The following is a 72089-nucleotide window of genomic DNA, read 5'->3' as shown; positions in this document are numbered from 1 at the left end:
GCAGCAACTGCGTGATGCTATCATGTCAATATGGACCAAAATCTCTGAGGAATGTTTCCAGCACCTTGTTGAATCTATGCCACAAAGAATTAAGGCAGTTCTGAAGGCAAAAGGGGGTCCAACCCGGTACTAGCAAGATGTACCTAATAAAGTGGCCGGTGAGTGTATATATATCTTTAAAAATGGATGAGGGTGGAGGATTAGACTGAGGATTTAACCCGTTAGACGGAGGGCTGGACCGGGACTCCTGTATAGGGTCTAATACCGGGAGACATAAGGCATATATGTTGGTGATGTTAACCATTGAATGTTATTGCTGAATTGAAAACACTGACTCACCAAGGGAAATATTTCCAAGGTTACAGCAGCTTGGAATAGGAACTGTGGAAGGGTGATTCGGAGATTGTGGGTTCGTGGAAGGCTCGTATGTCTTTGAAAACTGAACAACGCCATAGATAACTTTGTTCTGCTAGCAGAACTATGCTACTCCACACTCAAGTTCACTCGAGGCTTGTCAAAGTAACCCTTGTCTTTTATATTCGCAATAATGGAAATAAGCAATTCTAAGCAGATCTTTCAAAGGAAAATTACTTTTAAAGCATTTCTTCACACGTGGCAGGAATCTTCAGCGCATAGTACATACAGGTCTGATCAGTACGAGCTAACACGGAAAAGACAGAGCGCTATGATTTTTCCTTGATCCAAAGAAGCGTAGGGCGGATCTACACTTCTGATTGGTTAACTCACAACGAGACTAGGGTTCTCATTGGTTGATTGAATAGTTTCTCAATTATGCAAAAAGTAATGAAATATTGTGAAATAATAATGATGTCATCCACAAATCACCTTTCCAAGTTCATGAAATACCATTTCCAGTTTTTAACCATGAATATATCCCATATCAACTTATCTTTTATACATTTCCTGTGCACAGGTTAAGCGGTTTAGAATGTGTACGCGGTATAGGATTTCATTTATTCTATTTTTTATGCTCAATGAGTAAAAATGGTATGAAAAAGAGAGAAGGTTATGTTTGTATGGGTTAGAAGGTTAGTTAGAATGTTGTATGGTTGGGTAGTTCAGTGGAGTGTGTAGAGGTTGGTTAACCGGATGAGATCTTACAAAAAGCTTAATAGTTTTAAAAGTTTAATAGATATCAGAAAGCTTTGGTTGGTTGGATGCATGGATAAATGAAAGCGGATGGATAAATGAGAGAGGGGACATATAGATAGATCAATACAATTAAGAAGTTAATCAGTATGGATTATACTGAGTGAAGCAGTAGTGACTGGTGAAAGGAAAAAAAGGATGATGTTAGGTTAGAGAGACTTACGGTTGGAAAGATAGAAGGTTAGATATATAGTATGTTAGAAGATCATAGATAGATAAATAGATTGAGCTTGGGGTAGTTCAGTGGAGTCGGTAGAGGATGGTTGAGTGGTTGAGAGTGGTAGAGTTGGTTGGTTAAGTGGTTGCGAGTGGTTTCAGCGGGGTAGAATTTCTAGCCAAGAGCTAGTGCATTGTTGTGTAATAATTCTAAGAATATTTACATTTACATTGATGGCATTTAGCAGACGCCAAAGCGACTTAAAACAAATACATTTGTCTAAGTAAGTGAATCATCTCTCCATCAGCCATCAAAAGAAAAAGTAATCTATGGTAGGACCAGGGGCTATTGGCAGTTACGATGCTAGAAGAAGGAAGAATTACTTATTTTCTTTTTTCTTTTTTTACAGGAGAGAAACTTGTAAAGGGGGTAGTGGGGATGAAGAGGTCTTTAGGAGGGACAGTTCAGATGCAGCCTGAAGAGATGGGTCTTGTGGTGGAAGTCTAGGATTTACCACTCTGTACTTCAGCTCTTCGGAGGTAAGTATCAAGAAACAAGTCCTGAGTAGCCACAATATCTGAGTCCAGTATTTATTGCTTGCAAACAAGAGACAAGAGCGTAACAGCAGCCCAGCGTAGATCCGGGGGCCTGTTCAGCACGAGTCTGAAGATGCGATTATCAAGGTTGTCTTTTATACAGTTTAAACATAATGGTAGGCGCCGCCAAGGCTATCGGCTGATGGGCCTGTGCTTACGCAGGGAGGGGTCGAGAGAGCAAAAACAATGGGGAGACTGTCTCACTGATCAATCGGCGTTCAACATTTCACAACTATCGGCAAGATATATCTGTTCTCCCATTACTGCGCTCCCTCACCACTCACTCCGAAATCACCGCTGTTCATATGGTAAATTATACAGTGCTTCTCAGAACAATGGCTATAGAACTTTAGAGGCGTGGCAAGAGAAAATGTAATCACAGTATTTACACAAGTTGTATCAGTCATATGAAAGTGTATAACCTGAAAACAGTTCTATCAATGTATTTTCCATAACAGTCTTCAATCTACGGCGGAAGATTGGTAGTGACTCTGCAGTCATGACAGCAGTGGGAAGCTCATTCCACCAGCGGGGTGCCAGGACAGTGAAAAGCCGTGACTGAGTAGCACGGCTGCTGCATCCACGTAGAGGCGGCGGTGTCAGGCGGCCAGCCGAGGTGGAAGAGCGGAGTGATTGGGCAGGGGTTTGGGGGCTAACCATTGCTTGCAAATAGAGAGGGGCTGTTCTGCTTGCCACCCGGTAGGTGAGCATCAGGGTCTTGAATCTGATGCAAGCTGCTACTGAGAGCCAATGAAGGATGCGAAGGAGGGGAGTGACATGGGAGAATTTGGGGAGATTGAACACCAGACGGGTGGCAGCATTCTGGATGAGCTGCAAAGGCCTAATGGTGGAGGCGGGGAGACCGGCCAAGAATGTGTTGCAGTAGTCGAGCCGAGAAATCACAAGTGTTTGGGCCAAAAGTTATGCTGCTTCTCTGGTGAGGAATGGATGTATCCTTCTGATGTTGTAGAGGAAGAATCTACAGGAGCGTGCTGTTGCTGTGATGTTCGCCACACAGGATAAGTGGTTGTCAAGGATCACCCCAAGGTTCTTGGCTGTATGGGAGGAGGTCACATTAGAGTCTTGTTAAGGTTGAGCTTGAGGTGGTGGGCTGACATCCAAGCAGAAATGTCTGCGAGACACGCAGAGACATGTGTTGCCACCTGTGGGTCAGAAGGGGGGAAAGAGAGAAAGAGTTGAGTGTCATCTGCTTAGCAGTGGCAGGAGAAACCATGTGAGGAAATTACCGAGCCAAGAGATTTGGAATAGAGGGAGGACAGTAAGGGCCCAAGGACAAAGCCCTGGAGGACCCCAGTGGTGAGGGCTCGTAGAGAGGACAGTGATTCTCTCCACGTCACCTGGTAAGAGCGATTGGCTAGGTAGGCTGCAAACCAGGAGAGGGCAGAGCTGATGCCTAATTCTGAGAGGGTGGAGAGAAGGATCGGGTGGTTTACTGTGTCGGATGAAGCAGACAGGTCCAGAAGAATGAGAACAGAAGAGAGGAAGGAAGCTCAAGAAGGGTGGAGGGCCTCCGTGACAGCAAGGAGAGCAGTCTCAGTAGTAGCCTTAAAATACCCAGTGGTGAGCGTCAAGGAGGTTGTTCTGAAGGAGGTAGTGATACAGTCGGTTAGAGGCAGCACGTTCAAGGGTTTTAGATAAGAAGGAGAGAAGGGATACCGGTCTGTAGTTATGGACAGCAGACGGGTCAAGAGTTGGTTTCTTGAGAAGAGGTTTGACTCTGGCTGTCTTGAAGGCCCCTGGGACAGATCCTGTGGATAGAGAAGAATTGATTAAGGTGGTAAGGAACAGAAGGAAGTCTTTGGAGATGGATTGGAGAAAGGGGGAGGGGATAGGATCAAGGGGGCAGGTGGTTGCCCGCTTGGATGTGACCAGTTTTAGAATATATTCAGGGGAAAGGGGGGGAAAAGCTGAAAAACCAGAGACTGCGTGTAGCGCAGTGGGTTTGGGAGGAGAGGTAGCAGTGTTGGTGAGAGGTAGAGAGAAAGGGCTGCTAATGTCATCAACCTTCTTTTCAAAGTAGGTGACAAAGTCATCCGCAGACAGGGAGGAGGGGGAGGAGGTGGTTTGAGGAGTGAGGAAAATGTGGAGAACAGTTTCCTTGGGTCAGAGGCAGAAGATTGAATTTTGGAATGGTAGTAAGAAGCTTTAGCAGCTGATGCAGATGAGGTGTCGTTGAGGAGGAGAGAGATAAAGTTCTAGGTCATCAGGGAGGCCAGTTTTTCTCCATTTCCTCTCAGCTGCCCGGAGCCTTATTCTACAAGCTTGCAGGGTTTCAGACAGCCAAGGAGCGCGTGGAGAGGATCGTGCCGGCCTTGAGGTCTGTGGACAGAGAGATTCGAAGGATGAGGAAAGAGTGGACATGAGGGTGGAGGAGGCTGCATCAGTGGATAGAAGGGAGAAGGATTCAACAGAGGGTAGGGAAGATAACACGGAGGAAGAGAGAGCGGTGAGTGAGAGGGTACGCAGGTTGCGACGAGAGGATACAGTGTGGGTAGAAACTGACTGAGAGGAGGAGGATTTGAGAGGAACGGAGAAGGATACAAAATGATGATCAGAAACCAAAAGGGGGGTAACAGTAAGGTTGGAGGTATGGGAGGATCTGGTGAAGACAAGGTCAAGCTGACTGCCTGCCTTATGAGTCGGAGGACAGTGGGACAGGGCGAAGAAGAGTAAGGTCAAGTACTCCAGACGAGTGAAGCTTCTCTGACTGGATGTTGAAGTCACCCAGTAGTGTGAGCGGTGTGCCGTCCTCAGGGAAGAAGCCGAGAAGGACATCCATCTCATCTAAGAAGTGGCCGAGCTGACCTGGTGGACGATAAATAACGACAATGTGAAGTTTGACAGGGGAGGTGACAGAAACAGCATGGAATACAAAGGTGGATATGTACAGGTGTGACAGGGGAAGGACATTATGTGACCACTTTGGTGAGATGAGGAGTCCTGTTCCTCCCCCTCAACCAGAGAGTCGAGGGGAATGAGAAAACAAGGAGGCATCAGACAGGGCTGCAGGTTTCCTGTTGTTTTTATTCAAGAGTTCTGACAGTTCCATAGCAGTTGTAGAAACAATGGTGGCTCTCAGAATGTTGGCCAAAATCAACATTTCATCATGTTAACTGGATGAGAGTTTTTGGAGTTACAAAAAGCTTAATAGTTCAAAAAGTTTAATAGGTATCAGAAAGCTTTTATCAGGGTTGATGAATATGTTTTCGGTAGTTGAAAGAAAGTGAGATAGGTTGGTTGGTTGATTGGAAGGATGAATAGATGGATGAAAGAGAATGAATAGATGAGAGAGAGTATAGGTAAATCTAACAATTAAGAGGGTAATCAGTATGGGGTATACTCAGTGAAGCAGTAGTGACCAGTGAAAGGAAGAAAGGATGATGCCAGGTAGTTGAAAGCTTAGATAGATATAAGGTTGGAAAGACAGATAGCAGTTTAAAAGGTCATAGAGTCACAGATAGACAGGATGAGCCTGGGGTAGTTCAGCGGAGTGGGTAGAGGGTTAGTTGGTTGGTTAAATAGTGGTTTTAGTGGGGTAGAACTGGTAGCCAAGGGAGTGCATTGTTGCGTAATCATTCTAAGAATGTGTTTTGCATAACAGTTGCAGTAACAATGGGGATCTCAGAATGTTCGCCTACATCAACACCATGATGTACGTTAAAAAACCACCATGTTAAAAAAATAGGACTTTTTGAGTTACAAAGAGCTGAATAAATATAATGAGTTTAAAATATATTAATCAAGTTAGACCTCTCTGCACGTTTTAAAGTTTGATTAGTGTAAACAGCCTAAAAGCTGGAAGAGGAGTAGCATACCAAAAAATCGGAAGAATTGGAATAATAATGATAAGAAAAAGAAGTATGAGCAATAACAATTAGACTCTCTCTGAACGACAGTTAGAGAACCACTCAATATTTGTTGTGAAACAACACACCACAAACCCAAAATGTAGGTGACTAGCAAGCTAGCTAGTTCAAGCTAAAGCTAACAATGCTACCATTGCTACCAACTGACAAAGTGTCATGCCATTACCCAGATACATTTGTTGACTGTGTCTACTACTGTAAAATGTAATTAAACGTCACATACCCGCTTCGCTGTCCTCACAACTGGAGCCCTGCAAAAAAAGAAAACAAGAACAACAACCTGTCATAGAAACGGCTGCCCCCAGTCCACGCACAGCCAATCCTGAAAAACACGAAGGCATTTTTCAGTCCTTCTTTGCTAATGCTAATGGCTGAGTAATGCTCGCTGTCAGAAAACCAGCTGGGTCTCAATGTAAACATCAATATCAAGTGTATTGCTGTGTAGCGCTGGATGAAACATTCCATAGAATGCTGTTCAAGTCTTTATGATGCATGTCATCTATGATTATTATGAATTGTTTTCAAAATTGTGTGTTGCTATGCAACCTTTCAATATAGAACATTAGCAACATTCTATGGAATGTTCAATCCGCTCCAGATAACAACAAACTTGAGTTGATGTTTACATCGACACAAACCAGCTGATTTTCGGAGCAAAACGGGCTGAAAAATGCCTCAGTGTTTTTCAGGTTTTGACTGCGGCCTGCCGTTTTTACTTCCGTGTTTTCTTTTTTGCTGGGTCCGCGATCGTGAAGAGGGAAGCGACGGCAGCGACTTCGGAGAGGGTATGTGACGATAGTTGGACCATATCTGAACGATAGTTAGACAACCACTCGATACGTGTTGCTAAAACAACACGGCACAAGTCGAACATGCATGTTGGTGACGAGCAAGCGAGCTAGTTCAAGCTAAAGCTAACAATGCTACCACCGTTGCTACTGACGGACTAACAGTCATGCCATTACACAGATGCATTTGTTTACCACGTGTCTACTGTAAAATGTAATTAAACGTGACATACCTGCTTCGAAGTCGCTGTACTCTCAAAAAGAAAACAGGAACAACAACCTGTCGTAGAAATGGCAGTCCGCTATCCATGCACTCCCGCAGCCAAACCTGCGTTTCTCAGTACCTTTCGTTGCTAATGCTAGTGGCGTAGTAATGCTAGCGCTCAGAAGACTAGCTGGGTCTCGTCAATGTCAACATCATCAGAGGTGTGTTGCTGCGTAGCGCTGGATCAAACATAGAAGGCTGCTCATGTTCTATTTCTAGAGGTCACATGGTAACGCATTTTTGAAAAGTGTTGATGATACATGTCATGCATCATTATTACTCATTATTTTCAAAACGGTGTGTTGCTATGCAACCTTTCAATATAGAACATTAGCAACATTCTATGGAATGTTCAGTCCGCTCCAGATAACAACAGACTTCAGTTGATGTTCACATCGACACAAACCTGCTGATTTTCTGAGCAAAACGGACTGAAAAATGCCTCGGTGATATTCAGGATTGGCTGCGCGAGTGCGTGGACTGCGGTCTGCCGTCTCTACGACGGGTTGTTCGTGTTTTCTTTTTTGCAAGGTTCGCGATCGTGAAGAGGAAAGCGACAGCGACTTTGAAGAGGGTATGTGACATTTAATTACATTTTACAGGAGACACATATCTCACAAATTGTGTGTGCAATGATTATTTTGCCAGTTAGAAGCAATGATAGCATTGTTAGCTGCTAGGTGGCTAAGTAACCCGTTGACAGTGTCTAAGGGCGTTGCTAAGAGTTACCTTTAGCTTGAACTAGCTAGCTTGCTAGCCACCTCCATGCATTTTAGCTAAAGAGATGTGTGTATGTGTGTGTGTTGTGAGTAGCAGACAGACATCTCTGTGGTGAATACCGTCCTGCGTATGGGACCGGATGGGCAGCTGTCCTCCACTGCGTGGTCGGGGGCTGACTCTTTCTCCACACCCGCTCAGCAGCAGTACACTGATCCTGAGCCACAGGGCCAGAACTGCTATGAGGTCAAACTTAACACTTAAGCCTTTACCATATTATCAAGCCTTTACCATATTATCACTTAGTAACTCCACCGGTTTACATGCGTCATTCTCTCCCATAGCCTCTATTTGACCACCAAGAGGACTGAGGACATTGCCCTGAGGGTCACCACCCTACGCCAGGCCTTCACAGTGAGTCAACCACCCTTTCTCTGTGCTTTCTCTCTTCTGTCTTCTGTCAGATGGTGTCTCACTATTTTTTTCCCCCTTTACCAGACCCTGCGCAGTTCCACCCAGAGCAAGAACCAGCTGTACGTGGCTGGGAAGGTCCTGCTGGGAGCACTGGTTCAGGCCAATCACAAGGTAAGACATTGGCTTCCTCCAACAGAGTGAATTATCAAGAGAAAATGTAACAACCGTTTACTGACATTGTCTCTCTTGTTCTGTATAGGACGAGGCACAGTTCATCCGTGCCTATGATGACCTTGTTGGGTACCTGAGTGATCCCTCCAAACAGGGTGACATTGAGATGGAGCTGGCAGAACATCAGGTTAGTTCATTCACTTCAGTAGTCTCACATTGATTACCTGTGCCTGTATTGGGTCCTTCTTTTTAATATCATTGCTATTTTGTTGTAAATGTTTTTGTCTTTTGTTAGATTAGCCATGTCAACCTCATAGACATCCTCTATGAGCTGGTTCTGTTTGGGGTGATGGTGGGGAGGCCCCTGGTGGTGGTGAGTACTGTTCTTATACTGAAGACTGTTACAGGGTGACTTTGTTGACAAGTTCATATGACTCTCTGCTCTCTCCTCCTATGTTTGCTGTTAGCAACCTGGTGGTTTTGTGGAGCGTCTGTACTCTCTCCTACACTCCTGCCTGCCTGCCAGCAACATGAAACCAGAGGCTGAGAGATGCCTGCTGCACCTGAAGGTACAGACAAGTTCTGATGTTGTTACTGTTCCTTCTCTCTAGTATTTAGCATCCAATCTATTGTTCAGTTTAAATGAGTACTGTGAACTAGCAGTAACTCAGAGCCTTACCTCAGGGCGGGCTGATGATGCTTCTGGACGACATGTTTGGTCAGGAGGTTCCCTGGTACTTCAACACGGAGTCTCTGGTCGTTGGAGTCTCGAGCCTCCTGGAGCACCACCTTCAGCTTCTCATGGCGTCCTTCTGAGGGGGCACGCACACACACACACACACACACACACACACACACGCTATTAAGTAATCGGAATAAGTCATTTTAAATGATTGGAAGTAATTTTATTCTTACCACTAAAGTTGCACTCCCCCTCCCCCTCTCTTTCTCTTTTTTTCTGTCTTTCTTTTTTTAGGAATTCCACAGGGTCAAACTCCATCAGTAACCGCAAAGGATACTTCAGTGAAATCCAATAAGTATTCTAGTTAAAGTTTAAATAATAACCTCACATGCCTTCTTGTTATGTCCCCCCCTCTCTCCCTTTCCCCTCTCTCTCTCTGATATGCAGGGCCACCGGAGTCTCATTGTCTTTACTTACAGACACTTATTACATATATTTGCAAATAAATGAGTGATAGAGTATCTCAAATTGATTTAATGTCTCTGTGTTTTCTTTTCTTTTGGTGACACTTAACACTAAGGTTTCCTTTTATAATGGGTTTATAATTCAGTTTGCACATTATAAGCATGTGTTGCATTTATAGCATTAGTAACAGTGCAGCCACATATTTTCAAATTATTTGAATTGTCACTATCTATGAATGAATCATTAAAGAGAAGCTACGGGATATGGCAATAACTATTTCTGTATTATTTAACCTCTTATTTTGTGTCTGAATTATCAATGCATAGTTTGTACAAATATAATCAATTGAATCACTGTTTTATCTCATTCAGCCACAGACTCCCTAGTTTATCATCGCCAACTTTAGAAGCAGCATTACTGTTAAGTGTGTCGATGTCATTGGTCTACGTGGAATCCACACACATACGCACCACACTGAGGGCATGTAACAGGGACCCGTTTCCAACTCATTAGCGCTACGTTGAGAACTGTAGGCTGAGATTATAGAAATTATCTCGTAGAATCACTTTAATAGTCAAGAAACTACTCAGAAATCATACCACAATTAAACTTGAAAAAGTTCCAGAAGAAACATTGTTTCTCTTTAACAGAGCAATATCCAAGACTGCGTAAAGAGGGAGAAAAATATCTTTCTTAAAGATCAGATTTTAGTAAATAGATATTATTGCACAAAATTGGGCTATAAGAATCTCAAAGACAGAATCAAACATTTCACTCTCTATAGTAGTGATTTTGGTGTCTAGTGTCAGAGGAACATATTTCATCCCCACATTAAGTAAACACAAATAAACTAATTCATATGTAATGTCCTCCAACTTTCCATCAAGAATAAAGACACACTGTGTACTGTGTACCAGTATAGTAACACTACTACTAGAATATATAGACTTGCAATGGAATTTGGCCTTGGAGAGCTACAGGTCCTAGGCCCCCCATTCCCCAGCATCTGATTTCATGTCTCTGCATTGTGTACTGGTTATGGCATGGTACCACTAGGTGAAAGGTCGAGAGGCACATAGAATATTGTACAATTCCAACAGTCCCCTCTTTGATTATTTTAAACAAAGTATAATAATCAAGAATTACCAAAATGAATAATAAAAACATGAAAAAATATAAAAGTAACAACAGGAAATATAAAAGAACCACTTTCCTCATCTTACTAGTGAGTGAGATCTGCTTGTCCTATTTCACACATACAATACGTTGAGTTGACACCATGAGCATGCATGATGTACAGGACTGAGTGAGCGCTGCAAAACATGTTTGTCTACTGATGCTGTATCTTGAACCGTCATCTGCGTTTAACTCACTCACCGCCAAAGAATTCCGGTACACTCACCACCTGGAGTGCCAAGTGTTTTATGTGGTATAGGGAAGCCAATAGGGAAAGCCCTTATTAATACATTGGAAACACAAAGTTGTAATAATGCCAATACATTAGTGACATATTTTTGAAAAGTGTTGAAAATACATGTCATGCATCATTATTACAAAATTAGTGCTACTGACAATTGTCGTTGCTAGGATTGCGTCTTTCTTGTGCCATTTCCCCAGCAACGTGTGTGTAAGACTAGAGTGGTAGGTTAGAACAGAGCCAAATGAGGTGTAATTAAGCCATTACAACAACAACAATCAAATGACCACACACACCTGACATCACTGTCCTGCCCTCCCATCAGGCAGAATATCTAGCATGTGTGTGTGAGTGTTGTACATAGTCAGAAGGTAGTCCTAGATGATGTACCAGGAAGAACGAAACCCAGATAACAATTCCCAAACCTATCACTAGGTAACATAGAGTAGGCCATTAGAACACAAATCCAATAAGTGTTGTTCAATATGCTTAAGCTGGGTAGTTGAGACCTAGTGACTTTGGAGTCTGCTATTGATGTCTGTCAACATGAAATCTGTCAAGAAATCTGCCTTATTTCACTCTATGGGAAATCCCATAGGAATGACTTTCGTCCAGTGGAGAGATAGAAATAGAAATTTAGTAAAGTGTCTTATTGGTCAATAATGGTCTGTAATGAGAGTTGGTGTCATTACAGATTCACACAAAACAAACTCAAGCAGTAGTCAGTCACCATTTCAAGTTATATTTAATAGTCTAAGACAGTTCAGATTAAAATACATGTTCATCTGGGTTTAAAGGTGAGAGCATAAAACCTCTTCTGATAGAGAGGGACTTCAGAAATGTAATTGGATATAGGGCCATCGCAGATTTTGTCCACAGCCACTCCCATGGCAGTCATAAAAAAACAATTCAAAAAAACATTGCTAATGCTTATATGTGAAACACCAAATTTCCTGATTCATGGCTCATTCTGAGAATTGGAATCATATACCAGCTATATACTAACTATGTATAACTTTGGTTTGTGGTCTCACTGAGGTCCAGCTCTCCACCCAGGGCACTGCAGAGGGACACAGCACGCCTCACCGCCCCCCTCTCACCTCTCACAGGGACCAGGTACAGGAGCTGCAGGAGGAGGGCTTTGCTGGAGCTGAGGGGAGACAGAGGAGGGAGCATACATTGAGAAATCCTCCTCATCAGAGATCAGTGTGTCTGTCCTTACGCCAGACGGACTGTGTCTAAGTGGAATAGCTGGTCTCGTCTGGCCTCCTCCACCTCACAGTCTTAGTTAAAGCTAACAATGCTACCACCGTTGCTACTGACGGACTAACAGTCATGCCATTACACAGATGCATTTGTTTACTATGTGTCTACTGTAAAATGTAATTAAACGTGACATACCTACCACCGAGGCATTTCTCAGTACCTTTCGTTGCTAATGCTCATGGCTTAGTTATGCTAGCTCTCAGAAAACCAGCGGGTTCTCCTCAATGTAAACATCAACAGAAGTGTGTTGCTGTGTAGCGCTGGATCAACCATTCCATAGAATGCTGCTCATGTTCTATTTCTAGAGGTCACATGGTAACGCATTTTTGAAAAGTCTTTATGATGCATGTCATCTATGATTATTATGAATTGTTTTCAAAATTGTGTGTTGCTATGCAACCTTTCAATATAGAACATTAGCAACATTCTATGGAATGTTCAATCCGCTCCAGATAACAACAAACTTGAGTTGATGTTTACATCGACACAAACCAGCTGATTTTCGGAGCAAAACGGGCTGAAAAATGCCTCAGTGTTTTTCAGGTTTTGACTGCGGCCTGCCGTTTTTACTTCCGTGTTTTCTTTTTTGCTGGGTCCGCGATCGTGAAGAGGGAAGCGACGGCAGCGACTTCGGAGAGGGTATGTGACGATAGTTGGACCATATCTGAACGATAGTTAGACAACCACTCGATACGTGTTGCTAAAACAACACGGCACAAGTCGAACATGCATGTTGGTGACGAGCAAGCGAGCTAGTTCAAGCTAAAGCTAACAATGCTACCACCGTTGCTACTGACGGACTAACAGTCATGCCATTACACAGATGCATTTGTTTACCACGTGTCTACTGTAAAATGTAATTAAACGTGACATACCTGCTTCGAAGTCGCTGTACTCTCAAAAAGAAAACAGGAACAACAACCTGTCGTAGAAATGGCAGTCCGCTATCCATGCACTCCCGCAGCCAAACCTGCGTTTCTCAGTACCTTTCGTTGCTAATGCTAGTGGCGTAGTAATGCTAGCGCTCAGAAGACTAGCTGGGTCTCGTCAATGTCAACATCATCAGAGGTGTGTTGCTGCGTAGCGCTGGATCAAACATAGAAGGCTGCTCATGTTCTATTTCTAGAGGTCACATGGTAACGCATTTTTGAAAAGTGTTGATGATACATGTCATGCATCATTATTACTCATTATTTTCAAAACGGTGTGTTGCTATGCAACCTTTCAATATAGAACATTAGCAACATTCTATGGAATGTTCAGTCCGCTCCAGATAACAACAGACTTCAGTTGATGTTCACATCGACACAAACCTGCTGATTTTCTGAGCAAAACGGACTGAAAAATGCCTCGGTGATATTCAGGATTGGCTGCGCGAGTGCGTGGACTGCGGTCTGCCGTCTCTACGACGGGTTGTTCGTGTTTTCTTTTTTGCAAGGTTCGCGATCGTGAAGAGGAAAGCGACAGCGACTTTGAAGAGGGTATGTGACATTTAATTACATTTTACAGGAGACACATATCTCACAAATTGTGTGTGCAATGATTATTTTGCCAGTTAGAAGCAATGATAGCATTGTTAGCTGCTAGGTGGCTAAGTAACCCGTTGACAGTGTCTAAGGGCGTTGCTAAGAGTTACCTTTAGCTTGAACTAGCTAGCTTGCTAGCCACCTCCATGCATTTTAGCTAAAGAGATGTGTGTGTGTTGTGAGTAGCAGACAGACATCTCTGTGGTGAATACCGTCCTGCGTATGGGACCGGATGGGCAGCTGTCCTCCACTGCGTGGTCGGGGGCTGACTCTTTCTCCACACCCGCTCAGCAGCAGTACACTGATCCTGAGCCACAGGGCCAGAACTGCTATGAGGTCAAACTTAACACTTAAGCCTTTACCATATTATCAAGCCTTTACCATATTATCACTTAGTAACTCCACCGGTTTACATGCGTCATTCTCTCCCATAGCCTCTATTTGACCACCAAGAGGACTGAGGACATTGCCCTGAGGGTCACCACCCTACGCCAGGCCTTCACAGTGAGTCAACCACCCTTTCTCTGTGCTTTCTCTCTTCTGTCTTCTGTCAGATGGTGTCTCACTATTTTTTTCCCCCTTTACCAGACCCTGCGCAGTTCCACCCAGAGCAAGAACCAGCTGTACGTGGCTGGGAAGGTCCTGCTGGGAGCACTGGTTCAGGCCAATCACAAGGTAAGACATTGGCTTCCTCCAACAGAGTGAATTATCAAGAGAAAATGTAACAACCGTTTACTGACATTGTCTCTCTTGTTCTGTATAGGACGAGGCACAGTTCATCCGTGCCTATGATGACCTTGTTGGGTACCTGAGTGATCCCTCCAAACAGGGTGACATTGAGATGGAGCTGGCAGAACATCAGGTTAGTTCATTCACTTCAGTAGTCTCACATTGATTACCTGTGCCTGTATTGGGTCCTTCTTTTTAATATCATTGCTATTTTGTTGTAAATGTTTTTGTCTTTTGTTAGATTAGCCATGTCAACCTCATAGACATCCTCTATGAGCTGGTTCTGTTTGGGGTGATGGTGGGGAGGCCCCTGGTGGTGGTGAGTACTGTTCTTATACTGAAGACTGTTACAGGGTGACTTTGTTGACAAGTTCATATGACTCTCTGCTCTCTCCTCCTATGTTTGCTGTTAGCAACCTGGTGGTTTTGTGGAGCGTCTGTACTCTCTCCTACACTCCTGCCTGCCTGCCAGCAACATGAAACCAGAGGCTGAGAGATGCCTGCTGCACCTGAAGGTACAGACAAGTTCTGATGTTGTTACTGTTCCTTCTCTCTAGTATTTAGCATCCAATCTATTGTTCAGTTTAAATGAGTACTGTGAACTAGCAGTAACTCAGAGCCTTACCTCAGGGCGGGCTGATGATGCTTCTGGACGACATGTTTGGTCAGGAGGTTCCCTGGTACTTCAACACGGAGTCTCTGGTCGTTGGAGTCTCGAGCCTCCTGGAGCACCACCTTCAGCTTCTCATGGCGTCCTTCTGAGGGGGCACGCACACACACACACACACACACACACACACACACGCTATTAAGTAATCGGAATAAGTCATTTTAAATGATTGGAAGTAATTTTATTCTTACCACTAAAGTTGCACTCCCCCTCCCCCTCTCTTTCTCTTTTTTTCTGTCTTTCTTTTTTTAGGAATTCCACAGGGTCAAACTCCATCAGTAACCGCAAAGGATACTTCAGTGAAATCCAATAAGTATTCTAGTTAAAGTTTAAATAATAACCTCACATGCCTTCTTGTTATGTCCCCCCCTCTCTCCCTTTCCCCTCTCTCTCTCTGATATGCAGGGCCACCGGAGTCTCATTGTCTTTACTTACAGACACTTATTACATATATTTGCAAATAAATGAGTGATAGAGTATCTCAAATTGATTTAATGTCTCTGTGTTTTCTTTTCTTTTGGTGACACTTAACACTAAGGTTTCCTTTTATAATGGGTTTATAATTCAGTTTGCACATTATAAGCATGTGTTGCATTTATAGCATTAGTAACAGTGCAGCCACATATTTTCAAATTATTTGAATTGTCACTATCTATGAATAAATCATTAAAGAGAAGCTACGGGATATGGCAATAACTATTTCTGTATTATTTAACCTCTTATTTTGTGTCTGAATTATCAATGCATAGTTTGTACAAATATAATCAATTGAATCACTGTTTTATCTCATTCAGCCACAGACTCCCTAGTTTATCATCGCCAACTTTAGAAGCAGCATTACTGTTAAGTGTGTCGATGTCATTGGTCTACGTGGAATCCACACACATACGCACCACACTGAGGGCATGTAACAGGGACCCGTTTCCAACTCATTAGCGCTACGTTGAGAACTGTAGGCTGAGATTATAGAAATTATCTCGTAGAATCACTTTAATAGTCAAGAAACTACTCAGAAATCATACCACAATTAAACTTGAAAAAGTTCCAGAAGAAACATTGTTTCTCTTTAACAGAGCAATATCCAAGACTGCGTAAAGAGGGAGAAAAATATCTTTCTTAAAGATCAGATTTTAGTAAATAGATATTATTGCACAAAATTGGGCTATAAGAATCTCAAAGACAGAATCAAACATTTCACTCTCTATAGTAGTGATTTTGGTGTCTAGTGTCAGAGGAACATATTTCATCCCCACATTAAGTAAACACAAATAAACTAATTCATATGTAATGTCCTCCAACTTTCCATCAAGAATAAAGACACACTGTGTACTGTGTACCAGTATAGTAACACTACTACTAGAATATATAGACTTGCAATGGAATTTGGCCTTGGAGGGCTACAGGTCCTAGGCCCCCCATTCCCCAGCATCTGATTTCATGTCTCTGCATTGTGTACTGGTTATGGCATGGTACCACTAGGTGAAAGGTCGAGAGGCACATAGAATATTGTACAATTCCAACAGTCCCCTCTTTGATTATTTTAAACAAAGTATAATAATCAAGAATTACCAAAATGAATAATAAAAACATGAAAAGATATAAAAGTAACAACAGGAAATATAAAAGAACCACTTTCCTCATCTTACTAGTGAGTGAGATCTGCTTGTCCTATTTCACACATACAATACGTTGAGTTGACACCATGAGCATGCATGATGTACAGGACTGAGTGAGCGCTGCAAAACATGTTTGTCTACTGATGCTGTATCTTGAACCGTCATCTGCGTTTAACTCACTCACCGCCAAAGAATTCCGGTACACTCACCACCTGGAGTGCCAAGTGTTTTATGTGGTATAGGGAAGCCAATAGGGAAAGCCCTTATTAATACATTGGAAACACAAAGTTGTAATAATGCCAATACATTAGTGACATATTTTTGAAAAGTGTTGAAAATACATGTCATGCATCATTATTACAAAATTAGTGCTACTGACAATTGTCGTTGCTAGGATTGCGTCTTTCTTGTGCCATTTCCCCAGCAACGTGTGTGTAAGACTAGAGTGGTAGGTTAGAACAGAGCCAAATGAGGTGTAATTAAGCCATTACAACAACAACAATCAAATGACCACACACACCTGACATCACTGTCCTGCCCTCCCATCAGGCAGAATATCTAGCATGTGTGTGTGAGTGTTGTACATAGTCAGAAGGTAGTCCTAGATGATGTACCAGGAAGAACGAAACCCAGATAACAATTCCCAAACCTATCACTAGGTAACATAGAGTAGGCCATTAGAACACAAATCCAATAAGTGTTGTTCAATATGCTTAAGCTGGGTAGTTGAGACCTAGTGACTTTGGAGTCTGCTATTGATGTCTGTCAACATGAAATCTGTCAAGAAATCTGCCTTATTTCACTCTATGGGAAATCCCATAGGAATGACTTTCGTCCAGTGGAGAGATAGAAATAGAAATTTAGTAAAGTGTCTTATTGGTCAATAATGGTCTGTAATGAGAGTTGGTGTCATTACAGATTCACACAAAACAAACTCAAGCAGTAGTCAGTCACCATTTCAAGTTATATTTAATAGTCTAAGACAGTTCAGATTAAAATACATGTTCATCTGGGTTTAAAGGTGAGAGCATAAAACCTCTTCTGATAGAGAGGGACTTCAGAAATGTAATTGGATATAGGGCCATCGCAGATTTTGTCCACAGCCACTCCCATGGCAGTCATAAAAAAACAATTCAAAAAAACATTGCTAATGCTTATATGTGAAACACCAAATTTCCTGATTCATGGCTCATTCTGAGAATTGGAATCATATACCAGCTATATACTAACTATGTATAACTTTGGTTTGTGGTCTCACTGAGGTCCAGCTCTCCACCCAGGGCACTGCAGAGGGACACAGCACGCCTCACCGCCCCCCTCTCACCTCTCACAGGGACCAGGTACAGGAGCTGCAGGAGGAGGGCTTTGCTGGAGCTGAGGGGAGACAGAGGAGGGAGCATACATTGTACAATGAGAAATCCTCCTCATCAGAGATCAGTGTGTCTGTCCTTACGCCAGACGGACTGTGTCTAAGTGGAATAGCTGGTCTCGTCTGGCCTCCTCCACCTCACAGTCTTAGTTAAAGCTAAAGCTAACAATGCTACCACCGTTGCTACTGACGGACTAACAGTCATGCCATTACACAGATGCATTTGTTTACTATGTGTCTACTGTAAAATGTAATTAAACGTGACATACCTACCACCGAGGCATTTCTCAGTACCTTTCGTTGCTAATGCTCATGGCTTAGTTATGCTAGCTCTCAGAAAACCAGCGGGTTCTCCTCAATGTAAACATCAACAGAAGTGTGTTGCTGTGTAGCGCTGGATCAACCATTCCATAGAATGCTGCTCATGTTCTATTTCTAGAGGTCACATGGTAACGCATTTTTGAAAAGTCTTTATGATGCATGTCATCTATGATTATTATGAATTATTTTCAAAACTGTGTGTTGCTATGCAACCTTTCAATATAGAACATTAGCAACATTCTATGGAATGTTCAATCCGCTCCAGATAACAACAAACTTGAGTTGATGTTTACATCGACACAAACCAGCTGATTTTCGGAGCAAAACGGGCTGAAAAATGCCTCAGTGTTTTTCAGGTTTTGACTGCGGCCTGCCGTTTTTACTTCCGTGTTTTCTTTTTTGCTGGGTCCGCGATCGTGAAGAGGGAAGCGACGGCAGCGACTTCGGAGAGGGTATGTGACGATAGTTGGACCATATCTGAACGATAGTTAGACAACCACTCGATACGTGTTGCTAAAACAACACGGCACAAGTCGAACATGCATGTTGGTGACGAGCAAGCGAGCTAGTTCAAGCTAAAGCTAACAATGCTACCACCGTTGCTACTGACGGACTAACAGTCATGCCATTACACAGATGCATTTGTTTACCACGTGTCTACTGTAAAATGTAATTAAACGTGACATACCTGCTTCGAAGTCGCTGTACTCTCAAAAAGAAAACAGGAACAACAACCTGTCGTAGAAATGGCAGTCCGCTATCCATGCACTCCCGCAGCCAAACCTGCGTTTCTCAGTACCTTTCGTTGCTAATGCTAGTGGCGTAGTAATGCTAGCGCTCAGAAGACTAGCTGGGTCTCGTCAATGTCAACATCATCAGAGGTGTGTTGCTGCGTAGCGCTGGATCAAACATAGAAGGCTGCTCATGTTCTATTTCTAGAGGTCACATGGTAACGCATTTTTGAAAAGTGTTGATGATACATGTCATGCATCATTATTACTCATTATTTTCAAAACGGTGTGTTGCTATGCAACCTTTCAATATAGAACATTAGCAACATTCTATGGAATGTTCAGTCCGCTCCAGATAACAACAGACTTCAGTTGATGTTCACATCGACACAAACCTGCTGATTTTCTGAGCAAAACGGACTGAAAAATGCCTCGGTGATATTCAGGATTGGCTGCGCGAGTGCGTGGACTGCGGTCTGCCGTCTCTACGACGGGTTGTTCGTGTTTTCTTTTTTGCAAGGTTCGCGATCGTGAAGAGGAAAGCGACAGCGACTTTGAAGAGGGTATGTGACATTTAATTACATTTTACAGGAGACACATATCTCACAAATTGTGTGTGCAATGATTATTTTGCCAGTTAGAAGCAATGATAGCATTGTTAGCTGCTAGGTGGCTAAGTAACCCGTTGACAGTGTCTAAGGGCGTTGCTAAGAGTTACCTTTAGCTTGAACTAGCTAGCTTGCTAGCCACCTCCATGCATTTTAGCTAAAGAGATGTGTGTATGTGTGTGTGTTGTGAGTAGCAGACAGACATCTCTGTGGTGAATACCGTCCTGCGTATGGGACCGGATGGGCAGCTGTCCTCCACTGCGTGGTCGGGGGCTGACTCTTTCTCCACACCCGCTCAGCAGCAGTACACTGATCCTGAGCCACAGGGCCAGAACTGCTATGAGGTCAAACTTAACACTTAAGCCTTTACCATATTATCAAGCCTTTACCATATTATCACTTAGTAACTCCACCGGTTTACATGCGTCATTCTCTCCCATAGCCTCTATTTGACCACCAAGAGGACTGAGGACATTGCCCTGAGGGTCACCACCCTACGCCAGGCCTTCACAGTGAGTCAACCACCCTTTCTCTGTGCTTTCTCTCTTCTGTCTTCTGTCAGATGGTGTCTCACTATTTTTTTCCCCCTTTACCAGACCCTGCGCAGTTCCACCCAGAGCAAGAACCAGCTGTACGTGGCTGGGAAGGTCCTGCTGGGAGCACTGGTTCAGGCCAATCACAAGGTAAGACATTGGCTTCCTCCAACAGAGTGAATTATCAAGAGAAAATGTAACAACCGTTTACTGACATTGTCTCTCTTGTTCTGTATAGGACGAGGCACAGTTCATCCGTGCCTATGATGACCTTGTTGGGTACCTGAGTGATCCCTCCAAACAGGGTGACATTGAGATGGAGCTGGCAGAACATCAGGTTAGTTCATTCACTTCAGTAGTCTCACATTGATTACCTGTGCCTGTATTGGGTCCTTCTTTTTAATATCATTGCTATTTTGTTGTAAATGTTTTTGTCTTTTGTTAGATTAGCCATGTCAACCTCATAGACATCCTCTATGAGCTGGTTCTGTTTGGGGTGATGGTGGGGAGGCCCCTGGTGGTGGTGAGTACTGTTCTTATACTGAAGACTGTTACAGGGTGACTTTGTTGACAAGTTCATATGACTCTCTGCTCTCTCCTCCTATGTTTGCTGTTAGCAACCTGGTGGTTTTGTGGAGCGTCTGTACTCTCTCCTACACTCCTGCCTGCCTGCCAGCAACATGAAACCAGAGGCTGAGAGATGCCTGCTGCACCTGAAGGTACAGACAAGTTCTGATGTTGTTACTGTTCCTTCTCTCTAGTATTTAGCATCCAATCTATTGTTCAGTTTAAATGAGTACTGTGAACTAGCAGTAACTCAGAGCCTTACCTCAGGGCGGGCTGATGATGCTTCTGGACGACATGTTTGGTCAGGAGGTTCCCTGGTACTTCAACACGGAGTCTCTGGTCGTTGGAGTCTCGAGCCTCCTGGAGCACCACCTTCAGCTTCTCATGGCGTCCTTCTGAGGGGGCACGCACACACACACACACACACACACACACACACACACACGCTATTAAGTAATCGGAATAAGTCATTTTAAATGATTGGAAGTAATTTTATTCTTACCACTAAAGTTGCACTCCCCCTCCCCCTCTCTTTCTCTTTTTTTCTGTCTTTCTTTTTTTAGGAATTCCACAGGGTCAAACTCCATCAGTAACCGCAAAGGATACTTCAGTGAAATCCAATAAGTATTCTAGTTAAAGTTTAAATAATAACCTCACATGCCTTCTTGTTATGTCCCCCCCTCTCTCCCTTTCCCCTCTCTCTCTCTGATATGCAGGGCCACCGGAGTCTCATTGTCTTTACTTACAGACACTTATTACATATATTTGCAAATAAATGAGTGATAGAGTATCTCAAATTGATTTAATGTCTCTGTGTTTTCTTTTCTTTTGGTGACACTTAACACTAAGGTTTCCTTTTATAATGGGTTTATAATTCAGTTTGCACATTATAAGCATGTGTTGCATTTATAGCATTAGTAACAGTGCAGCCACATATTTTCAAATTATTTGAATTGTCACTATCTATGAATGAATCATTAAAGAGAAGCTACGGGATATGGCAATAACTATTTCTGTATTATTTAACCTCTTATTTTGTGTCTGAATTATCAATGCATAGTTTGTACAAATATAATCAATTGAATCACTGTTTTATCTCATTCAGCCACAGACTCCCTAGTTTATCATCGCCAACTTTAGAAGCAGCATTACTGTTAAGTGTGTCGATGTCATTGGTCTACGTGGAATCCACACACATACGCACCACACTGAGGGCATGTAACAGGGACCCGTTTCCAACTCATTAGCGCTACGTTGAGAACTGTAGGCTGAGATTATAGAAATTATCTCGTAGAATCACTTTAATAGTCAAGAAACTACTCAGAAATCATACCACAATTAAACTTGAAAAAGTTCCAGAAGAAACATTGTTTCTCTTTAACAGAGCAATATCCAAGACTGCGTAAAGAGGGAGAAAAATATCTTTCTTAAAGATCAGATTTTAGTAAATAGATATTATTGCACAAAATTGGGCTATAAGAATCTCAAAGACAGAATCAAACATTTCACTCTCTATAGTAGTGATTTTGGTGTCTAGTGTCAGAGGAACATATTTCATCCCCACATTAAGTAAACACAAATAAACTAATTCATATGTAATGTCCTCCAACTTTCCATCAAGAATAAAGACACACTGTGTACTGTGTACCAGTATAGTAACACTACTACTAGAATATATAGACTTGCAATGGAATTTGGCCTTGGAGGGCTACAGGTCCTAGGCCCCCCATTCCCCAGCATCTGATTTCATGTCTCTGCATTGTGTACTGGTTATGGCATGGTACCACTAGGTGAAAGGTCGAGAGGCACATAGAATATTGTACAATTCCAACAGTCCCCTCTTTGATTATTTTAAACAAAGTATAATAATCAAGAATTACCAAAATGAATAATAAAAACATGAAAAGATATAAAAGTAACAACAGGAAATATAAAAGAACCACTTTCCTCATCTTACTAGTGAGTGAGATCTGCTTGTCCTATTTCACACATACAATACGTTGAGTTGACACCATGAGCATGCATGATGTACAGGACTGAGTGAGCGCTGCAAAACATGTTTGTCTACTGATGCTGTATCTTGAACCGTCATCTGCGTTTAACTCACTCACCGCCAAAGAATTCCGGTACACTCACCACCTGGAGTGCCAAGTGTTTTATGTGGTATAGGGAAGCCAATAGGGAAAGCCCTTATTAATACATTGGAAACACAAAGTTGTAATAATGCCAATACATTAGTGACATATTTTTGAAAAGTGTTGAAAATACATGTCATGCATCATTATTACAAAATTAGTGCTACTGACAATTGTCGTTGCTAGGATTGCGTCTTTCTTGTGCCATTTCCCCAGCAACGTGTGTGTAAGACTAGAGTGGTAGGTTAGAACAGAGCCAAATGAGGTGTAATTAAGCCATTACAACAACAACAATCAAATGACCACACACACCTGACATCACTGTCCTGCCCTCCCATCAGGCAGAATATCTAGCATGTGTGTGTGAGTGTTGTACATAGTCAGAAGGTAGTCCTAGATGATGTACCAGGAAGAACGAAACCCAGATAACAATTCCCAAACCTATCACTAGGTAACATAGAGTAGGCCATTAGAACACAAATCCAATAAGTGTTGTTCAATATGCTTAAGCTGGGTAGTTGAGACCTAGTGACTTTGGAGTCTGCTATTGATGTCTGTCAACATGAAATCTGTCAAGAAATCTGCCTTATTTCACTCTATGGGAAATCCCATAGGAATGACTTTCGTCCAGTGGAGAGATAGAAATAGAAATTTAGTAAAGTGTCTTATTGGTCAATAATGGTCTGTAATGAGAGTTGGTGTCATTACAGATTCACACAAAACAAACTCAAGCAGTAGTCAGTCACCATTTCAAGTTATATTTAATAGTCTAAGACAGTTCAGATTAAAATACATGTTCATCTGGGTTTAAAGGTGAGAGCATAAAACCTCTTCTGATAGAGAGGGACTTCAGAAATGTAATTGGATATAGGGCCATCGCAGATTTTGTCCACAGCCACTCCCATGGCAGTCATAAAAAAACAATTCAAAAAAACATTGCTAATGCTTATATGTGAAACACCAAATTTCCTGATTCATGGCTCATTCTGAGAATTGGAATCATATACCAGCTATATACTAACTATGTATAACTTTGGTTTGTGGTCTCACTGAGGTCCAGCTCTCCACCCAGGGCACTGCAGAGGGACACAGCACGCCTCACCGCCCCCCTCTCACCTCTCACAGGGACCAGGTACAGGAGCTGCAGGAGGAGGGCTTTGCTGGAGCTGAGGGGAGACAGAGGAGGGAGCATACATTGTACAATGAGAAATCCTCCTCATCAGAGATCAGTGTGTCTGTCCTTACGCCAGACGGACTGTGTCTAAGTGGAATAGCTGGTCTCGTCTGGCCTCCTCCACCTCACAGTCTTAGTTAAAGCTAAAGCTAACAATGCTACCACCGTTGCTACTGACGGACTAACAGTCATGCCATTACACAGATGCATTTGTTTACTATGTGTCTACTGTAAAATGTAATTAAACGTGACATACCTACCACCGAGGCATTTCTCAGTACCTTTCGTTGCTAATGCTCATGGCTTAGTTATGCTAGCTCTCAGAAAACCAGCGGGTTCTCCTCAATGTAAACATCAACAGAAGTGTGTTGCTGTGTAGCGCTGGATCAACCATTCCATAGAATGCTGCTCATGTTCTATTTCTAGAGGTCACATGGTAACGCATTTTTGAAAAGTCTTTATGATGCATGTCATCTATGATTATTATGAATTATTTTCAAAACTGTGTGTTGCTATGCAACCTTTCAATATAGAACATTAGCAACATTCTATGGAATGTTCAATCCGCTCCAGATAACAACAAACTTGAGTTGATGTTTACATCGACACAAACCAGCTGATTTTCGGAGCAAAACGGGCTGAAAAATGCCTCAGTGTTTTTCAGGTTTTGACTGCGGCCTGCCGTTTTTACTTCCGTGTTTTCTTTTTTGCTGGGTCCGCGATCGTGAAGAGGGAAGCGACGGCAGCGACTTCGGAGAGGGTATGTGACGATAGTTGGACCATATCTGAACGATAGTTAGACAACCACTCGATACGTGTTGCTAAAACAACACGGCACAAGTCGAACATGCATGTTGGTGACGAGCAAGCGAGCTAGTTCAAGCTAAAGCTAACAATGCTACCACCGTTGCTACTGACGGACTAACAGTCATGCCATTACACAGATGCATTTGTTTACCACGTGTCTACTGTAAAATGTAATTAAACGTGACATACCTGCTTCGAAGTCGCTGTACTCTCAAAAAGAAAACAGGAACAACAACCTGTCGTAGAAATGGCAGTCCGCTATCCATGCACTCCCGCAGCCAAACCTGCGTTTCTCAGTACCTTTCGTTGCTAATGCTAGTGGCGTAGTAATGCTAGCGCTCAGAAGACTAGCTGGGTCTCGTCAATGTCAACATCATCAGAGGTGTGTTGCTGCGTAGCGCTGGATCAAACATAGAAGGCTGCTCATGTTCTATTTCTAGAGGTCACATGGTAACGCATTTTTGAAAAGTGTTGATGATACATGTCATGCATCATTATTACTCATTATTTTCAAAACGGTGTGTTGCTATGCAACCTTTCAATATAGAACATTAGCAACATTCTATGGAATGTTCAGTCCGCTCCAGATAACAACAGACTTCAGTTGATGTTCACATCGACACAAACCTGCTGATTTTCTGAGCAAAACGGACTGAAAAATGCCTCGGTGATATTCAGGATTGGCTGCGCGAGTGCGTGGACTGCGGTCTGCCGTCTCTACGACGGGTTGTTCGTGTTTTCTTTTTTGCAAGGTTCGCGATCGTGAAGAGGAAAGCGACAGCGACTTTGAAGAGGGTATGTGACATTTAATTACATTTTACAGGAGACACATATCTCACAAATTGTGTGTGCAATGATTATTTTGCCAGTTAGAAGCAATGATAGCATTGTTAGCTGCTAGGTGGCTAAGTAACCCGTTGACAGTGTCTAAGGGCGTTGCTAAGAGTTACCTTTAGCTTGAACTAGCTAGCTTGCTAGCCACCTCCATGCATTTTAGCTAAAGAGATGTGTGTATGTGTGTGTGTTGTGAGTAGCAGACAGACATCTCTGTGGTGAATACCGTCCTGCGTATGGGACCGGATGGGCAGCTGTCCTCCACTGCGTGGTCGGGGGCTGACTCTTTCTCCACACCCGCTCAGCAGCAGTACACTGATCCTGAGCCACAGGGCCAGAACTGCTATGAGGTCAAACTTAACACTTAAGCCTTTACCATATTATCAAGCCTTTACCATATTATCACTTAGTAACTCCACCGGTTTACATGCGTCATTCTCTCCCATAGCCTCTATTTGACCACCAAGAGGACTGAGGACATTGCCCTGAGGGTCACCACCCTACGCCAGGCCTTCACAGTGAGTCAACCACCCTTTCTCTGTGCTTTCTCTCTTCTGTCTTCTGTCAGATGGTGTCTCACTATTTTTTTCCCCCTTTACCAGACCCTGCGCAGTTCCACCCAGAGCAAGAACCAGCTGTACGTGGCTGGGAAGGTCCTGCTGGGAGCACTGGTTCAGGCCAATCACAAGGTAAGACATTGGCTTCCTCCAACAGAGTGAATTATCAAGAGAAAATGTAACAACCGTTTACTGACATTGTCTCTCTTGTTCTGTATAGGACGAGGCACAGTTCATCCGTGCCTATGATGACCTTGTTGGGTACCTGAGTGATCCCTCCAAACAGGGTGACATTGAGATGGAGCTGGCAGAACATCAGGTTAGTTCATTCACTTCAGTAGTCTCACATTGATTACCTGTGCCTGTATTGGGTCCTTCTTTTTAATATCATTGCTATTTTGTTGTAAATGTTTTTGTCTTTTGTTAGATTAGCCATGTCAACCTCATAGACATCCTCTATGAGCTGGTTCTGTTTGGGGTGATGGTGGGGAGGCCCCTGGTGGTGGTGAGTACTGTTCTTATACTGAAGACTGTTACAGGGTGACTTTGTTGACAAGTTCATATGACTCTCTGCTCTCTCCTCCTATGTTTGCTGTTAGCAACCTGGTGGTTTTGTGGAGCGTCTGTACTCTCTCCTACACTCCTGCCTGCCTGCCAGCAACATGAAACCAGAGGCTGAGAGATGCCTGCTGCACCTGAAGGTACAGACAAGTTCTGATGTTGTTACTGTTCCTTCTCTCTAGTATTTAGCATCCAATCTATTGTTCAGTTTAAATGAGTACTGTGAACTAGCAGTAACTCAGAGCCTTACCTCAGGGCGGGCTGATGATGCTTCTGGACGACATGTTTGGTCAGGAGGTTCCCTGGTACTTCAACACGGAGTCTCTGGTCGTTGGAGTCTCGAGCCTCCTGGAGCACCACCTTCAGCTTCTCATGGCGTCCTTCTGAGGGGGCACGCACACACACACACACACACACACACACACGCTATTAAGTAATCGGAATAAGTCATTTTAAATGATTGGAAGTAATTTTATTCTTACCACTAAAGTTGCACTCCCCCTCCCCCTCTCTTTCTCTTTTTTTCTGTCTTTCTTTTTTTAGGAATTCCACAGGGTCAAACTCCATCAGTAACCGCAAAGGATACTTCAGTGAAATCCAATAAGTATTCTAGTTAAAGTTTAAATAATAACCTCACATGCCTTCTTGTTATGTCCCCCCCTCTCTCCCTTTCCCCTCTCTCTCTCTGATATGCAGGGCCACCGGAGTCTCATTGTCTTTACTTACAGACACTTATTACATATATTTGCAAATAAATGAGTGATAGAGTATCTCAAATTGATTTAATGTCTCTGTGTTTTCTTTTCTTTTGGTGACACTTAACACTAAGGTTTCCTTTTATAATGGGTTTATAATTCAGTTTGCACATTATAAGCATGTGTTGCATTTATAGCATTAGTAACAGTGCAGCCACATATTTTCAAATTATTTGAATTGTCACTATCTATGAATGAATCATTAAAGAGAAGCTACGGGATATGGCAATAACTATTTCTGTATTATTTAACCTCTTATTTTGTGTCTGAATTATCAATGCATAGTTTGTACAAATATAATCAATTGAATCACTGTTTTATCTCATTCAGCCACAGACTCCCTAGTTTATCATCGCCAACTTTAGAAGCAGCATTACTGTTAAGTGTGTCGATGTCATTGGTCTACGTGGAATCCACACACATACGCACCACACTGAGGGCATGTAACAGGGACCCGTTTCCAACTCATTAGCGCTACGTTGAGAACTGTAGGCTGAGATTATAGAAATTATCTCGTAGAATCACTTTAATAGTCAAGAAACTACTCAGAAATCATACCACAATTAAACTTGAAAAAGTTCCAGAAGAAACATTGTTTCTCTTTAACAGAGCAATATCCAAGACTGCGTAAAGAGGGAGAAAAATATCTTTCTTAAAGATCAGATTTTAGTAAATAGATATTATTGCACAAAATTGGGCTATAAGAATCTCAAAGACAGAATCAAACATTTCACTCTCTATAGTAGTGATTTTGGTGTCTAGTGTCAGAGGAACATATTTCATCCCCACATTAAGTAAACACAAATAAACTAATTCATATGTAATGTCCTCCAACTTTCCATCAAGAATAAAGACACACTGTGTACTGTGTACCAGTATAGTAACACTACTACTAGAATATATAGACTTGCCAATGGAATTTGGCCTTGGAGGGCTACAGGTCCTAGGCCCCCCATTCCCCAGCATCTGATTTCATGTCTCTGCATTGTGTACTGGTTATGGCATGGTACCACTAGGTGAAAGGTCGAGAGGCACATAGAATATTGTACAATTCCAACAGTCCCCTCTTTGATTATTTTAAACAAAGTATAATAATCAAGAATTACCAAAATGAATAATAAAAACATGAAAAGATATAAAAGTAACAACAGGAAATATAAAAGAACCACTTTCCTCATCTTACTAGTGAGTGAGATCTGCTTGTCCTATTTCACACATACAATACGTTGAGTTGACACCATGAGCATGCATGATGTACAGGACTGAGTGAGCGCTGCAAAACATGTTTGTCTACTGATGCTGTATCTTGAACCGTCATCTGCGTTTAACTCACTCACCGCCAAAGAATTCCGGTACACTCACCACCTGGAGTGCCAAGTGTTTTATGTGGTATAGGGAAGCCAATAGGGAAAGCCCTTATTAATACATTGGAAACACAAAGTTGTAATAATGCCAATACATTAGTGACATATTTTTGAAAAGTGTTGAAAATACATGTCATGCATCATTATTACAAAATTAGTGCTACTGACAATTGTCGTTGCTAGGATTGCGTCTTTCTTGTGCCATTTCCCCAGCAACGTGTGTGTAAGACTAGAGTGGTAGGTTAGAACAGAGCCAAATGAGGTGTAATTAAGCCATTACAACAACAACAATCAAATGACCACACACACCTGACATCACTGTCCTGCCCTCCCATCAGGCAGAATATCTAGCATGTGTGTGTGAGTGTTGTACATAGTCAGAAGGTAGTCCTAGATGATGTACCAGGAAGAACGAAACCCAGATAACAATTCCCAAACCTATCACTAGGTAACATAGAGTAGGCCATTAGAACACAAATCCAATAAGTGTTGTTCAATATGCTTAAGCTGGGTAGTTGAGACCTAGTGACTTTGGAGTCTGCTATTGATGTCTGTCAACATGAAATCTGTCAAGAAATCTGCCTTATTTCACTCTATGGGAAATCCCATAGGAATGACTTTCGTCCAGTGGAGAGATAGAAATAGAAATTTAGTAAAGTGTCTTATTGGTCAATAATGGTCTGTAATGAGAGTTGGTGTCATTACAGATTCACACAAAACAAACTCAAGCAGTAGTCAGTCACCATTTCAAGTTATATTTAATAGTCTAAGACAGTTCAGATTAAAATACATGTTCATCTGGGTTTAAAGGTGAGAGCATAAAACCTCTTCTGATAGAGAGGGACTTCAGAAATGTAATTGGATATAGGGCCATCGCAGATTTTGTCCACAGCCACTCCCATGGCAGTCATAAAAAAACAATTCAAAAAAACATTGCTAATGCTTATATGTGAAACACCAAATTTCCTGATTCATGGCTCATTCTGAGAATTGGAATCATATACCAGCTATATACTAACTATGTATAACTTTGGTTTGTGGTCTCACTGAGGTCCAGCTCTCCACCCAGGGCACTGCAGAGGGACACAGCACGCCTCACCGCCCCCCTCTCACCTCTCACAGGGACCAGGTACAGGAGCTGCAGGAGGAGGGCTTTGCTGGAGCTGAGGGGAGACAGAGGAGGGAGCATACATTGTACAATGAGAAATCCTCCTCATCAGAGATCAGTGTGTCTGTCCTTACGCCAGACGGACTGTGTCTAAGTGGAATAGCTGGTCTCGTCTGGCCTCCTCCACCTCACAGTCTTAGTTAAAGCTAAAGCTAACAATGCTACCACCGTTGCTACTGACGGACTAACAGTCATGCCATTACACAGATGCATTTGTTTACTATGTGTCTACTGTAAAATGTAATTAAACGTGACATACCTACCACCGAGGCATTTCTCAGTACCTTTCGTTGCTAATGCTCATGGCTTAGTTATGCTAGCTCTCAGAAAACCAGCGGGTTCTCCTCAATGTAAACATCAACAGAAGTGTGTTGCTGTGTAGCGCTGGATCAACCATTCCATAGAATGCTGCTCATGTTCTATTTCTAGAGGTCACATGGTAACGCATTTTTGAAAAGTCTTTATGATGCATGTCATCTATGATTATTATGAATTATTTTCAAAACTGTGTGTTGCTATGCAACCTTTCAATATAGAACATTAGCAACATTCTATGGAATGTTCAATCCGCTCCAGATAACAACAAACTTGAGTTGATGTTTACATCGACACAAACCAGCTGATTTTCGGAGCAAAACGGGCTGAAAAATGCCTCAGTGTTTTTCAGGTTTTGACTGCGGCCTGCCGTTTTTACTTCCGTGTTTTCTTTTTTGCTGGGTCCGCGATCGTGAAGAGGGAAGCGACGGCAGCGACTTCGGAGAGGGTATGTGACGATAGTTGGACCATATCTGAACGATAGTTAGACAACCACTCGATACGTGTTGCTAAAACAACACGGCACAAGTCGAACATGCATGTTGGTGACGAGCAAGCGAGCTAGTTCAAGCTAAAGCTAACAATGCTACCACCGTTGCTACTGACGGACTAACAGTCATGCCATTACACAGATGCATTTGTTTACCACGTGTCTACTGTAAAATGTAATTAAACGTGACATACCTGCTTCGAAGTCGCTGTACTCTCAAAAAGAAAACAGGAACAACAACCTGTCGTAGAAATGGCAGTCCGCTATCCATGCACTCCCGCAGCCAAACCTGCGTTTCTCAGTACCTTTCGTTGCTAATGCTAGTGGCGTAGTAATGCTAGCGCTCAGAAGACTAGCTGGGTCTCGTCAATGTCAACATCATCAGAGGTGTGTTGCTGCGTAGCGCTGGATCAAACATAGAAGGCTGCTCATGTTCTATTTCTAGAGGTCACATGGTAACGCATTTTTGAAAAGTGTTGATGATACATGTCATGCATCATTATTACTCATTATTTTCAAAACGGTGTGTTGCTATGCAACCTTTCAATATAGAACATTAGCAACATTCTATGGAATGTTCAGTCCGCTCCAGATAACAACAGACTTCAGTTGATGTTCACATCGACACAAACCTGCTGATTTTCTGAGCAAAACGGACTGAAAAATGCCTCGGTGATATTCAGGATTGGCTGCGCGAGTGCGTGGACTGCGGTCTGCCGTCTCTACGACGGGTTGTTCGTGTTTTCTTTTTTGCAAGGTTCGCGATCGTGAAGAGGAAAGCGACAGCGACTTTGAAGAGGGTATGTGACATTTAATTACATTTTACAGGAGACACATATCTCACAAATTGTGTGTGCAATGATTATTTTGCCAGTTAGAAGCAATGATAGCATTGTTAGCTGCTAGGTGGCTAAGTAACCCGTTGACAGTGTCTAAGGGCGTTGCTAAGAGTTACCTTTAGCTTGAACTAGCTAGCTTGCTAGCCACCTCCATGCATTTTAGCTAAAGAGATGTGTGTGTGTTGTGAGTAGCAGACAGACATCTCTGTGGTGAATACCGTCCTGCGTATGGGACCGGATGGGCAGCTGTCCTCCACTGCGTGGTCGGGGGCTGACTCTTTCTCCACACCCGCTCAGCAGCAGTACACTGATCCTGAGCCACAGGGCCAGAACTGCTATGAGGTCAAACTTAACACTTAAGCCTTTACCATATTATCAAGCCTTTACCATATTATCACTTAGTAACTCCACCGGTTTACATGCGTCATTCTCTCCCATAGCCTCTATTTGACCACCAAGAGGACTGAGGACATTGCCCTGAGGGTCACCACCCTACGCCAGGCCTTCACAGTGAGTCAACCACCCTTTCTCTGTGCTTTCTCTCTTCTGTCTTCTGTCAGATGGTGTCTCACTATTTTTTTCCCCCTTTACCAGACCCTGCGCAGTTCCACCCAGAGCAAGAACCAGCTGTACGTGGCTGGGAAGGTCCTGCTGGGAGCACTGGTTCAGGCCAATCACAAGGTAAGACATTGGCTTCCTCCAACAGAGTGAATTATCAAGAGAAAATGTAACAACCGTTTACTGACATTGTCTCTCTTGTTCTGTATAGGACGAGGCACAGTTCATCCGTGCCTATGATGACCTTGTTGGGTACCTGAGTGATCCCTCCAAACAGGGTGACATTGAGATGGAGCTGGCAGAACATCAGGTTAGTTCATTCACTTCAGTAGTCTCACATTGATTACCTGTACCTGTATTGGGTCCTTCTTTTTAATATCATTGCTATTTTGTTGTAAATGTTTTTGTCTTTTGTTAGATTAGCCATGTCAACCTCATAGACATCCTCTATGAGCTGGTTCTGTTTGGGGTGATGGTGGGGAGGCCCCTGGTGGTGGTGAGTACTGTTCTTATACTGAAGACTGTTACAGGGTGACTTTGTTGACAAGTTCATATGACTCTCTGCTCTCTCCTCCTATGTTTGCTGTTAGCAACCTGGTGGTTTTGTGGAGCGTCTGTACTCTCTCCTACACTCCTGCCTGCCTGCCAGCAACATGAAACCAGAGGCTGAGAGATGCCTGCTGCACCTGAAGGTACAGACAAGTTCTGATGTTGTTACTGTTCCTTCTCTCTAGTATTTAGCATCCAATCTATTGTTCAGTTTAAATGAGTACTGTGAACTAGCAGTAACTCAGAGCCTTACCTCAGGGCGGGCTGATGATGCTTCTGGACGACATGTTTGGTCAGGAGGTTCCCTGGTACTTCAACACGGAGTCTCTGGTCGTTGGAGTCTCGAGCCTCCTGGAGCACCACCTTCAGCTTCTCATGGCGTCCTTCTGAGGGGGCACGCACACACACACACACACACACACACACACACACGCTATTAAGTAATCGGAATAAGTCATTTTAAATGATTGGAAGTAATTTTATTCTTACCACTAAAGTTGCACTCCCCCTCCCCCTCTCTTTCTCTTTTTTTCTGTCTTTCTTTTTTTAGGAATTCCACAGGGTCAAACTCCATCAGTAACCGCAAAGGATACTTCAGTGAAATCCAATAAGTATTCTAGTTAAAGTTTAAATAATAACCTCACATGCCTTCTTGTTATGTCCCCCCCTCTCTCCCTTTCCCCTCTCTCTCTCTGATATGCAGGGCCACCGGAGTCTCATTGTCTTTACTTACAGACACTTATTACATATATTTGCAAATAAATGAGTGATAGAGTATCTCAAATTGATTTAATGTCTCTGTGTTTTCTTTTCTTTTGGTGACACTTAACACTAAGGTTTCCTTTTATAATGGGTTTATAATTCAGTTTGCACATTATAAGCATGTGTTGCATTTATAGCATTAGTAACAGTGCAGCCACATATTTTCAAATTATTTGAATTGTCACTATCTATGAATGAATCATTAAAGAGAAGCTACGGGATATGGCAATAACTATTTCTGTATTATTTAACCTCTTATTTTGTGTCTGAATTATCAATGCATAGTTTGTACAAATATAATCAATTGAATCACTGTTTTATCTCATTCAGCCACAGACTCCCTAGTTTATCATCGCCAACTTTAGAAGCAGCATTACTGTTAAGTGTGTCGATGTCATTGGTCTACGTGGAATCCACACACATACGCACCACACTGAGGGCATGTAACAGGGACCCGTTTCCAACTCATTAGCGCTACGTTGAGAACTGTAGGCTGAGATTATAGAAATTATCTCGTAGAATCACTTTAATAGTCAAGAAACTACTCAGAAATCATACCACAATTAAACTTGAAAAAGTTCCAGAAGAAACATTGTTTCTCTTTAACAGAGCAATATCCAAGACTGCGTAAAGAGGGAGAAAAATATCTTTCTTAAAGATCAGATTTTAGTAAATAGATATTATTGCACAAAATTGGGCTATAAGAATCTCAAAGACAGAATCAAACATTTCACTCTCTATAGTAGTGATTTTGGTGTCTAGTGTCAGAGGAACATATTTCATCCCCACATTAAGTAAACACAAATAAACTAATTCATATGTAATGTCCTCCAACTTTCCATCAAGAATAAAGACACACTGTGTACTGTGTACCAGTATAGTAACACTACTACTAGAATATATAGACTTGCAATGGAATTTGGCCTTGGAGGGCTACAGGTCCTAGGCCCCCCATTCCCCAGCATCTGATTTCATGTCTCTGCATTGTGTACTGGTTATGGCATGGTACCACTAGGTGAAAGGTCGAGAGGCACATAGAATATTGTACAATTCCAACAGTCCCCTCTTTGATTATTTTAAACAAAGTATAATAATCAAGAATTACCAAAATGAATAATAAAAACATGAAAAGATATAAAAGTAACAACAGGAAATATAAAAGAACCACTTTCCTCATCTTACTAGTGAGTGAGATCTGCTTGTCCTATTTCACACATACAATACGTTGAGTTGACACCATGAGCATGCATGATGTACAGGACTGAGTGAGCGCTGCAAAACATGTTTGTCTACTGATGCTGTATCTTGAACCGTCATCTGCGTTTAACTCACTCACCGCCAAAGAATTCCGGTACACTCACCACCTGGAGTGCCAAGTGTTTTATGTGGTATAGGGAAGCCAATAGGGAAAGCCCTTATTAATACATTGGAAACACAAAGTTGTAATAATGCCAATACATTAGTGACATATTTTTGAAAAGTGTTGAAAATACATGTCATGCATCATTATTACAAAATTAGTGCTACTGACAATTGTCGTTGCTAGGATTGCGTCTTTCTTGTGCCATTTCCCCAGCAACGTGTGTGTAAGACTAGAGTGGTAGGTTAGAACAGAGCCAAATGAGGTGTAATTAAGCCATTACAACAACAACAATCAAATGACCACACACACCTGACATCACTGTCCTGCCCTCCCATCAGGCAGAATATCTAGCATGTGTGTGTGAGTGTTGTACATAGTCAGAAGGTAGTCCTAGATGATGTACCAGGAAGAACGAAACCCAGATAACAATTCCCAAACCTATCACTAGGTAACATAGAGTAGGCCATTAGAACACAAATCCAATAAGTGTTGTTCAATATGCTTAAGCTGGGTAGTTGAGACCTAGTGACTTTGGAGTCTGCTATTGATGTCTGTCAACATGAAATCTGTCAAGAAATCTGCCTTATTTCACTCTATGGGAAATCCCATAGGAATGACTTTCGTCCAGTGGAGAGATAGAAATAGAAATTTAGTAAAGTGTCTTATTGGTCAATAATGGTCTGTAATGAGAGTTGGTGTCATTACAGATTCACACAAAACAAACTCAAGCAGTAGTCAGTCACCATTTCAAGTTATATTTAATAGTCTAAGACAGTTCAGATTAAAATACATGTTCATCTGGGTTTAAAGGTGAGAGCATAAAACCTCTTCTGATAGAGAGGGACTTCAGAAATGTAATTGGATATAGGGCCATCGCAGATTTTGTCCACAGCCACTCCCATGGCAGTCATAAAAAAACAATTCAAAAAAACATTGCTAATGCTTATATGTGAAACACCAAATTTCCTGATTCATGGCTCATTCTGAGAATTGGAATCATATACCAGCTATATACTAACTATGTATAACTTTGGTTTGTGGTCTCACTGAGGTCCAGCTCTCCACCCAGGGCACTGCAGAGGGACACAGCACGCCTCACCGCCCCCCTCTCACCTCTCACAGGGACCAGGTACAGGAGCTGCAGGAGGAGGGCTTTGCTGGAGCTGAGGGGAGACAGAGGAGGGAGCATACATTGTACAATGAGAAATCCTCCTCATCAGAGATCAGTGTGTCTGTCCTTACGCCAGACGGACTGTGTCTAAGTGGAATAGCTGGTCTCGTCTGGCCTCCTCCACCTCACAGTCTTAGTTAAAGCTAAAGCTAACAATGCTACCACCGTTGCTACTGACGGACTAACAGTCATGCCATTACACAGATGCATTTGTTTACTATGTGTCTACTGTAAAATGTAATTAAACGTGACATACCTACCACCGAGGCATTTCTCAGTACCTTTCGTTGCTAATGCTCATGGCTTAGTTATGCTAGCTCTCAGAAAACCAGCGGGTTCTCCTCAATGTAAACATCAACAGAAGTGTGTTGCTGTGTAGCGCTGGATCAACCATTCCATAGAATGCTGCTCATGTTCTATTTCTAGAGGTCACATGGTAACGCATTTTTGAAAAGTCTTTATGATGCATGTCATCTATGATTATTATGAATTATTTTCAAAACTGTGTGTTGCTATGCAACCTTTCAATATAGAACATTAGCAACATTCTATGGAATGTTCAATCCGCTCCAGATGACAACAAACTTGAGTTGATGTTTACATCGACACAAACCAGCTGATTTTCGGAGCAAAACGGGCTGAAAAATGCCTCAGTGTTTTTCAGGTTTTGACTGCGGCCTGCCGTTTTTACTTCCGTGTTTTCTTTTTTGCTGGGTCCGCGATCGTGAAGAGGGAAGCGACGGCAGCGACTTCGGAGAGGGTATGTGACGATAGTTGGACCATATCTGAACGATAGTTAGACAACCACTCGATACGTGTTGCTAAAACAACACGGCACAAGTCGAACATGCATGTTGGTGACGAGCAAGCGAGCTAGTTCAAGCTAAAGCTAACAATGCTACCACCGTTGCTACTGACGGACTAACAGTCATGCCATTACACAGATGCATTTGTTTACCACGTGTCTACTGTAAAATGTAATTAAACGTGACATACCTGCTTCGAAGTCGCTGTACTCTCAAAAAGAAAACAGGAACAACAACCTGTCGTAGAAATGGCAGTCCGCTATCCATGCACTCCCGCAGCCAAACCTGCGTTTCTCAGTACCTTTCGTTGCTAATGCTAGTGGCGTAGTAATGCTAGCGCTCAGAAGACTAGCTGGGTCTCGTCAATGTCAACATCATCAGAGGTGTGTTGCTGCGTAGCGCTGGATCAAACATAGAAGGCTGCTCATGTTCTATTTCTAGAGGTCACATGGTAACGCATTTTTGAAAAGTGTTGATGATACATGTCATGCATCATTATTACTCATTATTTTCAAAACGGTGTGTTGCTATGCAACCTTTCAATATAGAACATTAGCAACATTCTATGGAATGTTCAGTCCGCTCCAGATAACAACAGACTTCAGTTGATGTTCACATCGACACAAACCTGCTGATTTTCTGAGCAAAACGGACTGAAAAATGCCTCGGTGATATTCAGGATTGGCTGCGCGAGTGCGTGGACTGCGGTCTGCCGTCTCTACGACGGGTTGTTCGTGTTTTCTTTTTTGCAAGGTTCGCGATCGTGAAGAGGAAAGCGACAGCGACTTTGAAGAGGGTATGTGACATTTAATTACATTTTACAGGAGACACATATCTCACAAATTGTGTGTGCAATGATTATTTTGCCAGTTAGAAGCAATGATAGCATTGTTAGCTGCTAGGTGGCTAAGTAACCCGTTGACAGTGTCTAAGGGCGTTGCTAAGAGTTACCTTTAGCTTGAACTAGCTAGCTTGCTAGCCACCTCCATGCATTTTAGCTAAAGAGATGTGTGTATGTGTGTGTGTTGTGAGTAGCAGACAGACATCTCTGTGGTGAATACCGTCCTGCGTATGGGACCGGATGGGCAGCTGTCCTCCACTGCGTGGTCGGGGGCTGACTCTTTCTCCACACCCGCTCAGCAGCAGTACACTGATCCTGAGCCACAGGGCCAGAACTGCTATGAGGTCAAACTTAACACTTAAGCCTTTACCATATTATCAAGCCTTTACCATATTATCACTTAGTAACTCCACCGGTTTACATGCGTCATTCTCTCCCATAGCCTCTATTTGACCACCAAGAGGACTGAGGACATTGCCCTGAGGGTCACCACCCTACGCCAGGCCTTCACAGTGAGTCAACCACCCTTTCTCTGTGCTTTCTCTCTTCTGTCTTCTGTCAGATGGTGTCTCACTATTTTTTTCCCCCTTTACCAGACCCTGCGCAGTTCCACCCAGAGCAAGAACCAGCTGTACGTGGCTGGGAAGGTCCTGCTGGGAGCACTGGTTCAGGCCAATCACAAGGTAAGACATTGGCTTCCTCCAACAGAGTGAATTATCAAGAGAAAATGTAACAACCGTTTACTGACATTGTCTCTCTTGTTCTGTATAGGACGAGGCACAGTTCATCCGTGCCTATGATGACCTTGTTGGGTACCTGAGTGATCCCTCCAAACAGGGTGACATTGAGATGGAGCTGGCAGAACATCAGGTTAGTTCATTCACTTCAGTAGTCTCACATTGATTACCTGTGCCTGTATTGGGTCCTTCTTTTTAATATCATTGCTATTTTGTTGTAAATGTTTTTGTCTTTTGTTAGATTAGCCATGTCAACCTCATAGACATCCTCTATGAGCTGGTTCTGTTTGGGGTGATGGTGGGGAGGCCCCTGGTGGTGGTGAGTACTGTTCTTATACTGAAGACTGTTACAGGGTGACTTTGTTGACAAGTTCATATGACTCTCTGCTCTCTCCTCCTATGTTTGCTGTTAGCAACCTGGTGGTTTTGTGGAGCGTCTGTACTCTCTCCTACACTCCTGCCTGCCTGCCAGCAACATGAAACCAGAGGCTGAGAGATGCCTGCTGCACCTGAAGGTACAGACAAGTTCTGATGTTGTTACTGTTCCTTCTCTCTAGTATTTAGCATCCAATCTATTGTTCAGTTTAAATGAGTACTGTGAACTAGCAGTAACTCAGAGCCTTACCTCAGGGCGGGCTGATGATGCTTCTGGACGACATGTTTGGTCAGGAGGTTCCCTGGTACTTCAACACGGAGTCTCTGGTCGTTGGAGTCTCGAGCCTCCTGGAGCACCACCTTCAGCTTCTCATGGCGTCCTTCTGAGGGGGCACGCACACACACACACACACACACACACACACACACGCTATTAAGTAATCGGAATAAGTCATTTTAAATGATTGGAAGTAATTTTATTCTTACCACTAAAGTTGCACTCCCCCTCCCCCTCTCTTTCTCTTTTTTTCTGTCTTTCTTTTTTTAGGAATTCCACAGGGTCAAACTCCATCAGTAACCGCAAAGGATACTTCAGTGAAATCCAATAAGTATTCTAGTTAAAGTTTAAATAATAACCTCACATGCCTTCTTGTTATGTCCCCCCCTCTCTCCCTTTCCCCTCTCTCTCTCTGATATGCAGGGCCACCGGAGTCTCATTGTCTTTACTTACAGACACTTATTACATATATTTGCAAATAAATGAGTGATAGAGTATCTCAAATTGATTTAATGTCTCTGTGTTTTCTTTTCTTTTGGTGACACTTAACACTAAGGTTTCCTTTTATAATGGGTTTATAATTCAGTTTGCACATTATAAGCATGTGTTGCATTTATAGCATTAGTAACAGTGCAGCCACATATTTTCAAATTATTTGAATTGTCACTATCTATGAATGAATCATTAAAGAGAAGCTACGGGATATGGCAATAACTATTTCTGTATTATTTAACCTCTTATTTTGTGTCTGAATTATCAATGCATAGTTTGTACAAATATAATCAATTGAATCACTGTTTTATCTCATTCAGCCACAGACTCCCTAGTTTATCATCGCCAACTTTAGAAGCAGCATTACTGTTAAGTGTGTCGATGTCATTGGTCTACGTGGAATCCACACACATACGCACCACACTGAGGGCATGTAACAGGGACCCGTTTCCAACTCATTAGCGCTACGTTGAGAACTGTAGGCTGAGATTATAGAAATTATCTCGTAGAATCACTTTAATAGTCAAGAAACTACTCAGAAATCATACCACAATTAAACTTGAAAAAGTTCCAGAAGAAACATTGTTTCTCTTTAACAGAGCAATATCCAAGACTGCGTAAAGAGGGAGAAAAATATCTTTCTTAAAGATCAGATTTTAGTAAATAGATATTATTGCACAAAATTGGGCTATAAGAATCTCAAAGACAGAATCAAACATTTCACTCTCTATAGTAGTGATTTTGGTGTCTAGTGTCAGAGGAACATATTTCATCCCCACATTAAGTAAACACAAATAAACTAATTCATATGTAATGTCCTCCAACTTTCCATCAAGAATAAAGACACACTGTGTACTGTGTACCAGTATAGTAACACTACTACTAGAATATATAGACTTGCAATGGAATTTGGCCTTGGAGGGCTACAGGTCCTAGGCCCCCCATTCCCCAGCATCTGATTTCATGTCTCTGCATTGTGTACTGGTTATGGCATGGTACCACTAGGTGAAAGGTCGAGAGGCACATAGAATATTGTACAATTCCAACAGTCCCCTCTTTGATTATTTTAAACAAAGTATAATAATCAAGAATTACCAAAATGAATAATAAAAACATGAAAAGATATAAAAGTAACAACAGGAAATATAAAAGAACCACTTTCCTCATCTTACTAGTGAGTGAGATCTGCTTGTCCTATTTCACACATACAATACGTTGAGTTGACACCATGAGCATGCATGATGTACAGGACTGAGTGAGCGCTGCAAAACATGTTTGTCTACTGATGCTGTATCTTGAACCGTCATCTGCGTTTAACTCACTCACCGCCAAAGAATTCCGGTACACTCACCACCTGGAGTGCCAAGTGTTTTATGTGGTATAGGGAAGCCAATAGGGAAAGCCCTTATTAATACATTGGAAACACAAAGTTGTAATAATGCCAATACATTAGTGACATATTTTTGAAAAGTGTTGAAAATACATGTCATGCATCATTATTACAAAATTAGTGCTACTGACAATTGTCGTTGCTAGGATTGCGTCTTTCTTGTGCCATTTCCCCAGCAACGTGTGTGTAAGACTAGAGTGGTAGGTTAGAACAGAGCCAAATGAGGTGTAATTAAGCCATTACAACAACAACAATCAAATGACCACACACACCTGACATCACTGTCCTGCCCTCCCATCAGGCAGAATATCTAGCATGTGTGTGTGAGTGTTGTACATAGTCAGAAGGTAGTCCTAGATGATGTACCAGGAAGAACGAAACCCAGATAACAATTCCCAAACCTATCACTAGGTAACATAGAGTAGGCCATTAGAACACAAATCCAATAAGTGTTGTTCAATATGCTTAAGCTGGGTAGTTGAGACCTAGTGACTTTGGAGTCTGCTATTGATGTCTGTCAACATGAAATCTGTCAAGAAATCTGCCTTATTTCACTCTATGGGAAATCCCATAGGAATGACTTTCGTCCAGTGGAGAGATAGAAATAGAAATTTAGTAAAGTGTCTTATTGGTCAATAATGGTCTGTAATGAGAGTTGGTGTCATTACAGATTCACACAAAACAAACTCAAGCAGTAGTCAGTCACCATTTCAAGTTATATTTAATAGTCTAAGACAGTTCAGATTAAAATACATGTTCATCTGGGTTTAAAGGTGAGAGCATAAAACCTCTTCTGATAGAGAGGGACTTCAGAAATGTAATTGGATATAGGGCCATCGCAGATTTTGTCCACAGCCACTCCCATGGCAGTCATAAAAAAACAATTCAAAAAAACATTGCTAATGCTTATATGTGAAACACCAAATTTCCTGATTCATGGCTCATTCTGAGAATTGGAATCATATACCAGCTATATACTAACTATGTATAACTTTGGTTTGTGGTCTCACTGAGGTCCAGCTCTCCACCCAGGGCACTGCAGAGGGACACAGCACGCCTCACCGCCCCCCTCTCACCTCTCACAGGGACCAGGTACAGGAGCTGCAGGAGGAGGGCTTTGCTGGAGCTGAGGGGAGACAGAGGAGGGAGCATACATTGTACAATGAGAAATCCTCCTCATCAGAGATCAGTGTGTCTGTCCTTACGCCAGACGGACTGTGTCTAAGTGGAATAGCTGGTCTCGTCTGGCCTCCTCCACCTCACAGTCTTAGTTAAAGCTAAAGCTAACAATGCTACCACCGTTGCTACTGACGGACTAACAGTCATGCCATTACACAGATGCATTTGTTTACTATGTGTCTACTGTAAAATGTAATTAAACGTGACATACCTACCACCGAGGCATTTCTCAGTACCTTTCGTTGCTAATGCTCATGGCTTAGTTATGCTAGCTCTCAGAAAACCAGCGGGTTCTCCTCAATGTAAACATCAACAGAAGTGTGTTGCTGTGTAGCGCTGGATCAACCATTCCATAGAATGCTGCTCATGTTCTATTTCTAGAGGTCACATGGTAACGCATTTTTGAAAAGTCTTTATGATGCATGTCATCTATGATTATTATGAATTATTTTCAAAACTGTGTGTTGCTATGCAACCTTTCAATATAGAACATTAGCAACATTCTATGGAATGTTCAATCCGCTCCAGATGACAACAAACTTGAGTTGATGTTTACATCGACACAAACCAGCTGATTTTCGGAGCAAAACGGGCTGAAAAATGCCTCAGTGTTTTTCAGGTTTTGACTGCGGCCTGCCGTTTTTACTTCCGTGTTTTCTTTTTTGCTGGGTCCGCGATCGTGAAGAGGGAAGCGACGGCAGCGACTTCGGAGAGGGTATGTGACGATAGTTGGACCATATCTGAACGATAGTTAGACAACCACTCGATACGTGTTGCTAAAACAACACGGCACAAGTCGAACATGCATGTTGGTGACGAGCAAGCGAGCTAGTTCAAGCTAAAGCTAACAATGCTACCACCGTTGCTACTGACGGACTAACAGTCATGCCATTACACAGATGCATTTGTTTACCACGTGTCTACTGTAAAATGTAATTAAACGTGACATACCTGCTTCGAAGTCGCTGTACTCTCAAAAAGAAAACAGGAACAACAACCTGTCGTAGAAATGGCAGTCCGCTATCCATGCACTCCCGCAGCCAAACCTGCGTTTCTCAGTACCTTTCGTTGCTAATGCTAGTGGCGTAGTAATGCTAGCGCTCAGAAGACTAGCTGGGTCTCGTCAATGTCAACATCATCAGAGGTGTGTTGCTGCGTAGCGCTGGATCAAACATAGAAGGCTGCTCATGTTCTATTTCTAGAGGTCACATGGTAACGCATTTTTGAAAAGTGTTGATGATACATGTCATGCATCATTATTACTCATTATTTTCAAAACGGTGTGTTGCTATGCAACCTTTCAATATAGAACATTAGCAACATTCTATGGAATGTTCAGTCCGCTCCAGATAACAACAGACTTCAGTTGATGTTCACATCGACACAAACCTGCTGATTTTCTGAGCAAAACGGACTGAAAAATGCCTCGGTGATATTCAGGATTGGCTGCGCGAGTGCGTGGACTGCGGTCTGCCGTCTCTACGACGGGTTGTTCGTGTTTTCTTTTTTGCAAGGTTCGCGATCGTGAAGAGGAAAGCGACAGCGACTTTGAAGAGGGTATGTGACATTTAATTACATTTTACAGGAGACACATATCTCACAAATTGTGTGTGCAATGATTATTTTGCCAGTTAGAAGCAATGATAGCATTGTTAGCTGCTAGGTGGCTAAGTAACCCGTTGACAGTGTCTAAGGGCGTTGCTAAGAGTTACCTTTAGCTTGAACTAGCTAGCTTGCTAGCCACCTCCATGCATTTTAGCTAAAGAGATGTGTGTATGTGTGTGTGTTGTGAGTAGCAGACAGACATCTCTGTGGTGAATACCGTCCTGCGTATGGGACCGGATGGGCAGCTGTCCTCCACTGCGTGGTCGGGGGCTGACTCTTTCTCCACACCCGCTCAGCAGCAGTACACTGATCCTGAGCCACAGGGCCAGAACTGCTATGAGGTCAAACTTAACACTTAAGCCTTTACCATATTATCAAGCCTTTACCATATTATCACTTAGTAACTCCACCGGTTTACATGCGTCATTCTCTCCCATAGCCTCTATTTGACCACCAAGAGGACTGAGGACATTGCCCTGAGGGTCACCACCCTACGCCAGGCCTTCACAGTGAGTCAACCACCCTTTCTCTGTGCTTTCTCTCTTCTGTCTTCTGTCAGATGGTGTCTCACTATTTTTTTCCCCCTTTACCAGACCCTGCGCAGTTCCACCCAGAGCAAGAACCAGCTGTACGTGGCTAGGAAGGTCCTGCTGGGAGCACTGGTTCAGGCCAATCACAAGGTAAGACATTGGCTTCCTCCAACAGAGTGAATTATCAAGAGAAAATGTAACAACCGTTTACTGACATTGTCTCTCTTGTTCTGTATAGGACGAGGCACAGTTCATCCGTGCCTATGATGACCTTGTTGGGTACCTGAGTGATCCCTCCAAACAGGGTGACATTGAGATGGAGCTGGCAGAACATCAGGTTAGTTCATTCACTTCAGTAGTCTCACATTGATTACCTGTGCCTGTATTGGGTCCTTCTTTTTAATATCATTGCTATTTTGTTGTAAATGTTTTTGTCTTTTGTTAGATTAGCCATGTCAACCTCATAGACATCCTCTATGAGCTGGTTCTGTTTGGGGTGATGGTGGGGAGGCCCCTGGTGGTGGTGAGTACTGTTCTTATACTGAAGACTGTTACAGGGTGACTTTGTTGACAAGTTCATATGACTCTCTGCTCTCTCCTCCTATGTTTGCTGTTAGCAACCTGGTGGTTTTGTGGAGCGTCTGTACTCTCTCCTACACTCCTGCCTGCCTGCCAGCAACATGAAACCAGAGGCTGAGAGATGCCTGCTGCACCTGAAGGTACAGACAAGTTCTGATGTTGTTACTGTTCCTTCTCTCTAGTATTTAGCATCCAATCTATTGTTCAGTTTAAATGAGTACTGTGAACTAGCAGTAACTCAGAGCCTTACCTCAGGGCGGGCTGATGATGCTTCTGGACGACATGTTTGGTCAGGAGGTTCCCTGGTACTTCAACACGGAGTCTCTGGTCGTTGGAGTCTCGAGCCTCCTGGAGCACCACCTTCAGCTTCTCATGGCGTCCTTCTGAGGGGGCACGCACACACACACACACACACACACACACACGCTATTAAGTAATCGGAATAAGTCATTTTAAATGATTGGAAGTAATTTTATTCTTACCACTAAAGTTGCACTCCCCCTCCCCCTCTCTTTCTCTTTTTTTCTGTCTTTCTTTTTTTAGGAATTCCACAGGGTCAAACTCCATCAGTAACCGCAAAGGATACTTCAGTGAAATCCAATAAGTATTCTAGTTAAAGTTTAAATAATAACCTCACATGCCTTCTTGTTATGTCCCCCCCTCTCTCCCTTTCCCCTCTCTCTCTCTGATATGCAGGGCCACCGGAGTCTCATTGTCTTTACTTACAGACACTTATTACATATATTTGCAAATAAATGAGTGATAGAGTATCTCAAATTGATTTAATGTCTCTGTGTTTTCTTTTCTTTTGGTGACACTTAACACTAAGGTTTCCTTTTATAATGGGTTTATAATTCAGTTTGCACATTATAAGCATGTGTTGCATTTATAGCATTAGTAACAGTGCAGCCACATATTTTCAAATTATTTGAATTGTCACTATCTATGAATGAATCATTAAAGAGAAGCTACGGGATATGGCAATAACTATTTCTGTATTATTTAACCTCTTATTTTGTGTCTGAATTATCAATGCATAGTTTGTACAAATATAATCAATTGAATCACTGTTTTATCTCATTCAGCCACAGACTCCCTAGTTTATCATCGCCAACTTTAGAAGCAGCATTACTGTTAAGTGTGTCGATGTCATTGGTCTACGTGGAATCCACACACATACGCACCACACTGAGGGCATGTAACAGGGACCCGTTTCCAACTCATTAGCGCTACGTTGAGAACTGTAGGCTGAGATTATAGAAATTATCTCGTAGAATCACTTTAATAGTCAAGAAACTACTCAGAAATCATACCACAATTAAACTTGAAAAAGTTCCAGAAGAAACATTGTTTCTCTTTAACAGAGCAATATCCAAGACTGCGTAAAGAGGGAGAAAAATATCTTTCTTAAAGATCAGATTTTAGTAAATAGATATTATTGCACAAAATTGGGCTATAAGAATCTCAAAGACAGAATCAAACATTTCACTCTCTATAGTAGTGATTTTGGTGTCTAGTGTCAGAGGAACATATTTCATCCCCACATTAAGTAAACACAAATAAACTAATTCATATGTAATGTCCTCCAACTTTCCATCAAGAATAAAGACACACTGTGTACTGTGTACCAGTATAGTAACACTACTACTAGAATATATAGACTTGCAATGGAATTTGGCCTTGGAGGGCTACAGGTCCTAGGCCCCCCATTCCCCAGCATCTGATTTCATGTCTCTGCATTGTGTACTGGTTATGGCATGGTACCACTAGGTGAAAGGTCGAGAGGCACATAGAATATTGTACAATTCCAACAGTCCCCTCTTTGATTATTTTAAACAAAGTATAATAATCAAGAATTACCAAAATGAATAATAAAAACATGAAAAAATATAAAAGTAACAACAGGAAATATAAAAGAACCACTTTCCTCATCTTACTAGTGAGTGAGATCTGCTTGTCCTATTTCACACATACAATACGTTGAGTTGACACCATGAGCATGCATGATGTACAGGACTGAGTGAGCGCTGCAAAACATGTTTGTCTACTGATGCTGTATCTTGAACCGTCATCTGCGTTTAACTCACTCACCGCCAAAGAATTCCGGTACACTCACCACCTGGAGTGCCAAGTGTTTTATGTGGTATTCACCTAGCAATAATACTTGGATTGGCTACAAAATGAAGAAGTCGCCCTTGGTGCTCTAGAATGTTGACAATTTGGGTCTCTGGGACTTTATTCCTGGTCCTCTGTGGCTCAGTTGGTAGAGCATGGCGCAAACAACGCTTAGGTTGTGGGTTAGATTTCTGCTGGGACCATACATACTGAAAAAAGTATGCACTCACTGCAATGTAAGTCGCTTTGGATAAAAGCGGTAGCTAAATTGCATATATTATTATATATTAGTCTCATTTCCCAATATTTCTCGTGATTACGTAGTACCATTAGCCAATTTATCCATCTCCTCTGCCAAAGTCCTGATATCAGTCAGGGCATAGTAAACACCTACAGGAGCTACAACAGAGAGAAGAAAATGTTGAATACCTGTAGTGTGAGACAGTTTGAATATTACATCAGTCTTAAGTAAACGTCTAGTGTACTGTCCTCCTTCAAGTGTATCTAACCAAAATTAGACAGCCACAAACAGAAAATAAATTAGACAGCCCAAAAATTAGACAGACACGCAAACACAAAATAAATATAACATTGAGTGCTAAAAACAACGCATTAAATGCAGAGCAGAATAATTAGTGCTATTGACAATTGTCGTTGCTAGTATTGCGTCTTTCTTGTGCCATTTCCCTAGATTCACATGACCGTACCTGTTTTCAATTAGTGGCATTTTGGTTAATAAAATGGAGAGCACGCTCCGAAGTTAGCTCTGGCTTCAGTCTCCGTTATTAAAACCCAACACCTATCACAGAGTTAGAGTAGTAACATAGAGTAGGCCATTAGAACACAAATAAATAAGTGTTGTTCAATATGCTTCAGCTGGGTAGTTGAGACCTAGTGACTTTGGAGTCTGCTATTGATGTCTGTCAACATGAAATCTGTCAAGAAATCTGCCCTATTTCACTCTATGAGAAATCCCATAGGAATGATTTTCGTCCTGTGGAGAGATAGAAATAGAAATGTAGTAAAGTGTCTTATTGGTCAATAATGGTCTGTAATGAGAGTTGGTGTCATTACAGATTCACACAAAACAAACTCAAGCAGTAGTCAGTCACCATTTCAAGTTATATTTAATAGACTAGGACAGTTCAGATTAAAATACATGTTCATCTGGGTTTAAAGATGAGAACATAAAACCTCTTCTGATAGAGAGGGACTTCAAAAATGTAATTGGATATAGGGCCATCGCAGATTTTGTCCACAGCCACTCCCATGGCAGTCATTAAAAAACAATTAAAAAAAACATTGGTAATTATGTGAAACACCAAATTTCCTGATTCACGGCTCATTCTGAGAATTGGAATCATATACCAGCTATACACTAACTATGTATAACTTTGGTTTGTAGTCTCACTGAGGTCCAGCTCTCCACCAAGGGCACTGCAGAGGGACACAGCACGCCTCACCTCCCACAGGGACCAGGTACAGGAGCTGCAGGAGGAGGGCTTTGCTGGAGCTGAGGGGAGACAGAGGAGGGAGCGTACATTGTACAATGAGAAATCCTCCTCCCTCCTCCTCATCAGAGATCAGTGTGTCTGTCCTTACCCCAGACGGACTGTGTCTAAGTGGGATGAGCTCTGTGCTGTGTCCCTCTGCTCCTATGCTGACAGGTCCACAAAGGAGGAGCAGGAAAAATCCAGCCTGTGCTGCAGAGCCCTGAGCTGCTCTGCTGCTGCCCCCTGCTGGATGTGTGAGGCAGTGCAGCAGTGGAGGAACCTCAGCAGCAGCCTCCTGTCAACACTGCAGCAAGGGATACAGGGTCAGCTGTACCTGGTGGAAGACCTCGTTGATGAAGATGATGTTGTCCCGCCAGCCGGACAGCGTGCTGCTGTTGGAGTGGCTCTTCTCTGGCTCGGCAGGCCCGTTGGGCTCCCCCTCCTCTCCAGTCCTTCTCCTTCCCCTGGAGAATTGCACAACTTTTTTTATAGATTGGTGTTACAAATTCTTTAGCTGAGTAGTTTTACTGAGTTAATACCTATGTCTGATCTAAATTTCATGTGAATGGCTGCAATGGAAATATGTTGAATTAAACATTTGTTGATGTGTTGAATACTTATTTTCCCGCACTGTATATACACACTCACTGAGCACGTTATTAGGAACACTATACTATACTCGGTAGGGCCTCCCTTTGCTCTGAAAACAGCCTCAATTCTTTGTGGCATTGATTCCACAAGATGTTTATAACATTTCTTTGACATTCTGGTCCATGATGACATGATTGCATCACGCGATTGCTGTAGATTTTTCAGGTGCACTTCCAAGCTGTGAATCTCCCGTTCTACCACATCCCAAAGGTGTTGTATTTGATTCAGATCTGGTGGCTGGGAAGGCCACTGAAGAACACAGAACTCATTGTTATGTTTCTGAAACCAGTTTTAGACGACTTTTGCTTTGCGACATGGTGCATTAGCATGCTGGAAGTAGCCATTAGAAGATGGGTAAATTGTGGCCATGAAGGCATGCACATGGTCAGCAACAATACTCAAATAGGCTGTGGCATTCAAGCAATATGATTGATTGGTATTAACAGGCCCAAAGTGTGCCAAAAAAACATTCACCACACCATTACACCACCTCCACCATGAGAATGTGTACAGGTGTTGCTAATAAAGTGTTTGTTGAATGTATATATATTATATATATATATATATTTGTATTTATTATACTACAGCATGTATTATACTTCAGCACTTTCATATTTATTTGTCTCTGTGTGTGGTTTACATATGTATGTATATATAGTGTGTGATTTTCTCGAATTGTAGGACATCAGCACTTATTACCGTCTACCTTTTTCTAAAATGTTTGTTAATATATCACAGCACTTACGCATGCCCACTTTATTATGGGGGTTTTACCTCCTTTTATGTATAATTGTCTTTTCACTATGCTTATTACTAATTTATTACATGTCCCCAGCATATATATATATATATATATATATATACTTGTTATTATCTATTTATATAGGCAGTGCTAACCCTAAGTAAGTGCATGTTTGAGACAACATCATCTGTGTGTGTGTGTGTGTGTGTGGTGTGTGGCGTGTGTTCGGTCCTCACCTGTACATGCGTGCTGTCCATCTCCGTGGTGAGCAGCTGCTCTGGGTCTCCTCCACCTCGTCCTAGCTGCTCTTCTCCGGCTCCATTATGAAGGTGGGCTGCTCCTGCAGGATCAACTTCCTGTACACCTTGATCACCTTGCGGGTCGCTGATGCCTCGCAGGACGGCAACAGGAAGGCCTGCAGGGGGAAGATAGAGACATCAGGAGATTTACTAGAATATACGTTATGTATTATAATGTATTATGATAATACATTAGAATTAGAATTATTATATAATTATAATTATATAATATAATTCCAGGAGGTTGTTCCTCTCCTTCTCCTGACTGCACACACACATGATCTCTATTTTCATCCTGAGAATGAGTGTGTTGGAGTCAAATTTCTAAGAATGTGTCTTCGATAGAGTGATACAGTCCGTCCACTAGAGGACAGTCCAATAGAACTCATCTCATAGGGTCATTCAGATCAATACTGCATTCAAAAGCAAGTGGTGACCGTGAGGAAATCAAATGAGCATTAAACGTACGGTAATGCTAACATATTTCTGTCATATCATATCTTTCTACAGTGAAAATACGACATGTGAATTGTAGGTTTGTTTCATTTGTTTAATCTGGTAACTCTTCTAAAACGTCTAAAAACTTTACTCTTCATATTTTTAGACAACATTAAACGATAACAACTTGAGCCCATGGTACTTCTGCACATCTGTACCTGGTGGAAGAACTTGTTGACGAAGATAATGTTGTCCTGCCAGTCGGACAGCGTGCTGCTGTTGGAGTGGCTCTTCTCTGGCTCGGCGGGCCCGTTGGGCTTCACCTCCTCCCCAGTCCTTCTCCTTCCCCTGGAGAATTGCACATAACTTAGTCAAGTCTCACCCTCCTCCTCCTCTCCCCTCACCTAGTCAAGTCTCACCCTCCTCCTCTCTCCTCACCTCGTCAAGTCTCACCCTCCTCCTCTCCCCTTACCCAGTCAAGTCTCACCCTCCTCCTCCTCCTCCTCCTCCTCTCCCCTGCACTCAAGTCTCACCCTCCTCCCCTCACCTCATCAAGTCTGGAGTTGGTTTCTTATTAACGGGCGTTTCTTATTAACGGGCGAGTCCCGTTCCATCCTAAATGGCCATCATGACAAAGATTATTTTAGATTTTAAAATGAGCAGTTGGCCTACATGTGTCCAGTAATGTGATCATGAAGGTGATTCAGTGTCATTGAGTTGGTCAATAATGGTCTTGAGAGTTGAGATTCACACAAAACAAACTCAAGTCGTAGTCAGTCACCATTTAAAGTGAAACATCTACGTTATATTTAATAGTCTAGGACAGTTCAGATTAAAATACATGTTCATCTGGGTTTAAAGATGAGAGCATAAAACCTCTTCTGATACAGAGGGACTTCAAAAATGTAACTGGATGTAGGGCCATCGCAGATTTTGTTGCCGTCATTTAAAAAAAGAAAAGAAAAAAGCATCGCAAATGATGGTTAAAACTGTTTGTAAAACACCACATTTCCTGACTCATGGCTCATTCTGAGAACTGGAATCATATACTTGAGGGCAGTCTAATGACAGTGGAAGTTTGTTTTTACTATACCTGAAAACTTTGTTTTGATTATGTCATTGATTTTATTATAACATGTGAAAAAGAGCTACTTTGAACACACATCCATCAAATGCAGCCCTTACATTACTAATTAGAGAGACAATCTACACAACACAACTCCATAGGCTCAAACACATGTGTTACAGCTTGATATGATATCACAATTATGTGATGTTCCATACGATGACATCATACATGGGTTGCCATAGGGTAGTATTGGGTATGTGAACTTCCCGGGCATCAGGTAGATGGAGAAAGACTCAGCATTGGTAAGTCCTCTGTACAACATTTTACAAACATTTCAGTCAAAAGGCCTTAATTGTTATAAAAATGTTGTCTTTGGTGTGAATTTCCATAAGTAATTAATGGTGAGCAACATGTATTTCTCTTGTTTTTGGGGTTAGGGTAATATGCATGAATTTGAAAACAAAACCAAAAAGACACTATTCACCCTCTCTATCCTACTAATTCAATCAAAAGCAATCAAAGGATCAACACGTCTAGGTTTGAGATAGCACTAAATCAGGACAAGTGGTATATTTTACGAGTGGTGTATTTCCTTGGTGTATATATCACTTGTACAAATTATGAGAACTGAAATCATCAACCTGTGAGGTGGTCTTATGGCAGTGGTAAATGGTTTCTACAGTACCCCAAACTACTTTTGGATTTAATTTGCTAATGTAATAAAAGAGCTTTTGCATAAATACTGCAATGTGAGTTCCACCAATCTCAGCCCTTGGATTAATACAGTTACAGTAACTACAGAGAAAATACCCAAACTGCATCTTTACAGGCACAAGTACAGTTTGATGTGATGTCACAATGATATGATGTCACAAACAATGCCATAGGGATAGAGTCTTGGGTATGTGAACATTCTGGTAGTCAGGTAGTTGGAGAAAGACTGACCATTGACCAAATGTTCCAAATGTTTCACTGAAAAAGCAATGATTGTTATCAAAATGATATAATGTCCTGCTAAGTTGTACAGTATTGTGCACAGAAAATATTCAAGTTTTGTCTTGGTGTGCATTAACATTAATAAATCAATTAATTGGTAAGAAGCATGTATTTAACCATTGTTAGATTTGATGCAATCTGGAATTTGTAATCATTGTTTCTGAACAACTTGCGTTAATATGCTTTTTTGAAAAAAATATCTCTAAAAAGACTTACGAGTGTTCCATGAACATTTTGTTTGCTATATAATACATTGGTAGTACAAAGAGAAAGCTGGAAAAGTGTTTGCTAACAGATAGTTGTAGATAGGGTGTGTATTTGTTTTGGGCTGACTTATGGTAAGATCTATCAATATGTGTTTGCCACTAAAATGTCAGCATTACTGAGGGCATTGGAGGTGGTTTTATTGAAGGCCGATGCAGGCCCAGCCTAGTGCATGGTTGTATACATGGCTATAGTAATTTAAAATGTTCAGCGTGGAATGAACCTGCGTGCCACTGTTACATTTCATGATGTCACAGTGACATCATCAGAGGTGCCATGGTTATTATTGCTAGGAGATGCGAGATACAGTACAACAAATATGACAGAATATGTTGTAACACAGTGATATCACACAAGTGGTGACCATTTGACGCCGGCTACCATGGTAACCTACTGTAGGTAAAATTTTAAATGGCATTACACATATAGCACACTGCTTTTACACATGCAGTTCACTATAATACTGTAGGGAATAAGCTGTTATTGGAGATGTAAATTGTTACATTGAAAGTCATATTTTCATACCTAATATTAGAGAAAAGGTACTGGGCAAATGCATGGAACGTAGACCTACACATTTTTCATTCACATTCTGAGCTGATCATCAGCTCAATGGTGCTCGTAGAGTGAGTTGCAGGTCAAACTCTTTATTATTTAGCTACTTTATTGTAGTGGGTTGATGTAAATGTACTGCTTTTGACTATGTACTGTATTTTGGAGATGTAATGTACCGTTACTTTATGCAATGTTAATGTGCTTAAATGTGTCTGATTAATATTGCCTTTATGCACCTGACACCATAAACAAAAGTACCTTCTGGAAAAATAAACTTCTTCTAATCCAAGCCAGCTCTGCGATATTCTAGAAGGTCAGAGTTGAGCAGTTAGCACAGCAACATTGTTTGCGAAGAGGTTAGATGAGTAAGTAAGATATCTTTGAATGCTTTCATATGTATCAGGCCGAAAAAAAGTATACATATGATCAGTCTTTTTTCTGATAAAATAGTTGTTGTTTTTTTGTTTAACAGTACCACTTTGTCTGTTTTTCCATTTTCTTGAAGCATCTGCACTCGATTTCCAGCCAGCATCATAGTCATGACAGTGAAAGTGTCCAAACAGGTGACATGAAAAAATATCAAAAGGGGGATGAGGAGAAGAAAGCGGATCTCCACACTGATGAAACATGGGCAGATGAGGAAGATACTAGCGAAAGAAAACAAAAACATGGAGAGGAAAAACTGTCTGTGGAGTATAAGGCAGCTATTAAAGAGATTGACAACATTTGGATGAACTTTCGTTCATCTTGGTCTAATAATGGAAATAGTCTAGTCGTGGTGTGGGCCAGGAGTGACTACAACCTATAATAAGCCTTCTTTACTTTGCTACAGCCATCGCTGGCTGACATTGTCATTCACTGCCATCAACGGAAATCAATGTTTCCCACATTATATTTCATGCCAACGTCAATCAAAAGTAACCTCAAACCAAGTACTGTAACAAAGTGATGAAGGCTTATCAAAGGTTACAGATGCATAGTCTTGAACCAAAATAAGAAAAACATACAATAATGATTGAATGGGTGGACTATGGCTTTAAAAGACCCAGAAAACAACCAAAATATCGTATGACAAAAAGAAAGAGATTCCCCAGACTGATGAAGAATAATGGACAGATGCCAAAAATAGAAATGAGACATTTTTTTTAATATACTGTGAAGAGGAGTAATAAAGGGAGTGGAGAAAACAAGGGAACAAAGCTTTAGTCACAGTGAAAAGGTAATTAGTGAACAGGAGAGAAGTGCCATCACACTTACTTGAGATTTTTTGATCATTTTGAGTTACAATTCTAGTGTTTCTTTTTTGTTCATCTGGTTCACTTTCTTACCTCTGTATCTATCTACAGTTTTCCCATCTTTTCCAAGGGTAAACAGACCCGAGTTCAATACCCAACAGCCACACTTGGCAGAGTAGACAGCGAACACAATGCAAAGGTGGGCTAATGGAAAACTGTTTTGATAGATTCAACAGTTTAGATTCATTGATAGGTTGGTTGATTGATTTACATTGAGCAGGACCTCTCTCTTTATGTTCCTTCCTCAGATGTCTATCCACAGCTGGACAATGGTAATTTGCTGAAATGAACTGTGTATTAACAGTCAGGAGAATTCAAAAGGTAAGAGGAGACTAACAGCAAAAATATGTATAAAAAGTAGCTTGAGTAGAAAAAATGTGAAACAATAAGCCTACAACAAAAACCAAGTCACCAGCGTGGCTGAAGCCATATTTATTCTGAATGGCCATACCTGAATAAAGTATTCATGCAGTAAGTTATGGTTTATAATGTTTGTAGAGCGCACACATACACTCACCGGCCTCTTTATTAGGTACACCTTGCTAGTACCGGGTTGGAATCCCTTTTGCCTTCAGAACTGCCTTAATTCTTTGTGGCATAGATTCAACAAGGTGCTGGAAACATTCCTCAGAGATTTTGGTCCATATTGACATGATAGCATCACGCAGTTGCTGCAGATTTGTAGGCTGCACCTCCATGATGTGAATCTCCCGTTTCACCACATCCCAAAGGTGCTCGATTGAATTGAGATCTGGTGGCTGTGGAGGCCATTGGAGTACAGTGTCACTCATTGTCATGTTCAAGAAACCAGTTTGAGATGATTTGAGCTTTGTGACATGTCACGTTATCCTGCTGGAAGTAGCCATCAGAAGATGGGTACACTGTGGTCATAAAGGGATGGACATGGTCAGCAGCAATACTCAGGTAGGCTGTGGCGACAAAGAAAGAAACAAACCTGTTCTGTCCTCATACATAGCTGAACACCTCTAAACACCTCCCAAGAGTCTGGAGACAGAATGTCAGTCTGACTTCAGGTTTATTGACTTAGAAAGAGTGAAACTGAGAAAGAGAAACAATAATCAATGATATGGTTTCACATCCACACATTGCCTTGCCATACATCACAGAGATGATCTAACAAAGAAATAGCGACATATAGCTACAATGTGTTGTATTAACATTGAAATATAGTATCCTCTCTTAGCTAACATAACCAAGAATACCCAATGTGTTCTTATATAATGCTAGTATGGTCTCACATGAAGAAATAAAAGGTAAGTTTACATAATCACCATGAAAGCCAATAGTACAAGCTAAACTAGCATCTTCCACAACACAAACACTTGTCTACAGTGGGATATTACTGATATCCTCGCCACAGATGTTGTATGATGCAACAATACACAGGTAAAGATAATTTTATGCCACGTCCTACACATTTGGGGTAGTCAATGGTCCGAGGAGAAGCACACCTGTTACCCATCTCAATGCCTCTCCTTTCAGTCATAGAAGTCTGCAGCACTGTGTGACTGCAGCCTTTTAGGAAGTGAATAGGTTGGTTTCACATACACTAAAATATGTGTACTTAACCCTCCTATTATGTTAGGGGTCAATTTGACCCGATTCAATGTTTACTGTCTCTAAAAACATGGTTAACATACTTTTTTCAGCTATTGATTTATTTAAACTGTTGAGCCCCTTCATTGATCGCAGATCTGAAATGATGATATGCTGCCCTCTTGTAGACAGACAAGATTACTTTAACCCTCCTATTATGTTCAAATAAACTTACAACTTTGATGTTTCGGGTCAATTTGACAATTGTAAACATGCAGAAAATGATTTTAACTGAAAGTTTTAACCAAGTTTCTCTCTCAGCTACTTTAGGCCTTTCTACTGACCATCTTTATAGCCCAGTAAATAATACATGACTGCCCCCAACCTCCCCTTATACATCAAGTATTGATTGTATATGACAATTGCGAAATATGCAAATCACTGTACTCTCATTCATTGACCTAAAATGAAAAACAAATTATGTTTTGGTGTTTGCAGGGCTTTATGTTGATATTAAGTGCTCATTAAAGAGTTCAAATGCAGATTGTATGTCTTGTATATGACTGCTAGCATATCTGGTGGGGCCTGGAACCATTTTGTTGACATTAGCTGCAGTCAGTCTACCCTGTCTTGTAACTGGGGATCCAGACCATAGGAGCTTTCCATTTTTGGATGTCATGTTTCTTGGTGGTTGAGATATGACAAGGGGGTTTATTTGTGTTTGAGAAACCACAGGAGGGTCAGAATGTCCTATCTCACTGGCGTCATTCTCGTCAGAGGAGGATGCCGCATAATCAGGGTCCTCAACATTATCCTCTGTCTCAGACACATCCTCATCTATATCACTTCCATCCTGAAAGATCTGTGACAGAACCTCAGTGGCAGCAAATCTTTTCCTCTGTCTGGTGGTCATTTTCAAAATGTTTAGTTGAGGCACAAATGCAAAGAGAATGGTTTAGAGGGCTGTGTGTGCAGCCCTTATTATAAGGTTGTCCCCGCCCCCATGTTGCATGAATTATCAAAGTTCTCGCAAGAACTATGTTTGCCCCATCCCATATACTGCAAGAATTATCAGTGTTGTTGTGAGAACTTCGTTTGCCCCACCCCACATACTTGCGAGAATTATCAGAGTTGTTATGAGAACTGTCATAGTTGTTATGAGTCCTGTCAGAGTTCTCGCGGGAAATATGTCCTCCCTCTCTCATGATTGTTATGGAAATCTTTCAGTGAACAACAATAAACGATGTTTGGTCTCAGTTGAGAGTTTTAATGCATATAGAAAGTATTATACAACGTTGGTCAGCTGGATCAGCATTCCTTCACCAACAGTGTGGATTCAGATACTGATGCTGTGGCTGAGGAGAAGACCATCCTTAACTCCAATGCTCATACGTCATAGGTCTAGGGGTAAACATATCTTGCACCTGTTTGCTGACCAAGAAGCTGGGAAAGAAGCGTAGGCGTTGTGAGCCACTATCTCAAACCTCAGCCTGCAGTTAGGAGTGTTCCAAGGTCACATAACATCTTTGATACAAGAGAAGGAGCAGTCGGTTTTGGTTCTTCCTCAGTCACATAATTAAAAATAACAAAGTACATTGGGTCACAGAAAGGTCAATACATTTAATATAAAACTAAAACAAAATAGTACAAATATTTTTTGCCATTACAAAACCAAGTACTGTAACAAAGTGATGAAGGCTTATCAAAGGTTACAGATGCATAGTCTTGAACCAAAATAAGAAAAACATACAATAATGATTGCTTTGATAATGATAATTATGGCTTTAAAAGACCCAGAAAACAACCAAAATATTGTATGATGAAAAGTAAGAGATTCCCCAGACTGATGAAGAATAATGGACAGATGCCAAAAATAGAAATGAGACATTTTGTTTAATATACTGTGAAGGGGAGGATCAGGTGAAAGTAATAACGGGAGTGGAGAAAACAAGGGAACAAAGCTTTAGTCACAGTGAAAAGGTAATTAGTGAACAGGAGAGAAGTGCCATCAAACTTACTTGAGATTTTTTGATAATTTTGAGTTACAATTCTAGTGTTTCTTTTTTGTTCATCTGGTTCACTTTCTTACCTCTGTATCTATCTACAGTTTTCCCGTCTTTTCCAAGGGTAAACAGACCCGAGTTCAATACCCAACAGCCACACTTGGCAGAGTAGACAGCGAACACAATGCAAAGGTGGGCTAACGGAAAACTGTTTTGATAGATTCAACAGTTTAGATTGTAGATTCATTGATAGGTTGGTTGATTGATTTACATTGAGCAGGACCTCTCCCTTTATGTTCCTTCCTCAGATGTCTATCCACAGCTGGGCAATGGTAATTTGCTGAAATGAACTGTGTATTAACAATCAGGAGAATTCAAAAGGTAAAAAACCAAGTCACCAGCGTGGCTGCGGGGCTGAAGCCAGATTTATTTTGAATGGCCAAACCTGAATAAAGTATTCATTCAGTAAGACGAGTTATGGTTTAGAATGTTTGTAGAGCACACACATACACTCACCGGCCACTTTATTAGGTACACCTTGCTAGTACCGGGTTGGACCCCCTTTTGCCTTCAGAACTGCCTTCATTCTTTGTGGCATAGATTCACCAAGGTGCTGGAAAACATTCCTCAGAGACTTTGGTCCATATTGACATGATGGCATCACGCAGTTGCTGCAGATTTGTAGGCTGCATCTCCATGATGTGAATCCCCCGTTCCACCACATCCTGCTGGAAGTAGCCATCAGAAGATGGGTACACTGTGGTCATAAAGGGATGGACATGGTCAGCAGCAATACTCAGGTAGGCTGTGGCGACAAAGAAACAAACATCTGTTAATACTTATAGACACCTGCTCTGTCCTCATACATAGCTGAACACCTCTAAACACCTCCCAAGAGTCTGGAGACAGAATGTCAGTCTGACTTCAGGTTTATTGATTTAGAAAGAGTGAAACTGAGAAAGAGAAACAATAATCAATGATATGGTTTCACATCCACACATTGCCTTGCCATACATCACAGAGATGACCTAACAAAGAAATAGCGACATATAGCTACAGATGTTGTATGATGCAACAATACACAGGTAAAGATCATTTTATGCCACGTCCTACACATTTGGGGTAGTCAATAGTCCTAGGAGAAGCACACCTGTTAACCATCTCAATTCCATCTCTCCTTTCAGTCATAGGGTGAGGGTTAGGGTAGGAGTTTCTCATAGAAGTCTGTCTGTGTGTGGTAATGCTGATCTGCACTGTGACTGCAGCCTTTTAGGAAGTGAATAGGTTGGTTTCACATACACTAAAATATGTGTACTTCAAGTAATCTTGTCTGTCTACAAGAGGGCAGCATATCATCATTTCAGATCTGCGATCAATGAAGGGGCCCAACAGTTTAAATAAATCATATTAATATCTATTGTTAAAGTTGAAGGGTTCTCCCTCGACAGACTCTCTCTCAATGTGAAGAATTACTTTGATGTATTTGAAAATAATCTTCTACATGCAGATGCATCATTTACTACTATGTAGTAGTTGTCATTCACTCATGGCCTGTCTGAAGGCAACAGGAAGGACTGCAGGGGGAAGATAAAGACATGAGGAGATTTACTAGAATATGTGTTATGTATTATAATATATTAAGATAATACATCATAATTATCATTATTATAGAATTATAATTATATAATATAATTCCAGGAGATTGTCCCTCTCCTTCTCCTGACTGCACACACACAATCTCTATTTTCATCCTGAGAATGAGTGTGTTCAGTCAAATTTCTCAGAATGTGTCTTCGATGGAATGATACTGTCCGTCCACTAGAGGGCAGTCCAATGCAACTCATCTCATCTCATAGGGTCATTCAGATCAACACTGCATTCAAAAGCAAGTGGTGACCGTGAGGAAATCAAATAAGCATTACACTATGTATGTATATGTATTTCTATCATATCTTTCTCCAGTGAAAATACAACATATGAATTGTAGGTTTGTTTCGTTTGTTTAATCTGGTCCTTATCGTGTAAAAACATTACTCTTCATACTTTTAGACAACATTAAACAATAACAACACCGAGCCCATGGTACTTCTGCACATCTGTATCTGGTGGAAGACCTTGTTGACGAAGATGATGTTGTCCCGCCAGTTGGACAGCGTGCTGCTGTTGGAATGGCTCTTCTCTGTCTCGGCTCTTCTCTGTCCCCCTCCTCCCCAGTCCTTCTCCTTCTCCCTGAGAATTGCACATAACTTGATTTATAGATTGGAGTGTTACAATTTCTATTGTGGCTTCTTTTAACAACATAACGAAATAACAAAAACACTCCTTTCAAATAGCCACTATCGAAGCTGGAGTGGGGTTAATAACACACAATCCAAGATAGAGAAAAAAGCGGAGATCAAAAGTTAGAATTCAAACCAAAATAGCATTTATTATGCATTAACGTTCAACAAAAATATTCTCTGTGGCTCTTCAATGCCATAAATAAAATATATTGACCCCGAATTGTTTCTTTCAATTTGTGACAATAACTTTTGTTAGTTTGCAGTAGCTTGTGGTGATTGTTTGTGGTCAAAAAGCTATTCCACTTCCCCGTCTAACTCGGATTCTCTCCAAAAACAGGTGCCGCGGCTTTCCACCAATTAAATAGACACCTCCCATAGCGGACCCAGAATCGAAGAAAAAAATAAAGAAAATAATAGAAAAAATAATTCACAGGTTCTTGACAGAACAAAAGCATAGATGTAGAGTAGTAGACCGTACATGAAGAGTTTGACTGTAAGACTGTAAGGTTATGGTACAGTATAGCACCGTGCTTTGTTAGTCTACTGGGGTAGGCCAGGGCAGTGAACTCACAGGTCCTCAGGGCCTCCTCTGCGTCAGGTTCCTGGTGGTTGACGGCGATGCCCTGGTGTGACCTCTCCTGGAGGAAGGGTAGTCTGTCTACCAGCTCGCCCTCTAGGAAGGCTCCTTCTTCCACCTCATCCTCCTCCTTTTTCTCCACCACCACCTCCTTCAAATCTTCCTCCTCTCCCCTATCTGGCAATGGCAACTCTTCCTCCTCCTCTGATTTTGGAATGGATTGGACCCTGTGGGCGGGGCTTGCAGACCCAGAGAGGAAGTGACTTCTTTTTCTAAGGGACACAAAGATGTTGGTGGAATCTATGTTCTTTCAGAAGTCAGAATTAAAGCTCATACCTTCAGAGAGGGGTTCACAACCTTAAAACATTGTAAAATGTAAAAATCAAAATGAGAAGTGTACGGTACAATGAATTAATTCAAATGCAGTATTTTCTCTCTGCGCTAAAACACATTTCATTCATGTCAACGTACCGATTGTCTTGTCTTTGTTGACCTTCCAGGAGAGAGGTCCCTCATGCACCATCTTCCTCTTGGTGAGATCCATATTCGACAGGAGAATGTGAATCATCAAATCATCATCAAAACTTTAGTTTCTTCTTTTCTTTTTCTGAACATTTTTGGCTTTTACAGAGTAGAAAACAATCATAATGCCAAACAAGAATACAAGGCTACGGATAACAGACGCAAGGGAATAATTTACAGAAATTCAAAATAATCAAACAGGAACCTTAAAGGGAAACTTTCTGATTAGAAGTGAATGGGAGAGTAGTGGAGCGCCTCCTCACCTTGAACGATGAGATCATGGGGTTCTCACTCTGCTTCAGTAAGGACAGGTCTAACCGTCTCTGGTAGTCCTCTAGTCCCTGTAAGGATAGGAACGTGCACACACACACACACACACACACACACACACACACACACACACACACACACACACACACACACTTATGAGCACTGAACAATCACACATGTTATCCTGTGGTAAATCATGAATCATTATATTACTAACCAAAACATTGAACATACCACATAAATAATGACAGGTGCTTGCTAATATGCATTCTGACCAACTTGTGCAGCTCAGTGGCATTCTAAACGACCTGCTCCTTCATTTTAAGCATTTAAATCACAGTCCTGGTTGTCCGATCACAAGTATTATCCGATTACCAGTATCAAGTCCTAATTTACGGAAACAAGTAATATGAGATCGGCACACCCCTCAGCGGCATGTGACCACCAATGTTGGGTCTAATCAATGGCGTCTATTCACACGGTCCTGGTAACCTGTTTGTTCTCTGCCTCTTTGACGGCCTGGTTAACATAGTTGAGTATCTTCCTGCAGCAGTCTCCTGTCCTCTTTACCTTGTCCCTCTCCATCTCCTCTAGGGGTCAAAAACAACAACCAAACGTCAACCAGTCATCCATCAACTCATCATCTCATTGTTAATGTGGGCCGATAAGTGCACTACACCAGAAAGTGAGCAAGTGTTTTGAGCTGGAGGGGGTGGGTTGGGGGGTGTTAGGTAAAGGGGGCGGAGGTGCAAAAAAGGGAGGTGAAAGAGAAAGCAGTTTTAAAAAGACAAGGTTTAAAAAGTGTGCAGGTGAGGCGAAAAACACATAGGGGGCTTATAGGAGAACCTCACCACAGGAACATACATGAATTGTAGTCGTTGTGAAATCGTAGTAGTCTATGGTACGTGTGTACTTGGCTATGCTCTCAAGCAGTAGAGGATACTTGGTCAGCCTCTGCATCTCCACAGGAATGATGTCCTTCAGCTGCAGTCGGCGACAGAGAGGCGGTCGAAATCCACATCAACCTGCTCAGACAATAAAACTATAGGACACTGGTTAGAAGACCCTAGCCTACCTAACTTGCGGTTACTTTCCTGATTCAACTTTGTGTCTACCTTCTTGATTCAACTTGCTTTACCTTCCCTGGCTCCCCCTTCCCCCTTCCTCTTTCATCGTTAGCTGCTCCGCCTTTTTCTTGTTGTGACCGTCTAATTGTCACCGCAGCCGCAACAGCAGCCCAGCGTAGATCCGGGGGTCTGTTCAGCACAAGTCTGAAGAGACGATTATCAGGGTTGCCTTTTATACAGTTTAAACATAATGGTAGGCGCCGCCAAGGCTATCGGCTGATGGGCTTGTGCTTACATGAGAGAGGGCGGGAGAGAATGAACAATGGGGAGACTTTCTTACTGATCAATCAGCGCTTTCTTACTGATCAATCGGCATTCAACATTTCACACCTATCGGCAAGATATGTCTGTTCCCCCATTACTGTGCTCCCTCACCACTCCCTCCGAAATCACCGCTGTTCATATGGTAAATTATACAGTGCTTCTCAGAACAATGGCTATAGAACTTTAGAGGTGTGGCAAGAGAAAATGTAATCACAGTATTTACACAAGTTGTATCATATGAAAGTGTATAACCTGAAAACAGTTAAATCAATGTATTTGGTAAAAAAAAAAGCTCCTTCTTCGAGCCGGATTTGAACCAGCGACCTAAGGATTACTGTTATTGAACATACAGTCCTGTGCTTTACCAACTGCACCAGGGCTGGAGAAGACAAGTTTGTCTGTTAAGGGGGGGTAAGAAGGTGTGAAAAAGAGGGAAAAGAAAGAGAGAGAGAGAAATTGAGGCTTCTTTTCCATTATCTACTAGTTTATTTGTCAGTATGTAGTCTAAACGATTAAAGAAAAAGAAAAAATGACGCCTTTTCCGTTTTTTGAATAGGGGGAAGAGTGGATTCGAAGGTCACCGGTTCGAATCCCACCAGCACCAGAAATAAAAACAGGCAAAGTTTCCCAAAGTGTTGTTTTGTGTAAATTCAAGATCCCTTGAGCCAATATGTTGCTTCTTGTGACATAACAAACAGACGTTTATGTACACTCGCTGTTGTTTGACTGCTATGGGCCTACAGGTCTGTTACTTGTGTGTGTGTGTAACTTTGTTTATGCATCTGAAATTATCAGTTATAAAATTATCAGACCTCTGTTTCTTTCTCTTATGGACTGCATCACTCGCTATTAGCAATGTGTCAAATTGATTGAATAAAACTCAGATAAAAGATTTATATTTGAAAATAGAATTTTTTTTATTGAAATAAACACAAAAAACCTGTGAGCTGCCTCCTACACATTGGGCAGCACACCCTGACCTTCCACAGATGGTAGGGCATCCTCGCCAGGAGCCTGTGGGTGAAGAAGTGCTCTGGTGTTGGGGCCTGGTTGTAAATGAGCACTGGTATCGGTGCTCGTACCAGAGCTTCAAGTTTGGCCGCAGCCTCTGGTTCTCCCACAGAGTGGAGGCAATCATTGGCTGGCTGCTGAAGACATACAGATACAACAACAATCGATACCACTGATAATGGGATCCTTTTTCAGCATGACAAATATGCTCAATGTCATGGCATATACAACCTACCTTATATCTGTTTAATCTGTTGGTGTATTTCTCAGACAAACGTCACCTTCTGGTAGAGAGCATACCACCTCTTCTGACTGGGGGCTGGCCTGTCCTCTACATCAGAGGGCCAAACCCCAGTGGTGGCAGAGGTCTTGAGGCGAGACAGCCACTCACTGTCCTGTCCCCCATGGCCCTGTGCTTCTTGGTCGCCATCTGAGGCCAACAAGAGGAAGAATGTCAATCTAACTGTCAAAGTCTGTCATGGGACTAGGAGCAATATATCTAACTGTGAAAGTCTGTCATGGGACTAGTATAATCAATGAAATCTGTCTACCTGTCATCAATCATAAGCCTTTATCACCATACACTTAATTGTCAATAAAAATGGTTATGAATCAAATCAATCTGTCTAGAATGGATCACTCTCTGCACTTAACGGTAAAATGAAAAGACACAGCGGACAGTTTCAACATTTCGGCAGCAAACAAGTGACAAAACACATATTTCATCATCGGAGATCTTATCTTAGTGATTCAACTAATATAAGGAAGTTATTCAAGTTGGTTTTAGTGACTTGACACAGATTTTCAGCAATCGTACAGCTAGCTTACCTTAGGTAGCACTCGAACTCGCTCTTATCCGTCTCTCGTTAACAGCGAACTCATAGTGTGTTGTTATAAACTGATTAAAGTATTAATTCAGCATAACATTTCCATTGATCAAATCAATATATCATTCAATCAAGTTTTCAGCGAACGTAGAACTAGCGTCTGTCTCTCGTCAACAAACAACGAGAAGTGCTGCAAGTGTGTTGCTATGAACTGATAAGACAAGAAAGTATTAATATATATAAACAATTCCATTGATCAAATCAATATATCAAGCCAGGTTACCGGTGTGATCTGAGCAGTGTGACAAAAGCCCACAGTTAGCCAAACGTCACCCGCCCACAAAATGGCGCACAAATGGAATGGAGCGCTGCGATTGGCTCTGCTAATGGGCAGTAATGGCGCACTAATGGAATGGGGCGCTGCGATTGGCTCTGCTAATGGAGCTAATAGAAAATTTATCAGCCTTACGTGCTCTGTTTAGCGCCAGCCGGGCCACTTGGTATTGTCGAGAGCCTCCTTGAGACCGAGGATTATTGGAATAATCCCCCTTCTGAAGCTCTGAGTGACATTCCCAGGTGGAAATGCAGGTCGGGAGAGGGCCAGACTTTCGACAGGGGACATAGCAGAGAGGGAGAGAATAGAGATTAGTGTTGGCATGCCAGAGACCACTCAGTACACCAGATGAATTAGTCTGACCCTCTGGTGTCTTTAAACTCAGGATGCCACTACCTACCAGTCAATAAAAAAAAAAAAAAAAAAAACATCAAATCAAATCAAATCAAATCAAATCTACTTAACCACAGAGTTGGAGAGCAGTGTTGGGATTCATTTATTTTTTAAAACATGCACAACGTTAAATTAGCGCCAATAGGCGGGCAAAAATATTTTCGGTTGAGTGGAGATAACGATCATCGGCTAGCAATAGCAAAACATCTTTTCATATACATTTACATTCATGTTTTTAAAATGCTTTTTAACAGCCAATTAGAAGGCTTGATATTAACAGCCAATAAGAGGGCTGTATTTAACAGCCAATCAGAAGGCTCGATATTCACAGCCAATCAGGGGGCTGTATTTAACAACCAATCAGAAGGCTTGATATTAACAGCCAATCAGGGGGCTCTATTTAACAGCCAATCAGAGGGCTCTATTTAACAGACAATAAAGCTATTATACTGTATTTAACAGCCAATCAGAAGGCTCGATATTACAGCCAATCAGAGGGCTCGATATTAACAGCCAATCAGAAGGCTCGATATTAACAGCCAATCAGGGGGCTCTATTTAACAGCCAATCAGACTGCTTTATTTAACAGCCAATCAGACTGCTGTATTTAACAGCCAATCAGAAGGCTCGATATTAACAGCCAATCAGGGGGCTGTATTTAACAGCCAATCAGACTGCTCTACTTAACAGCCAATCAGAGGGCTCTATTTAACAGCCAATAAAGCTATTATACTGTATTTAACAGCCAATCAGAAGGCTCGATATTACAGCCAATCAGAGGGCTGTATTTAACAGCCAATCAGAAGGCTCGATATTACAGCCAATCAGAGGGCCCGATATTACAGCCAATCAGAGTGCTGTATTTAACAACCAATCAGAAGGCTCGATATTAACAGCCAATCAGGGGGCTCTATTTAACAGCCAATCAGAGGGCTCTATTTAACAGCCAATAAAGCTATTATACTGTATTTAACAGCCAATCAGAAGGCTTGATATTAACAGCCAATCAGAATGCTCGATATTACAGCCAATCAGAGTGCTGTATTTAACAGCCAATAAGGGAGCTGTATTTAACAACCAATCAGAAGGCTTGATATTAACAGCCAATCAGGGGGCTCTATTTAACAGCCAATCAGAGGGCTCTATTTAACAGACAATAAAGCTATTATACTGTATTTAACAGCCAATCAGAAGGCTCGATATTACAGCCAATCAGAGGGCTCGATATTAACAGCCAATCAGGGGGCTCTATTTAACAGCCAATCAGGGGGCTCGATATTAACAGCCAATCAGGGGGCTCTATTTAACAGCCAATCAGACTGCTTTATTTAACAGCCAATCAGACTGCTGTATTTAACAGCCAATCAGAAGGCTCGATATTAACAGCCAATCAGGGGGCTGTATTTAACAGCCAATCAGACTGCTCTACTTAACAGCCAATCAGAGGGCTCTATTTAACAGCCAATCAGAAGGCTCGATATTAACAGCCAATCAGGGGGCTCTATTTAACAGCCAATCAGAGTGCTGTATTTAACAGCCAATCAGAGGGCTGTATTTAACAGCCAATCAGAAGGCTCGATATTCACAGCCAATCAGGGAGCTGTATTTAACAGGGCTCTATTTAACAGACAATCAGAGGGCTGTATTTAACAACCAATCAGAAGGCTCGATATTAACAGCCAATCAGGGGGCTCTATTTAACAGCCAATCAGAGGGCTCTATTTAACAGACAATAAAGCTATTATACTGTATTTAACAGCCAATCAGAAGGCTCGATATTAACAGCCAATCAGGGGTCTCTATTTAACAGAGAATCAGAAGGCTCGATATTAACAGCCAATCAGGGGGCTGTATTTAACAGCCAATCAGAAGGCTCGATATTAAAAGCCAATCAGGGGGCTGTATTTAACAGCCAATCAGAGGGCTGTATTTAACAGCCAATCAGAAGGCTTGATATAATATATACCTTACAAAGGACCACCACTGGAACAACTCCAGATGGAACTAAAGCAGTACATGAAACAACTAACTGAGATACATAAAGTTATATATTCACAGGAAAAAGACAAGCAGCCGGAGCCGGAGCCACCCCTGCCCAATCCGATAACTCCAGGAGACCAGGTGTACATCAAAGTCTTCCGGAGGAAGTGGAACGAGCCAAGGAGAGAGGGACCGTACGAGGTAGTGCGAGCCACCCCCACTGCAATACAAGTCCGAGGGAGTCTAACCTGGTACCACTTGAACCACTGCACCAGGGGTCCCGAGGCAAGAAGAAAAAGCAAACCAGAGAAGAAGACGAAGGAACGGGTAAGATCGTACAGGAGCACAGAGGAAATGAAGGAACAGGTACAGAGGCTGAACAGGGGCCGGAAATCCAGCCCCCAGCCGAACGGGAAGGACAGTAGAGCCTGGGGGATCCTGGGGAAGTGACTAGTGATATATAAAGTAATAATACTAATCTATATGCTGTCCCAAATAGAACAGGCCCTGCCTAGAGAATTGAGTCAGGAAGTGAAGCAAACACAGGTTGAAACCAAAAGAGATAGGGACAGAGAATATAAGGTAAATACATTATGGGAACAGGCAAAGCAAAATTATTGGTATAAATGGGGAGAGTTTACAGCCCAGTCAGTAACAGAAGGAGATTGCCTCATGTGTTGTCCATCACCACTTAAAAAAACTACGAGTTGTACCTAACTCACACACATACCAGGCATGTGCACAGTTATATAAAAAGTCCTGTCCCATAGAAGAATCAAAACGACCATATTGTCCAACCGAATGTTTGGGTATCTTAAGCAACACCAGATACCAACCGTTTTATGATCAAACTTTTAGAGACCAATGCAGAAAAATAGATGTGAGAATAGATGAGAAAAAGAGGGAGATCCCCGGATTCAATTGATTGGAAGCAAAAGTTTGAATGCTTCGACAAACCACTTAACACAACATATGGCACCGCAAACCTGGGGAAATTTAAAGGGGACTGTCACGTCACGTGGCGTATTGTACCTTGGAATATGGAACAACCTAGGCCAAAAGTACCTTATAACCAAGCAATATACCAATGCGACCCGTAAGGTAGTACTTCCCCCTAACATGTTTGAGACAGAAGAAGAAGTATCCAATGAGAGGCGCAGGATAAAACAAGATGAACTGAAACTGTTCTGGACCACTGGTACTGAGATTAGGGGCTCCTGGGGCACCAGGAGGCATACCTCTAATCGATATATATCTTAGCCAGAATGAGCCAGTGGCAGATTACTAGTGGGTATGTGGAGAAGGAAGGCTAATGGCGGCATTACCCGCTGATTGGTCAGGAATATGTGCTAGGGTTCGGAATCGGAATAAATATCATGACTTTAAAATACCTCTCCGCACGTTTTAAAGTTTGATTAGTCTAAATAGCTTGAACGCTGTAGGAGGAGTAGCATACCAAAAAAACGGAAGAATTGGAATAATAATGATAAGAAAAAGAAGAATAAGTATGAGCAATAACAATAGTTAGACTCTCTCTGAACCACTCAATATTTGTTGTGAAACAACACAGCACAAGTCCAAAATGCATGTAGGTGACTAGCAAGCTAGCTAGTTCAAGCTAAAGCTAACAATGCTACCATTGCTACTAACTGACAAATAGTCATGCCATTACCCAGATACATTTGTTGACTGTGTCTACTACTGTAAAATGTAATTAAACGTCACATACCCGCTTCGAAGTCGCTCTCGCTGTCCTCCCAACGGGAGCCCTGCAAAAAAGAAAAACAACAACAACAACCTGTCGTAGAAACGGCTGCCCCAGTCCACGCACAGCCAATCCTGAAAAACACGAAGGCATTTTTCAGGCCTTCCTTGCTAATGCTAATGTCGTAGACTTTAAGTTATAATACTTAAAAATAAAATACCGTTAACCAGAGCTGTTGATTCATTCAAAGACTTTATTCCCGCAGAACATGTAGCCGACCCCGTTATCTCCTCAGTCACCTGTCTTTATAGATTTCACACAGGTTAACGCCTTCTATTCAACGTGTTTCTGATTCCTGTCTACATACACCAATAACATTCAAGAACTACATTTCGTCATCAAGTTGTCTAATCAGGCCTTTTGCCTTTTGACTTTGTTTATTACTTAATAGTCTTAGTCTTGAATGTTAGTCTTGGTTGCGATAAAAGTTTCCTCTGCACAGCCTCAGCTTTTAACCCACTAACAAAACGGTCACGGAGTGCATCATTAAGATGTGCACCAAACTCACAATGAGTTGAAAGTTGCTTCAAAGCTACTATGTAATCAGACAGACTCACCGTCTTGTTGATTTTTTTTTTGGAAAACGGAAACGTTCCGCGATGACAAGCGGTTTCGACTTGTAATGCTCACTGAGCGACTCGCTTAGCTCCTCGTAGGTTTGTGTGCTAGGTTTTTCAGGACTGACTAAATTCTTTAAAAGTCTGTAGGCATCCGCTCCGATTACCGACAGAAACACGCTGACCTTTTTGTCAGTGTCCACCTCGTTTGCGATCATCCACTGTTCCAGTCTTTCCAAGTAAGATTCGAAATCTTCCTGTCCTTCTTTGTATTCAGCTAACGCACCGATTTGGAAACTAGCTATCTTGCTAGCTTGTAGTCGCCTTTAGCTACTTAGCTTCCGTTTGCTAGCCTCTTTCTTTCGAGCTACAAAGTTCGTTTATTGCGTTCTACTTGCTGCAAAGTTGTCTCTCGTCACTGGGATCATCTTTCATTAGATATCCCATCCTCGTCGCCAAATTGTAATATATTTAGAGTTATATATATTCACGGTTTCAATAACGGAGACCGAACATTACGTGGATGCTCGTTTACTGATCAATTTTAAGACAGAGTACAGCGCATGTGCACAACAGCTAAGGACTCTTACACAGCCAATAGGGAAAGCCCTTATTAATACATTGGAAACACAAAGTTGTAATAATGCCAATACATTACAGTGACGTATTTTTGTGTTGAAAATACATGTCATGCATCATTATTACAGAATAATTAGTGCTACTGACAATTGTTGCTAGGATTGCGTCTTTCTTGTGCCATTTCCCCAGCAACGTGTGTGTAAGACTAGAGTGGTAGGTTAGAACAGAGCCAAATAAGGTGTAATTAAGCCATTACAACAACAACAATCAAATGACCACACAAACCTGACATCACTGTCCTGCCCTCCCATCAGGCAGAATATCTAGCATGTGTGTGTGTGAGTGTTGTACATAGTCAGAAGGTAATCCTTAGATGATGTACCAGGAGGAACGAAACCCAGATAACAATTCCCAAACCTATCACTAGGTAACATAGAGTAGGCCATTAGAACACAAATCCAATAAGTGTTGTTCAATATGCTTCAGCTGGGTAGTTGAGACCTAGTGACTTTGGAGTCTGCTATTGATGTCTGTCAACATGAAATCTGTCAAGAAATCTGCCTTATTTCACTCTATGGGAAATAGAAATAGAAATTCAGTAAAGTGTCTTATTGGTCAATAATGGTCTGTAATGAGAGTTGGTGTCATTACAGATTCACACAAAACAAACTCAAGCAGTAGTCAGTCACCATTTCAAGTTATATTTAATAGTCTAGGACAGTTCAGATTAAAATACATGTTTGTGGGGGGACATGCAGCGTTCGGCCTGTAGAGGGAGCTACAGGACCGTGGCCGGGGTTGTGTCGGCGAGACTTTTGTTGCACACCTGCTGCGAATTAAGTCTCGCCGGCGAATGTTTAAGATGGGTGTGCTTCTGCCATTTCAGGAAGGGAACTAAGCTGGAGAAGCAGGCGGCGAGAGCAGAGGAGAGCCGAGCCGAGCCGAGCACAGCACCAAAGGAAAGACTTTGAACGAGGCTGGAAAGCCGAACCGTGCCAGCGGACCCCTTTTGAAAATAAACGGGAGAAAGTCCCTTATCATTATACTGCGTCTGCCTCTGTGTACCACCGGACATTGTTACATTGGCGCCCAACCTGGGACACAGAAAAAGGCTAGATGGACGCGCTAACAGCGGCAATTGCAAGGATAACGCTCGTTCTCGAGCAACAGACAACCCTGCAGCAGACCCAGCAGGCGACCCTAGAGGAGCTGACGGCGGCGAGGCTCGCGGGCGGGGCCGGCGGGC

The sequence above is a fragment of the Argentina silus genome (genome assembly GCF_951799395.1).
Source record: "Argentina silus genome assembly, chromosome: Y".
NCBI lineage: Eukaryota > Metazoa > Chordata > Actinopteri > Argentiniformes > Argentinidae > Argentina > Argentina silus.
Note: the sequence above shows the minus strand (reverse complement) of the source record.